This window comes from Lactuca virosa, chromosome 7 (assembly GCF_052849685.1).
Source record: "Lactuca virosa cultivar CGN04683 chromosome 7, Lactuca_virosa_CGN04683_v6, whole genome shotgun sequence".
Classification (NCBI taxonomy): Eukaryota; Viridiplantae; Streptophyta; class Magnoliopsida; order Asterales; family Asteraceae; genus Lactuca; species Lactuca virosa.
The window spans coordinates 161452821-161523941 of NC_136432.1; the positions used below are offsets into that span (position 1 = coordinate 161452821).

The following is a 71121-nucleotide window of genomic DNA, read 5'->3' on the forward strand; positions in this document are numbered from 1 at the left end:
AACAATTCGTCGAGTCCATCTTCATAAACTAAGGAGATTGCCTTAGACTCGCCGAGTTCTTCCATGAACTCGTCGAGTACGATGAACTTCATGACCATTATGGACTCGGGCCGTCTGAGTCCCTTTCCAAGCTCACTCACAGCCTTAACAGAAGGGTTTTGAGGCAAGAACTGGCCTGACTCGCCGAGTCCCACAACTGACTCGCCGAGTCTCTCTATTTCCAACTCTAATCAGACGATTTCAGTCAAGCTTAAGGTATCCAAGACCCATATCCGGCATCCTAGGGTCGTGATATCACACAAAGCCACTACCTTTGCACCCATGCACGACCCATTTTGCTCAAAAGGCCAAAACAACTCCTTAAACTTTGCATGGAGAGGTACAATGGCATAAAGCTTCCACCTTTATGCCTCTACTACTCTGAACATCTCTAAATCTGGAAGGATCTAGTTTGGGGACGTTCAAATCCCACAAGACATCCTTTTTGGACCATAAACTCCATAAAAAGGGACATAGAGAGATCTATCAAACTAGAAGTCAATGTGAGAACTTGATTACCAAAATGAGCAGCAAATGGAGTGAATATTTTGGATCTACTCCTTTCTCCTTGACCTTCCAACCTTCTTCTTGTTCCTCCAAGCTTCAAGAATGCTCCAAAACTCTCAAAATGACTCACAACTCAAGGGAGGCTCTAGGGTTTTCGTTCTGGACTTGAGAGAGTATCAAGGGGGCTGAGGAAGGGTTGTAATGTTCTTTAAATAGGGCACAAATCCTGTATTTAGGGTTTTCCCAAAACCTGGCCAACTCGCCGAGTCAGTCTTCTGACTCGTCGAGTAGGTCACTTATCCCGCGACCAAATTCGCTTCTACTCATCGAGTCACCCATCCACTCGACGAGTCACTTCCTCATCTTGAGGTTTTCTTTCCTTTCTAGGTCTTCGGAAATCACGATATTACACAAAGGGTGTTACTAGATTAAGAGGATTAACAACAAATCAAGGGAAGAACACTTACAATCTTGAAGATCTAGGATGAAAAGTCGGATGATAGTTGAGAGAGAAATCGAGTTATTGACTTGGAAACTGAAGGAATGGCTTGGAAATGGAAGGATATCACTCTTATGGAGGGGGTGTACGGCCAACATGGGTGTACGGCCGCACACTCATGTGTACGGCCGTACACTCCCTCAAATGGAGTGTAGGGCTTGATTTCAAGGTTAGAAGTGTACGCGGCCCAATCCTATACTCAATGCTTGAATGTACTGAGCTTTGAACCTTTAAACGAACTCTAAACAAGGCTAAATGATAGCGGAAACGAGTCTGACACTCAGTTTTGTTGAATGGTTGGACTTTACAAGGCAAAAAATTTCGGGTTGTCACACACATATATATATATATATATATATATATATATATATATATATATATATATATATATATATATATAGAGAGAGAGAGAGAGAGAGAGAGAAAAGTTCAATAAAGAATCATTATTAATAAAGTAACCAGGTAACTAATCCAAAGCGTCGAAATTTAAAGCGATCAACGGTAAAAGGAAGGGTTGTAGACTTTTACAATGGACGCACATGCACCGGATTATAACAAAACTCACTTTCTTTTGTTCGTTTAAAATTTTTTTTAGGTCATGTTTTTTATCGAAAAAAAAACGAATATACCGTTGTTCACGATTTTTCCTCCTCTTTCCATAGAGATCCATTATGATATATAAAAAACGAATTTTTTTTTCGAAAAAAACTCACTTCATTTTGTTTGTTGAAAAGTTAAGGTTTATTTTTTATAGAAAAAAAATTTGATACTTTTTGGTACTTTTTAAACATAGATTAATATTAATGTTAAAAAAAACAATATTTCAGTTCAGATTCATATTATGAATATGTTCAGATTCACATTGTGAATCTTCTCAGATTCACAGTGTGCATAATAGTAAGTCAGATTCACAATATGAATCTGAACTGATCGAGCTTTTTCACATTGTGAATGTTAAAAATTGAAATATTTACAATTTAGATTCACAGTGTAAATCTACACTGATCGAGGTTTTTTTTTAGTCGGTGTTGATGTTTATTAATAGAGTACAAAAATTAATTTTTTTGGTATAATTAGTTTTTTTTTTGATAAAAATAAACTTAACTATTGAAAAAACTAACAAAATGAAGTGGGTTTATTCGAAAAAAAAAGTTCGTTTTTTATATATCAACATGGATCTCTATGAAAAGAGGAAAAAAATGAGAACAACAGTATATTCAGTTTTTTTCGATAAAAAATGCGGCCTAAAAAAGATTTTAAACTAAAAAAAGAAGTGAGTTTTTTGGTAAGGAGATTGATTTTTTGGTATAATCCGGTGTGTACGTCCAATGTACAAGTGTACATCTATTTCATTGTGTTGGAACCTGAAAGTGAACCTCTAGCAATCCTAAGTACATATTCCAAAGGCTGTTGGTTCTGAAGGAAGATGTGATACGGAACTTGTCCGGAGCTGAAGAAAAGGAGTGAAGTATTTTGAAGAGGAACGCATTCCGGAGCTCATCCTAAAGTCCGGAATGCATGCTGATCCGGACCAAACTTTCATCTCCGGAACATCACTTGTCCGGAATGAACTTATTTTGTCTCTTATGCATTTATTACTTTTGTCTTGTATTTTGATGTAACGTTTCATAGGACTTAGTCTAAAGTTGATTTAGGACAATCAGAATGTCAGATTTGTATCTTTTGTCCGGTCCTTTGTAAACACTTAGGTTAATTCGTTGTAACATTCTCTCCTTTATATAGGAGCATTCAATACAAGTCAACTACGGATCTTTCTCTCAATTTTGGCATTTACTCTTATCACATTTAAAACATTCTTCTTGTTCCTCATTTATTAACTTTACCTTGATCACTATTTACTTGTTCTAAATTAATGTCTTGATCATTTGTTGAATTGATTATCTAAGACTTGACTGGTCTTTCCAGTCTCGACTTGAACATCCATTATTAAGCAGACATTGATCTCAAGCATTCATTCAAGGTTTGAGTTCTCAAACCTTGTCCCTGCGCATAGATCTTGTTCTCACAATTGGTATCAGAGCTCGAGTGGTTGTCCTTTGAATCCATAAGATCAGATTATAGTTGGTTAGAATTTACCTTGGTATTTCAACCATTTCTGTGTTAAGGATAAAAGTTCTTCTATATACCACTTAAGTTTGAAGATATCTTGACTTCAATGGCTGCTTCAAATCCTCAACAAATGATTTCAATGCAAATCGCAAATAGCGTGGGTGGCCCTACACGAGACCCATTGCTAATTGTGGAAGAATATGATCATTGGAAAGTTCGAATGGAAAGGTGTTTACTAGCCAAAGAGAAAGGTGAACAAATCGGGAGATTCGTCAAAGAAGGCCCTCATGTTCCTATAAGAACAGTTGTAAGAGATGCAGCTGCTCAACTCATGCGAGAAGATGAAGTTCGTCCAGCCCCTCTAACTGCTGATGATATTGAGAAACTGCATGCTGATCAAGTCGCCTTCTCTGAAATGGTGTTTGGTGTTCCTCCATCACTCTTTGAGCACATCAAGCTATGCAAATCAGCCAAAGAAATTTGGGACACTCTTCAGGATCTGATTGAAGGTTCCGAAATATGAAGGACAAACGCCTCACCTCAGTTGTCAATGACTTTGACACCTTCACTACTACTCCAGGTGAATCTGTAGCCTCAGCTTCCAACCGATATCGAATCGTTGTCAACAACATCACTGCTCATGGGATTGTTCGAACTCCTCTCGAATACAATCTCAAGTTCATTAACAGTCTTGGTAAAGGATGGGGAAATGTAAAGTCTTGTCTTCAAAGTAATGGTTCCTTAAAAAAATTGAAACTCTATCAACTTTTTGATGAGCTTCAAGGACATGAATCAAATGTTGCTCAAACCATAAGAGAACTTTCTGGAGGACCACTTGCTCTAGTCAGTTCTTTTGAATCAACCATTCCGAATCCACCTGCTCCGGAACCTTACAAACCCATTGTTCCATTAACTCAGTCATCCTTAACTTCTTTACCCACACAAGAATTTGCCTTACTCTCCATGAAATACAAACGACCTTTCAATTCTTCTTACAAACCATACCAAAACAGATTCAGTGCTCCTCACCATAACCATCCTCAACCATATTCCGCTTCGGAACCAAAACACCTCTCTGAAAATCCTCCTTCATACAAGCCCAACCTCACTAAACCAAACTCAGCCCCGGAATCTTCTAAAAATTCCAACTCAGAAAAACCAAAGATCTTGTGTCATAAATGTGGTCATGCTAACCACTTTGCCAAAGATTGTCTAACTGATCCGAAGATGAAGAAGATGTTGCTGAACCTCACTACAGCTACATGGCCACTAACGATCCACCAGGTCGAAGCATTGTTCAGCAGGTAAAATCCATGATCTCTGATAATAAATTTGATTTGACTTTATGTGAACCTTATCTGACCCAGATCCAAACAGATATGAACACCATCTATAAAGCCTATGAATCCGCCATAGAAGCCAGTGAGAAGAAAGACTGTGAACTAAGTCGTCTTAGATTACGTTTTGAGGATAAGAAATTGAAAATCGAGTCTTTAGAGCATGAACTTGTAATATCAAAAGATGAATGTATCATTTTGAAAGATAAATGTGAAATCACTTATTCCGAACGAAATATTTTGATTTCTGATAACAAATGTCTCAATGCCAAAATAGATGCTTTGCATAACTCTGTTGACATGCTTGAAGCTGACATTCGGATGACTCATAATTTTCCTCATCCATGGTCCAAAGCTCCTGGTCTCGGAAGCGAGTTTCTGAAACCAATTGTTAGTCCCCTGAAGGATTTGCAAAATCTGACATTCATGGGAGAGGTTCCGAACATTAAACATTCGGACACTCCTGTTTCTCCATTGTCACCCCTTCCGGAGACTAAAAGATCTTTTGAGTCCCTAATTCCTGAGTTCCAACCAATAGTTGTCAAATGTCCTGATTCCACGCCTCTTCCGCCTCTGATAAACCTGGACCTGAATCGAACCACGGAATATCATTATAGTCTTCCAAATTGTGTAGACCATGTTCCTATGAGCAATCACGTCAACAACTGTGTGATTGAGGAAATTATTCCAGAAACAACTGAAGTCAATGCCTCGGAATTTGCATGGGCATCTCTAGATGATAAAGTTGAAGTCTCAAGCAATGTGTCCTCTGATTCATGTGAATTGGACTCCGTAGTTCTTTCAAAAACCAAATTGGTTCCCATTACTCCTAAGTTTTCAAATCCATCCACAGGACAAACCTCTGGATCATCTCCTCATCCTAAGAGAAAACCAATGTTGAATAGAAAAGATGTTGCAGATCCCAAGGTAGAAGCTAAGAATGCTTACAAAAAAGAAGTTAAGGATAGACAAAATTCCAGGTTCATTGCTAACTCTAAACCAAACTCATCTCAAAACAACACAAGGAAGTCCTTATGTCAAAAGAATAGTCAAAATTCGTTTGTTCCGACAAGAATCCTAAAGAAATATTCTGAAACTCCTGTTCGTTCGGAACCAAAGGAAGTCCTTAGCTCCAAATCTCCTCAAGCTCATGTTAATGTCAAAACCATCCGAAACACTTCACCAGCTCCTCGAAATGTTTCATCTGTCTTTATTGCAAAATCTGATGGCACAATTTTTAAACCAAAACTTTCTAAGAACAATGTGTCATCAAATAAATCCACAAGTTCAAAAACCACTGTTTCAAAATCTTCAAACAAAAATCTTGTGTGGAAAATCAAATCATCTGTTAACAAAACAACTGACTCGGAGATAAAAAAAAGTGTCAATCCTTCGGATACCACCGTTCCGAAGAAGTTAGATCCGAACCTACAAGTAGTTGAATATGACTACTGGATAGATGAAAAGACTTTAGCATTCTGTCTGTTTCCAACGAACTCAAGTAATCTCACCAAGAGACACGTAGTTGTTCCAAAGTCACAATCAAAGTCCAAAGTCCATGCCTACGTCCCAAAGTCTAACCCGGAGCCTAAAAGCTCCATTGCTCACTAATTTTACAGGCACCTTGTGCTTCGGAGCAAGAAACAATATGGTATATTGATAGCGCTTGCTCCATGCACATGACGGGGCAGAAGGATTTTCTGCGAGATTTAAAGCTCTCTCCAAATGCTGGTTACGTGACGTATGGCAACAACTCCAATTCTCAAATTCGTGGTTATGGAACTCTCACCAATGGAAACTTCTCTATTTCACATGTTGCTTATGTAGCTGACTTGAAACATAATTTGATAAGTGTTGCTCAGCTCACCGACTCAAGCCGACGGGTGGAATTTTGCAAAAAATATAGCTATGTGATGACTGAAGACCGAAAAGAGTGTTTGATAAAGTCTCTTCGCAACAAAAACATGTACCCATTTGACATCAATATGATCATTGGCAAACCGCAGCTCTGCCTTCTCTCCAAAGCTGTTCCTGACGTTAGTTGGTTATGGCACCGAAGGCTCGCACATCTGAACTTTCGGTACATGAATGATCTTGTCTCAGGTGAAATGGTAAGAGGTTTACCTCTTCTCAAGTTCGAAAATGATCATTTATGTGTTGCATGCGAGTGTGGTAAGCAATCAAAGAAGGGTCATTCTGTTATCATCGAAAAATCCATTTCGGATCCCTTAGAACTCCTACACATTGATCTTTGTGGACCATCCACTGTAGAAAATCTTCATCATAAGAAATACATTCTTGTGATTGTTGACGACTTTACAAGGTTCACCTGGGTCTTCTTCCTAAGGCTGAAATCCGAAACAGCCTCTGAGCTCATCAATTTTATCAGAGGAATAGAAGTTCTTATCAAACTCCCGGTCAGAAGAATCTGAAGTGATAATGGTTCGGAATTTGTTAATTCCACCATTGAGAAGTTCCTCACAGAAAAAGGAATCGATCACAACTTCTCAGCTCCATACACTCCACAACAAAATGGTGTAGTTGAAAGACGTAATAGAACACTCGTTGAAGCTGCTCGATCCATGCTGAACTATGCAAACCTTCCACTCTATCTTTGGGCTGAAGCTGTATCCACTGCTTGCTTCACTCAAAACCGAAGTATTATCAATCGACGGCTCAACATGACACCATACGAAGCAATGAATGGTCGAAATCCAACAATCTCATTTCTACATGTCTTCGGATGCAGATGCTTCATCAAAAACAACCGTGATCAGCTTACAAAGTTCCAACCTAAAGTTGATGAAGCGATCTTTCTCGGGTACTCTTCCAAATCCAAAGCTTACAGAGTTCTCAACCGAAGAACTCGTGTTCTGGAAGAAAGCTTCGATATTACCTTTGATGACAACTTTGTTCGGAATTCTGGCCCCACTCACATCACAACTCACATCATGGAGTCTGATGCTCCTCCGCCAGGATGTCCGAACCCTCAAACCATTCTCGAGGTTGACTTTGAAACCCTCTTTGGTCCTTCCGAAACAGCTCTTGATTTCGAATCTCGGTCACGACCATCTCTGATTCCCATTCCTCCTTCGGAAGCCCCAGTTTCTCACAACCTCTCCGGTCCTCTTCCGAGCCTACCTCCATTTGATTCCGAACCATTTCAACCTTCTCAGGTTGAGGGGGAGAATAATGCAAATCCCTCTCTTGAATCAAATGTGGATGGCTTCCAAGATGAAGCTGTTGATTTCGATGACTTAAATCCTCTCAACATTGATGAAAACGAAAATTTCTTTGAGTTTCCTTCTGATGATGATGTCAATCTCTCCGGTTCAGAAGTTCAGGGGGAGCATCATCCCAATATTCAAATCATTCAGGGGGAGCAAATCAATTCTACTGTTGATGTAGGATCCTCCACTGCACAAGAACTCCCTCGATTGTATGTTTGGACGAAGGATCATCCTCCAAACCAAGTGATAGGCAATCCGAATGTTGGTGTACAAACTCGCTCAGCTACCAACATCCAAAATGAATGCCATTTTTCAGCTTTTATATCCATGGTTGAAACCAAATCCATCAAGGATGCATTAGAGCATGCTGATTGGATTACAGCCATGCAAGAAGAACTGGCAGAATTTGACCGAAATAAAGTGTGGACTCTTGTACCTCCTCCTCAACATCACCCCATTGTTGGTACAAGATGGGTATTTCGCAACAAGCTAGACGATGCAGGAGTTATCATCCGAAATGAGGCAAGATTGGTAGCTAAAGGTTTCACTCAAATTGAAGGTCTTGACTACGACGAGACATTTGCTCCTGTTGCAAGACTTGAAGCTATCAGAATCTTTCTTGCTTATGCAGCCCACAAAGGTTTCAAAGTTTATCAAATGGATGTTAAGAGTGCTTTTCTTAATGGTGAAATATACCTTCAACAGCCCCCCGGATTTATTAATCTTTCCTTTCCGAACTACTGTTATAAACTCCGAAAGGCTGTCTACAGACTCAAGCAAGCTCCTCGGGCTTGGTACGAGACACTCAATGATTTTCTCAAGCGCTTAGGTTTTCAAAGAGGTATACTGGATCCCACTTTGTTTCGAAGATCAAATGGAAAACATCTCATGCTGGTACAAATTTATGTAGACGACATCATTTTTGGATCCACGGATTCATCTATGGTTGCTGATTTTGCCAAACTGATGGTCAGTCGTTTTCAAATGAGCATGAATCGAGAATTAAGCTTCTTTCTTGGCCTTCAAGTCAAACAGACTAACAAAGGTATTTTCATTCACCAAGAAAAGTATATTTCTGAGCTTCTCAAGAAATACTCTATGGACACCTGTGCCTCAGCCAAGGTACCTATGGGCTTCGGTCACAAAATCTTTGCCGACCCTTCGGGTGTTTCAGTAGATGAAAATAAGTACCGTGGAATGATTGGATCCTTACTCTATCTCACTGCAAGTCGTCCGGACATAATGTTCTCAACATGCTTATGTGCCAGATTTCAAGTCAATCCGAAGATGTCTCATCTTTTGGCTGTGAAACAAATATTCCGGTACCTCAAAGGTACAAAGAACCTCGGAATCTGGTATCCAGCAAATGAAAGTTTCCTTCTGCAAGCTTACTCTGATTCGAACTATGGTGGTCTTCAACTCGATAGGAAAAGTACATCAGGAGGATGTCAATTCCTAGGTGGTCGTTTAGTCAGCTGGTCATCCAAGAAACAGAACTGCATTGCTCTCTCTACAGCCGAAGCTGAATATATTGTTGCTGCCAGCTGTACCTCTCAAGTTCTCTGGATGAAATCTCAACTCTTGGATTATGGTTACCGATTTCAACGCATTCCTATCTACTGTGATTCTCAAAGTGCCATTACAATCTCACACAATCCAATTCAGCACTCCATGACGAAGCACATTGGCATTCAGTACCACTTTATTAAAGATTATGTTCTAAATGGTAACATCGAACTTATTTTTGTTCCATCTGACGATGAAATTGTTGATGTCTTTACTAAGGCATTAGACGAAACCAAATTTAATGGTTTTCTGAACAAAATGGGTATGATGATGCCTGATCCTCAATTCTTTCAGGAGACATGTTCTCTTTGATAGAAGTATTCAGAAGAAAAATATGCTCCGAACTCATTCATTTTTGCTTCGGAACTATTTTCCCTCTAAATACATAGGATCCTTTTACCTGTCTTTTTTACTAATTATCCCTTGAGTTTCTTATGTTGTACAGTTTATTCTCTTCTTCACGACGATCTAGATCGACCATCATCAGGATCACCATTTCGGAACTCATTCCAGAAATCGACTCCGGAATTTTCAACTTGCTCCGGAATTTTCAAATCTGCTCCGAAAATTCAAATATACTCCGGAATTTTCAAATTTGCTCCAGAATTTCAAATCTGCTCTGGAAATTCAAATATGCTCCGGAATTTTCAAATATGCTCCGGAATTATCAAATTTGCTCCGGAATTTCAAATCTGCTCCGGAAATTCAAATATGCTCCGAAATTTTCAAAATTTGCTCTGCAATTTCAAATCTGCTCCGGAAATTCAAATATGCTCCGGAATTTTCAAAATTTGCTCCGGAATTTTAAACTTGCTCCGGAATTTCAAATCTGCTCCGGAAATTCAAATATGCTCCGGAATTTTAAACTTGCTCCGGAATTTTCAAAATCTGCTCCGGAATTTCAAAATTTGCTCCGGAATTTTCAAAATTGCTCCGGAAACCCCTTTTTTATAATATATTCCGGAACATTTCTTTTATCTTCCGGATCATGCGCTGTCCGGAACAATTCATCCGGAATACCAAGAGGCAATAAGGTGAAACATTTTTTTTCTCAACGGTTACTTTTTAGGAAGATCCTTATCCAATATTCCTTGATTTGTGTGACACGATTGCACGCCCTCTAAAATGGAAAACGAATTGACGGTTACATTCCCCTCTTTTAGACCAATTGCCTTGCCCTTTCACTTCACTTGTCTAATCTCATTTTCCCCACATTAAATGCGACCCGATGGATCTCGGATCCTCATCATTACCTTTTTCGACCCGACCCGACTTTTCCTACCTATAAATACCTTTTCACTTTTACCTTTACCACTTTACGATCTCTCAATTCTCAAACCTTTCTAAAACCCTCACAGTTCTTCGTGTTCTTCAAGCCTTCATCATCTTCAACAATGGAGTCCTCCAAGAACCAGGCTTCTACTGCTCAAATTCCAAAGAAATCCATTGCCAGGAAGAAATCATCGAAAGGATTGAAGGGTTCATCATCGTCGGCAGATCAAGAACCCTTTCTTAGGGACACTACCCAACTGTTTTCCTTAAACCCCCTTGACTACGACGAATCAATCAGGATCATGATTGAGTTCCTTACTCATCATCCTCTTTCCATTCCACTTACCAAAATTTCAGATCCTCCTCTCCCTCTTTCTCATCTTCATCGTTCATTCACTAGCATCAAACTTGAAGATGATGTTCTGTTAGCCTCCATCATCGATGATCGCACCATTCTCGTTTACAAAGCAACCTTTCTCAAGGCCATTGGAATTTCACCCAACCCTGCTGGTTTCAAAGTTGTTGAACCAACTGCTGAAGAGTTCCAGACGTTTCTTAACTTCATCGGGTACAATCAAGACTATCGGGCAAAGGATTTTAAGAAGACTGCAGTTTCAGGGCTCTGGACCGTCCTTATGCACTTTATCATCCGTGGATTATCGGGCAAGCACGGAGGCACTGATACCCTCAGCAAGGACTGGCTGAATGTTGTATTCAGCATCTATTCCGGACGCAGTAATGTTGTCGACCTTCCGGAAGTGTTATGGCAAGACTTTTGCAAGTTTGCCATCAAGAGGAAACCGAACGAGATTTCGAGCCCTAGATTTTGGGCCCTGACGATTGAATAGATCTTCAAGGAACTTAACGTCCCCATTCCGGTGAGCACCATTCCTCCGGAGGTATGTGTATCTTTCAAACTCGTTAAGTCTTACAGAATTCCGGACCAATCATCTTTTGGTCCGGTCAGACGACTACCGGACAATATGTTGGCCCTCATTCCTTCCGGATCTCCCTTCCTGAAACACCATCTTGAGACCTCGGTTGTGTTCGACCCAACACAACCTGCCCCGGTCTCAGTTGAGCCTATTCCGGAAGAGGTCACTCATCCTAAGTCCGGACCCAAGGTTAAGCAACCGGCCAAACGAAAGGCCTCACCCACCAAACCCAAGGCCAAAAAGAAAACCAAAGTCAGTGCCCCCTCTCAACAGGAGGGCACCCATGACATTCCGGCTGATTCTGGCCGTCCGCACACCCCCCTGTCCACTCATCTGAGGTACCCCTCAATGTTTCATCATCACAAGCACACACTCACGGGGAGTCTACACATATTCCACCCTCGCCCTCCCAAAAGGGTGATGTCGGTGTTGAACAAAGTTCCTTGCAGCCCCTTGGAACACACCCACGTGTCACTTTTGATAATCCCATTATTTCTTCCACACGCACACACTCCGAAACCATTGTTCCGGAACCCAAGCATCCGGAAGGAGGAGTAGTCTCTCCAACTTCCGATGCCCCAACTGGTCTGATACCCGGAAGGCGTACAGGACGACCAAGTTCTAATGATCCTTTATGGGAAGATTATGTAAACAGGGCTGCATAAAGGTGTTCGGACCTGACTCGTGCTCAAGTTGAATCCACTCTCATCTCCATGAGGAACCGGGCTATCCAAAGCAACATGCCCTATGTCCTTCCCTCAGACGATGACGCCATCAAGGAACTCACTTTGGAACTGCCCCCAATCATCATTCCTCAAAGTATCTTCCACACTGATCCGGAAGAAGAAGTATCTGAGGAAGTCATGTTGGAAGAAGAGGCAAGAACTATTCCGAATGCCCATCTCTTGACCTCCGTTAACTTCCTATCCAAAGCATCCGAATCCAAGTTTTCCTTTAACTTCGGAACCTCCTCCACTTCCACTCCGGACGACGACTCCAACTCACAACTTCAAGAAGACAATGATGCTGCCAAACCGGGTCCCTCCTCCAATCCGGATGCTCACCAGCCTCCTCCGCAACACTCAGACTCCGATTCTGAATCCTCCGCTGGTGATCATGTTGACCCATTCGCCCTACTGGAGATCCGCACCAATGTCTCTGACACTATGGCTAAAGTGTCATCTGTAGAGACTTCTGTAACACAGCTGAATTCGAAACTGGATCAAAAAGTCTCCGGACTTGATTCAAAACTTGACGCCATACTTCAGTCTCTTTCCCACCAATCCGGACCATCCATTGCAGAGAGAGAAGCCCATCTTGACCAGCTGATCTCCATCCGGCTGAAACACACCATTGAGCAGATTGATTCCAAGTACGATGCTCTTGTCGACAACTACCTCAACACCATCTCTTCCATGCTCAAGGTTCATGACGATCTTGTGTCTGCTACCAACGATCTAATCAAGCAGACTCATGTTCGTCATGAGAAACAACTTCAACGATTGGAGAAGGAGATCCGGAAGAAGGATGAGATGAATCTGATCATCCAACAAGTCCTCATCAAACTCCTGCGCTCAACTTGGAACATTGTTGATGTTCCGAACAGGAAGTTTGATGTGATGATTGAAATCCTTAGCAGCACCTTCAAGCGTCTATCCGAACAAGCTCCCACTTCTGAAGCCTATGACACCCTGACTCTTCAACTCTCCACCGGTCTTCAGAAGGTGTTCTCCAAACTTGATGACATCAAGGAGGACTTATCGCTTGCACCGGTCTCCAGGGTCACCGATGCAAGAGAGGGAGAAGGCCCAAGCAGGAGATGGAAGCCAGCCTCGGAATTCTCACTCCGGGATGAGGACCTTGATTCCGAAGAATATGACCAATTTGTCTCCGGAATCCTGGGTATTACTGAAGGAAACGAAGAAGATGAAGACTATGATATTTACATCCTAGATGAAGCTCCCAAAGGGATTCTCGGTCTTCAAGCCCCAAAGCTGACTGCTCCGAAAGTATTATCAGAAGAACAGAAGAGGATCTGGTCTGCCGTCTCATGGCCATCCTCTCTTCGGATGCTTTTGAAATGGCCGTGAAAATGGCTAAGGCAAAATCCTTCCTTACCGCTCAAGCATTCCGAGCCACTCCCTCCATGAGACCTCCTGCTCCCATTCCGGAACCAAAAATAGCCCCAATTGATCAAGACTCTCCTCTCCGTTCTCCAGATGAAATTCCGGAAGAACCACTTCCAATTCCTACTCTGGAATTCGTCATTGACGAAAACATGAAGATGGTTATTGATGCTCTTCAGAGAGACAAAGGGAAGAAACCGATGACTTCCGAACAACAAGCCTTTCATTCCGGACCTCCCCTTAAACAAAAATTTGGATGGTCTGAGGACGAAATTCACAAGGCATTGGAGGATAGCATCTTGATTCAAGCATTGAAAGATCATCCCGATCCGATGCGTGACATTTCTCCTCTGTGTCGAGAAGGCATCCTTCAAGCCAAGGATATCATCCCAGCTCTCTACTATGACCTTCCCTCACAAGACACTGATCAACTGGATCTTCCTCTCTCTCCCTTCAGCAAGTTCTACACAAAGTTTGCTCCGCTCCACCCAAACGACAATCCGGAAGTGATCATCCGGACCGAACGTGAAAGGCTCAAAACCTTTTACGCCAAGAATGCTCTACCCTTCAAGGAGGTATGGACAAGAAAGAGGATCACTAAGGTTCATGGATTCGGAAGAAAAATCTTGGTAAAATTTGAGCTGAATTGTCCTCTGTTCCATTTCCATCTTCTCCGGAACAAACGAACTCCAAAAACTGTTACTGATGCGGATTTTCCTTCTATGAATCCGAACGACATCCTTACTCTTGCTGCGTACTTCAAAGAAAATCAAAAGGATGACATCAGTATGGGTGCCTATCATGCAGCTCTCAGCTTTCTCAAAGACTATGTTGCTGAGTTTTGCAGATGTGATTACGAACTTGCTCACCTCTACGGAACCAAACAATTCGTGGCAAAGATCGACTTTGCTCTTCCGGAAGCTGAAATTCTTGCAGATGGTCCGATCGAAGAACCGCTTCTAGGTTTGTCTACACCATCAGAAGAACAAACAAAAAGGACTTCTTCCGAGTCCTTGACAAACACCTAGTTCCTACCAAAGCTCTGCAGAAGTTCATTTCCCGGGCATCCAAGTCTGATGCTCCGGAACAGGTTAAGGCGAAGTTTGTAAGTCAACTGACTTGGTACATTGCAGTGCGAGAATGGTTGTTCCGAGCATTCACCTTCATCAAGGAAGAAATGAACTAAGCTCGATGGGTTGCTAAGTACACTTAGGGGGAGATTGTTGGAACCTGAAAGTGAACCTCTAGCAATCCTAAGTACATATTCCGAAGGCTGTTGGTTCCGAAGAAAGATGTGATCTGGAACCTGTCCGGAGCTGAAGAAAAGGAGTGAAGTATTTTGAAGAGGAACGCATTCCGGAGCTGATCCTAAAGTCCGGAATGCATGCTGATCCGGACCAAACTTTCATCTCCGGAACATCACTTGTCCGGAATGAACTTATTTTGTCTCTTATGAATTTATTACTTTTGTCTTGTATTTTGATGTAACGTTTCATAGGACTTAGTCTAAAGTTGATTTAGGACAATCAGAATGTCAGATTTGTATCTTTTGTCCGGTCCTTTGTAAACACTTAGGTTAATTCGCTGTAACATTCACTCCTTTATATAGGAGCATTCAATACAAGTCAACTACGGATCTTTCTCTCACTTTTGGCATTTACTCTTATCACATTTAAAACATTCTTCTTGTTCCTCATTTATTAACTTTACCTTGATCACTATTTACTTGTTCTAAATTAATGTCTTGATCATTTGTTGAATTGATTATCTAAGACTTGACTGGTCTTTCCAGTCTCGACTTGAACATCCATTATTAAGCAGACATTGATCTCAAGCATTCATTCAAGGTTTGAGTTCTCAAACCTTGTCCATGCGTATAGATCTTGTTCTCACACATTGGCCGTTGATCATTATGGTTTCCGACGCACACGATTGGTTCATTGGTTCCTTGTTAATTATGGTTCTCTATTGAATCCCACCCTATATATATATATATATATATATATATATATATATATATATATATATATATATATATATGCTTAGGTTATTTTGTTTTTACTAACTATTGTGTATACCAGAATGCACAGATCTGGACCACAAATGGAATAGAATCAATGATCAATGATCTGAGATTCTATGATATTACGATAGGGTAACATGTATCATATAATCACTCAAATTTCAGCATAATGGTATTTTGGACAATTAACTATATTTATAAAAGGAAATTTTCGGATTGTTAGGGATAATTAATACTCCTAATTTTAAAATTTTGGATTTTTTAAATTAATTCAATTTAATTCTAAACATAACCGATTTTATTTCGTCAGAATTTTTTTTTGTTAGAATGATGTTCTTTCATAGTTTTGTAACATCTCGTTTTAAATAGAGTAATTAAATAATAAATCAGGAACCCATGAAGTAATTATTTTGATTATTTTATATTATTAGAGCTTAAAATTTAATAATAATTATTGGAATGTAGTTTTGGGGGTTAAAGAATGATATTGGACTTATATTGAAAGGATTTTATGGAGTCAGGGGCCGAAGTGTAAATTTTCGGATCTGATTTGAAAAGAATTGAAGAGGGCAGGGTTGAAAAGGTAAATAATGGGCTATGATTGAAAGGAATATTATGGGGAGGGACTGTAGTTGCCATCATGGAAAACTTTAATTGGAAGCGGGTATTTAAGGGATCCGAAACCCTAACCCTAGGGACCATTTGTGCAGCCGTCATCTTCTTCACTCCCTCTCTCTCCGCCGCTACTGCCGACGCAAGTGAGGATCAAGAGCCAACGTTTGATGGTGGAGTTGGTCGGTTGAAGCAAAGCTGCGGGTGTGATTGTTGCAGTTCGCCGGTTGGGGTCGTAACCCTCTTTCTTCTCCCCGTTCTTCTGTTGTAGCAAAGTCACCGGACCACCGCCCCTCCGTTGTGGAAGCCGGGAATCTCCAAACCGATGCTGCCATTTCCCCTTCTGTTTCGCTGTGTTTTCGTCGGTGCCATGTCCCAGCTCGATCGCCGCCGCCTGTGTGGTCTTTCTTCTACTTCAGTCGACATCCGTCACCTCAAGGGTGGCTGTTGTGCGCATGCTCAGCCCGTGTGTCGCAATGGCGTGTGTTTTGGGTTGCTAACCACACGGGGATGTCTTCTTCTGGCCAGATACATCACGGGAACCACCATGGTGGTCGTCATATCACTGTCGATGTGCACCACCGTAAGGTGGGTGGCTGTGTGCGTTTTTCCGAGCAAATGGTTGTGGGTTTTGGGGTGTTTGTGTTTAAATGTGGTGACGATATGAGGCTGCTGGAACGATTTTGGCCGGAGATCTGGAGAAAAACCCCACTGCCACCACCATGAGGTGGGGGCTACCGCTCTCTACCGCCGACTGTCGCCAAGTTCAGGAAGCTGTCAACCAGCAGCTGGAGTTTTATCTGCGGGACCTCAGCAGTGCCAGGTGAGTTATCCTCACTATATCAACAGGGTCTACGGCACCAATGCCGACCCTTTATGATTTACATCCTGGTTTAGGATGGTTGCTATGTTATTGATATGCTAGATTACATCCTGGTCTAGGATGGTTGCTATGTTATTAATATGCTAGATTACATCCTGGTTTAGGATGGTTGCTATGTTATTGATATGCTAGATTACATCCTGGTCTAGGATGGTTGCTATGTTATTGATATGCTAGATTTCATCCTGGTTTAGGATGGTTGCTATGTTAGATTTCGGATAGATCGGTATCCTGGTTATAGTATGTTTGTATGCTGTTATGATCTGTTAGATCGGTATCCTGGTAGATAGGATGTTGTTATGCTATTATGATTGTTATATCGATATCCTGGTATATAGGATGATGCTATGTTAGTGACCTGGTTAGGTCGGTATCCTGGTTATAGGATGTTGTTATGATTGGTGATCTGTTAGATTGGTATGACTGTTATATATATGCAAGTGTATGATATTTATGTACACATGCTTGTTTGATTTGGGGTTGGGTTAAGGCAGTCCTGCTTTGTGCTGGAGGCCAACATACCCAGGGCGGTCCGGATAACCTGAAGGCCCTGCAAAGGGATTCAGTCAGACCGAAGGCCCGACGAGCGGTCCGGATAGGCTGTAGGACCTGCGAGGCGGTCCAGACATGCCGAAGGTTCGGAGAACAGTCCATATAGACTAAAGGCCAGTGAGGCGATCCAGTCAGGCTGACAACTCATTATGCATGATGTTCTGTATTTGTTGATATGATATGATATGATTATGGTTATTTGAGGTTGGTATTTTGGGGGTAAGTCACTAAGCTCTCGGGCTTACAGTTTTCAGTTTATTGTTTCAGGTAAATCAGATGAACGCAGGAAGGCAAAGGCGTGATCGTACAGCTCCTCTTATTTTATGGTTTTATGAATTGATTCTGGGGATACTCTGATGTCTAAACCATTTTGAAAACAAACTATAGTAACTTGATGGTTTTAAAATGTATTAAAAAGTTTTAATTTGGCTTGAATTTTTTGGGTGTTACAGTTTTATTCTATTAGAATATTAATGAAGAATAACATAATTCTTGAACTCCTAGTTGAAGAATAACAACATTTTAATATTTTCATATACATTCAAACTTAAATACAAATTCATACATATTCTTACATACTAATAGCCTTATACATTTTAATATATTTTTACATATTGTAAAAGAATATCATAAAAAATCAGCATTCTTGAATATAAAATTAATGAATAAATACAAGTGTAATTCTTAAAAAATAAGAACATTCTTAACTGTGAGTGTGATCAATCTTTGACTCATTCTTCAAGTCATTCTTATCAGGTCTTCAAGCCATTCTTCCGACCATTCCTATCACAAATGCAACAAAAACTAACAATGGTTAAAAGCATGTTACTTGCAATTCCTATCAATTTATATATTCTGGCAGAATACATATAATACATTCTGGTAGAATATATAGAACACAATCTTGCATAATACATAGAATGCATTCTCGGAGAATACATAGAATAAAATCTGCTAGTTATAACTTTACATGCCACTATAAATAATTAAAAGCATGTGATTTGCCATTTGCAATTGTATTTCTATATATATAAACATTCTAAAGCATAGAATGTATAAATGCATTCTGTCAGAAATACTAGAATGTTACTTGCAATTCCTAGCACTTTATATATTCTGGAAGAATACATAGAATATGATAGAATACATGGAATACATTCGGACAAAATACATAGAATTTGCTACTAAATCAAGGTTATAAAATTGTTGGAATAGTGGAACATGTTAAGTTTAATATTTTGCAAATATTAGACGGTTAGATTTTGATATTTTCCATATATTGCTTATTTAATCAGGTGATTACAAATGCTTTTGAGAAGAGTTTTCTCATTCATACAATGTTTAAGTTCTAAATTGTCTCAAATTTGTGAAAATCTCTTATAAACCGTTAATCAAATCATCACCCTAAATTAATTTAAAAAAATCAAATTCCAATAGCAAAGATTGATGCTACTTAGGTAATTAACAAATAAGGAGTTAATAACAACAAAAAAAACATATCAAAAGGTTTAATGAAGAAAATAAAAGAAATACTCTTTCAGGCAATTAACAAATAAGCATACCACATGTTAGAACCAAGTAGCATAAATAACCAAGTTAGAATTATTTTTGTGTTCTTCAAGAATTTGAACATCAAATTCTCTTTGAGGCATTTCTACAATCATCTAGCGTGCAACATAGACATTAAATTCTCTTTCAGACCATTTCTACAACGAAACTGCCAAATGTGAAAAAGTAAAGGTTGGAACAGAAAAAAAAACACCCAATGTAAATGAAGAATGTAATTTACCTGTAGAAGAGGAGAATAGAACGAGATGTCTGGGAGAGTCGATCAACATATACTTTCAGCACCATTTTTTCTCTCTGCCCATAACTTGAGTTGTTACTTTGATCAAGCTTTGATTTGGATAATTAAAGCCTTGTACTTACAAGTAAACATCATTTGACAGTGACATGAAGGAAGCAGAAGTCGCCAATGGCGGAGAGGGAGGAAGAAGAAATTGGGTTGCTCTTGTGCCTGCCGATCGAAAAAAGAAAGGAGCAGGGGATTAGGGTTAGTGAGACGAAGCAATGATTTAAAAAGGATATCTATGATATTCGTTTAATGATTTTCCAAATATACAAGATTTATTTTTGGTTTATAAAGGTAAAATGACTAAACTACTTTTATTCTTAAATTTAATGATTAAATTATTACCAAATTCTCATTGGTTCATATATACATACAATGCTTGTAGGAAACATTTGAATCTCTCTCTCTGTAAAATATATATATATATATATATATATATATATATATATATATATATATATATATATATATATATATATATATATATATTACAAAAACCTTGATACCCTGAATGTTGCTCATGACGATGGGACCATTATATTTAATGTAACGAATATAAAAACAACCTATAATATTTACAAGATTCTTGTATGCAATTTAGGTGTAGTACTTGTAATATAAAACTAAACTATTTATTACAATAAGATGGATGAGTTGATAAAATAACAAATAGTCGTTGAAATTTCATCGGTCTTTTGCATGTTTGTGACAGCTAGTTGGGCTGTCGCATTTATCAAAATATCTCATATTTGTTCGAACTTAATAACATAATTTATTTTTAAAAAATATTTACTTATTTGTATCTTGTAAAGATGGAGATATGTTTTTAATAAACTCAGGCCAGATGTCTACTGATATAATATTTGTTTTATAAATGTTTATACTCCTTTTCCAAATTTATTATCTATGTTTTTTACCGATTTGCTTTTAAAGGGTTGGCTAAAAAGACACCCCATTTTATGGGATGTCTAAGGCTATGGGGAGTGGTCACCACCAACTCACCGGAAAAGTGGTGCCACATCTGTGCCACGTCACCTTCACCACCAACCCACTCCACATAGGAAATGGTCACCACTAACAACATTCACTTTTTTATTTTTTTTATTTTTTTAACATTATGTTAAATAAATAACATAATTTATAAAATGGGTAACTTTTTTTATTTTTTGTAACACTATATGAAATAAAAAACATAATTTATAAGATAAATAAATTTTTTGAAAACACAAAAAAAAAACATTTCATTAATTAAAAACATAGAAATTTAAAACCTAAAATTACTAAAACACACATAAAACCTAACAAATCAAATACTACCAATCAAATCAAATACTACGTGGAGGCTCTCTCCAAAGAATGCATGCCAAAACCATAGGTCGTTTGACACAACCGCCTCCAGTATAACAATCGGGACCCCATGATCTCCTCGCGTGAATTGACCACGCCACGCATTGGGACAATTTGCCCACTCCCAATGTGTACAATCAATACTACCAAGTATCCCTGGAAAACCATGTTTAGCTTCATGCGCGGCATACAACTGTTCGACATCACTTTTAGTCGGATGTCGCAAGTATATGTCACGGTAAAGCTCTATAACATACTCACAGAAAAGATATGTACAATCTCGACCCGTCCTCTCAGACATTTTCAGATACTCATCTGATGCGTCTGCGGTTATACCATATCCCAATTGTCTAAGAGCGGTCGTACATTTTTGTATTGTGGTAAAACCACGTTTACCTCTAGCATCCAATCGTAATTTGAAAAACTCATAATTACGTTCCAAATCTGAAGCTATACGTAAAAATAAATGTCTACTAATACGAAAACGTTCTTCGAATTTCGATAGGTCATAAAGACTATCAGGGGCAAAATAATCACGTACCAAAAGTTCATGTGCCGCCTCTCGATCCCGATTGATATATTTTCTATGTTTCTTCTCGCGGTGTGAAGTTTCGCCTCTCTGACGAATCACGTCTTGTGCCGCAGACAATAGTGTGTGCAACACCAAATCATCATCAGAACCGCTATCCATTTTTTTGTTGAATTTGTATGTTTGATTTGAGAGAATTTGTATGTTTGTTTTGAAAAAATTGTGTAAAAGTGGAAGCATATATAGATAGAGAAAGGAAATTAAAGGAAAAAAGTTTTTTTTTATTTATTTAGTAACCCAGCCAACGGTCCAAATTAAAGGACCAATCAATGTACGCGTCTTCGTCCGTCCTGGGAGCCACGCCACCACCAACCCACTGAAGCCAGGGGCGGTGTTCACTCGTGGAGAGAGCATCCACGTAAGCATTTCACGCATGGAGGTCCCTCCACTCCGGATAGCCTAAAGGGTGTCTTAATAACAACGTCCTAACAATAAATATGCGTATGAGTTTTTCCTGATCTTAAGAGTACTCGAGAGCTTATTGTTTTTGGGAGAATGACAAGAGTAGCAACAACACGGAATCTTATATTTTGTTTGTGTGTGTGATTAGACATGTTTTCAATTTATTAATTTTGGTGTTTAATTTGGTCGAAAAGGTTACAAGGGAAATAGTGCATATTTAATACATAACGTGGAAGGTGGCGTTAAATATAATTAATTTAGTAAAGTTGGTTTGTTTCTTAATTAATTAACTAGATCTAAGTGATTGAGGATTTAAGATTAGATTAGTGAGGAGCCAAGTGTTGATATGGTTCCCTACCGATAAGTCATTATCATAGACATAAGCAAACTTTCTTATTTTTATATTATAAAATGTAACAAGGGTAAGTTTTGTTTTGAAAACTTCATTACAAGTAGTACGGTTATCTTTCTAACAAAATAAAGTTTTCTGGATTTGTGAAACACATATAGACTCGTGTAGTCCTCCATTCCTTGATCGTGCTTTGGTTATTGTAGTTGATTAGTTGTCGGATTAGATAGAACGAAATTGTACTGATTAAGGTGAATTTTTTTGCTTGGAAAATTGAATTGAATAGACTTGCTACTAAGACTAATTTAGATCGAAGGGGGATTGATTTTCATTCTGCTGTTTTCCTGATTTGTGAAACATAGATAATGTCGGGGTTTGAGAAGAATATGATTGTTTATGGAATCATGTAGAACACTTTTCGAATCTGATATTTTTACATTATGTTTGGCATCATGAAAACCAGATTATGAGATAATACTTCAAAGAACAATTTCATATGAAGACACTAACGAGAAATCACGAACTATGGATTTCTATGAATATGAATTCTTCTTATAATCAAAGAAAATTGATCAATTAGCATTAGATGCTCATTATATCCGCAAATGGCTGCAACCCACTTGACCCCTGTCATTTGGTCGAACTGAGATCAAACTTGTTCCATACAAGCATGCACTCTATACCTCCTAACTTGTTTAAAATCAAGACTTGAATTCTATTGTTAATCTTGTAAATTCCATTACACTACAATGATACAATGACAAAATTTCCAACAGATAAAGACATGACAATATTTATTTGTTGGTCGTTAAGTTGCTAAGGATTTGTAAATTTGAAAATGCACTTGACATATAAAGTATGTTTTAAAAATTATGGAAACTGTGAATGGGGAGTTTCAATTGCATTAAAAACTGAAGTTTTTTACAACGTAAATTTATTTACATAAACATAATCATTATATTCAAACTAGATATCCGTTTTTATAATAAATAAATTTTGATAATAATAAGTTTGAGAAATCAAATATCATCCTATTTTTTCTTCCTATCTATTTAAGATTGTGATATTTGTCATATTTAATAAAATTAATAAATTTTTATTATATTTCTCATAATCTAAAACGGGTATGAAGAAAAAGTATAAAGAATTAAGGATATTTAATTTTTCTAATACGTTTAAGCACTCAACAAAGTTAAAACAGTCGGTATATGTGGCAACTGGCATCGCATGTGGGTTCTCCCAAAGGTACACACATGTGCATATTTGACACTTCCATTTTTCACGCCTACTTTTACTCCCGAGAGTTTCTAGCTTGCTTGTAAATAATTAACACAGCTTATTCTGACTTACAAAAGTCAAACTCAAAACTCAATACTATATATATATATATATATATATATATATATATATATATATATATATATATATATATATATATATATATATATATATATATATATACATTAAAAGAAAAAGTAACATTATACTTGAAGGAAGGAAGACAGTGATGAAGAAATGGAGAATATGAAATTGATATAATAAAAAGGTTGTTATTGATCAACATAAAGTTATCCTTAAACATGATGATGATGATGATTCAGGTATTGATACATCTTGCATGTTTAGATTATAATCTTTTTTTGTATATTAACGTGAATTAATGTCATTTAAAAAACATGAAGTAGCCTCTTGACATGTGTAATAGATTCACAAATAGGTTGACCAAGATTTTATAAACAAAATGTATATATGCAACCTCATAAAAATTAATTGACCAACGTCACCCGCAAACCTACCATAATGAGTCACATGCTTAACGGGTTTAATCCAACCATCAAAAGTCAAAAGTCAATTTAAACTTCAAAGCTACGTGTAACTTTTCTCATGAATTTTTATTACTCTCGGGATTCACAACACACCATTTCCATATTTCTTTAAGCAGTTTTTAATACCAATGATTTTAAAATAGTCACTAAATTTTCTCTATACGCAAGAGTTTCCTATGTTAAGTCTTCAACATTTTGATCACAAGTGGTAGATTATTTGAAGACTTTGAAGATGATGCTTCTCAAAGGAATTGTCAATGTAAATAAATAGATTATCAAACACGCAAACGCAAGTAAAAAAAAAAAAAATACTAATCAATGCAAGAAAGAGCATCAAGTTTAGAAATTCATTCACATACATTGAAATTTTAAAAACAGGAAATAATGAGAGAAACAAAAATAAGAAACAAGCTGAAAATTGCATCCTCTACAAATAGTTTACAATCCCCGATACAGGAAAAATAGATTTTTTTTTTTTTTTTTTTGTGAATTATGTTACACAATATAAGAAGGGTGAATTAAAAAAAGATCATGGTTTGGAGAACATCCCTTGAGTTAAGGAGGAGAAATCATAGTCTTTTGCAGACTGTGAACCCGATGCAGTTGCTTGTGATGGTTTAGATCCACCAGATCCCCCATTGCTGCCAGGTGGCGTCACCCCATTGGTAGTTGCATTCAATCCCATCCCGTATATACTATAACAAAATAATAATAATAATAATAATAATAATAATAGTGTTATCATTTATGCCAATTAATACATAAAAAAAAAAGTAAGATATAAATTAGAATCATACCTGGATGATGTTGGAAGCTGAAATGAATTGCCAGCTGGAATTGGTGCTCCAAGTCCCATGTTTCCCATCTATTATTTATTTCACCAATTAAAGTCTAACCATATTAATTGTATAGAAAATATAAATACTTATTATTTATATACCTGCTGTAAATATTTCTCTAGTTCATCTTTTCCAGGTTGTGGTGTAGCAGTAGCATGCATTCCGGGAAACTGATAGCCGACATTTGCCCAGTTTTGATTGGGGAGTAAATTACGTTGTTGCCCTTGCCCCCCGTTCCCAGTAAGATTTGGCAAACCACCTGATTTAGCAGCAGCAGCCATGAGTAGGTACTGCTGCTGAGCTAACATAGCAAGTTGCTGTTGGTGAAGAGCATATGGTGATGTTGTGTTGTTATTGTTACTCTTTTCAAAGAGACTCATAATATCATTTTTAACATCCTTCTGAGGCTTCTGTGATTGTGGTTGTGAGAGAGGAGGTGAGTCTTTGAACAGATCTTCAATTCCAGAAGTAGGAATGGGATTTGAGTTTGTTTGGTTGTTAATGTTATCAACAGGTTTTGAAACGTCTGTTGTGATTGGTGCTACTTGAACAGCAGCAGCAGCAGCTGTAAATCAATATCACAATATAAATTATGTGTAGAATTTAATCTTAGTAAGTAATAAAAGGAAGGAGTAAGTAGAGTTACATTGAAAGCCTGCCCATAGATCGTCTGTAGAAGCTTCTGGAACTTTCTCGTCCATTGAAAGCATGTCGAAAAGATCAGTAGCAAAATCATGTTTTGGAGGAGAGACAGCTTCTGATTCAGTAGAAGAAACTGCTGATGACTCAGCTTTTGGAATTGGGATCACCTGTTAAGTTGAAATAAATGAACAAACTTAATACATAATGAATATGCAGATGATGATGATGATGATGATGACATACAGATACAGATACAGGTTCAGGTCCTTTTGGGGGGACACGAAGGTTGACTCTTGCAACAGGTGTTTGATAGCTCTTTCTTTCACTTTGCAAAGGTGGTGGAGCTTTCTCTTCTTGCACTACAAGAGTTGGGATTTCTATTCCTTCTTTAGCAACCCATCTTTTGTCTTCATATCTTAAAAAAATAGCCACCACATTTTTTTTAATACTTTGAAACATAGATAATGAAGAAGGGAATAAATTTTTTTTTTTTAAAAGTATTAAAAAGGGTACGTACTTTGCGCGAATGAAATTTTCAATGCCAACTCTATCATAATTTGGTGGCAGTTGTGCTTCCCAATAACTATTCGACTTCTCGTTTCCCATGGCTGAGAAGAAAGAGAAAATGTATCACAAAACATAATCTTTATAAATTGCAATAATTATTTATTTATATTTTTTTATAAACATGAGGAAGATCCGTTGTCTTACATTGGATAAATGCAACCTGCTCAGGTAGCCATGTGTCCAGTGTAGCTGATCGCACCTGGAGAGAGAGAGAGAGAGAGAGAGAGAGAGAGAGAGGTGCATAAATAAATAAATGAAAGAAGACATTATAGTGTCTATTAAAAGGTATAGTTAACCTATATGTTTTAAATTTTAATAGCTATTTGTCTTAAGGGGAATGTCTTTATAACAAAACATGAATCATTCATGTAAAATGTGACACAATAGTACCATGCATCAGAAGCTTGTACTCACTGCATCAAGGGCAGTTTTTTATGTAGTTTTTTTTTTTTTAACTAAATAGCTCCAAAAACTCAATATAAAACAATGTAGGCAGATCTGTGTTTTTCGGTTTCTTGTTCTAATTATTTTTCTCTCCATATACAAGGTGGCTAGTGGCAAAGGGATTCAGTCAAATTCCAAGAATCCAAGGTATTAATTTTACAAATATTTTTCTCACATGTTGTGAAGCATAATAAATTTTAACTCCGTTTTTTTATCTATTCTTTTAAGACCTTCAGATGATAGGGACTTGTATGGATTAATAATATAGGAGATGAAGTAATTAAATTATTACCTTTGATATGTGTACACCAAGGCTTCTATGGATTCCAGAACATTGCATGCATATAAAGATGCCTAAGTTCACACTAGCCCATCTAGGACCTCTGTCATGAAAAAAAAATTGGTTTTAATAGTTAATATAGATAATAACTAAACAATAATCCAATTTGATTAATGAATGTCATAAATGAAGTGCATACTTGGTTTTGCAATCAGCACACTCCCTATTCTCAGGCAATTTAAGAAGCCCTTCCAGTATCTGGAAACAAAGATCACACAAAATCAGTTGATATGCAGCATAAAGTTTTTTCAGTGCACCATAATGTGAAAAATAAGGGAATTGTATTGTTTTCACTTCACAAGTTTCATTCTATATGCACACAACAGTTTCAAAGTTTTAATTTTTAACCCTACATTGCTCAATCTTGATGACCAAATCAAATAAAGGATGGTTTTTCTTCTATAGTTTATATCATCATTATATAATGATCACATATTTGGTAGCATTAGCATTTAAACAGTAATGGAGTCCATCTAATTCATAACAGCCCCTTTCTTTTGATTAAAGACAGCTTATTACACTTCTTTGCAAGTGAAAGTCCACCTTGAACAAATATTAACTAAAAGAAATAATGCCAAATTGGGGGATCAGCACATTACAGGAAATAAAATTGTTGCAGGCAGTTGTAAGATTCATGTTTACATCAACTTGCCTTGGAACTTAATAGACTAAAGGCTGCCTCTTGACTCACCCTTTCTGTTCTCTTAATCTCTTATTACATTTATTGATGCTCAAAGTCAGTTGAAGCCCATGATTCGTTGTTATAAAGTGACTTCTGATAAAATTCTAAATGTAAGTACTAAAAATTTATATATGACTGCAAGTAAATTTCCCTAAGCTTTGGAGTTATAACCATCATCCGTGTAACTATAGGTCTATATCCCCTTCTCAGTCATGTTCTAGTGCTCATCCATCACAAAAAGTTTACACTTTTTTGTTTTAGAGTAGTTTGTCATCTGGGATCCCTTGCACATAATATGAATCAATTTACTAAACATGCTGATCTTTTTATTTACGCAATATATGATGTAAAAGTATGCTTGAAGAGGAATATAGGATACAGATCTCCCAAATTACTAGACAAAATATTTTTATGAAAGTCGCAAACAATAATCGAATAATCAAACGGAACAGATTTCATACAAATTCAATAGTTTTCGATCACACGTATTCAATGTTTATTGAAATAGATCAGCTGCTAAATGTTAAATCGAGTATACTAGATGATACCATGACATATCAGTTAACCTAATAAGTGCAAAAATAAATACAGATCAAGTTACAGAAGAGGAAGAAGACGAGACCTTTCTGTGCCTAGCATTGAGCTCCTTGGAAACACCTGCCTTCTCGTTCATAGTTGCCGATAGGATTAAAGAAAAACCTCGATCTCTATCGGCGTTGAGATCTCTCCGTTTTGAGGTGTTCTGATTATAGGATGACGATTTAGATCACCGGAGACGACGACGACGACCGGGAGAGATCGGTATTCGGTTGGTCGTGATGAGGCTTTGATATTTTGACCTGTGTTTTGGGGTTTGGGCGTGTGAAGAGAGTTGCGAAGTGGCTGTGGAGCCGGTGTACATTGATCTTGGACGTGTGAATCGGATTACTGCTGGTGTAAATGTATCCGAATTGGGTCCCATCTGTTATTTTTAGAAACAATAAGTAAATGTAATATCTTTCCTAATATTAATCAAGTTTCAATATTTAGTGTAATGGACAAAAATAACTATGAATTTTTTAAAAATTTAAAATTATATAAAATAAAAAGTTGAAATCTATTTGAAGTAATTTTGTATTAAAAAAAATTATTTAAATAAAAATTAAAAGTTCAAAGTGAATTGAAGATTTTTTAATTCAAGTTACTTTTTTTAAAATCTAAAAGTTAAAAACATTGTAAATATCTCAAAAACTCGTGGGGAAGATACCTTGAATCATTTTGATCAAACTTGCATATTTGACTTTTTTTTTAAGTTGCATTTGTTTTATACAGTTTAGTTTATTTTTTGAGTTTATTGCAATATAATGTTAGATTAGACCAATAAAGTAGATCATAAGCTAGTCTTTTAAAAAATCATTTCAAATAATTTTGATCTTTTGACCGAGTTTGAGCAAAGCCTTGTTTGATTTCTTGTTGAACCAGTCCTGTTAGACCTTTTTGGCTGACTCGTTCCGGTCATTGCGTTTGATACCATCATATGCTACATCTTACTCGGTCCTGAAGGTCTTACTCGGCCACCAAAAAAACTCGTTGATTGAAACAGAGAAGCCTTGTTCCCTTATTTGCTCTTCTTCTTCTCACGCGTCCGTTCTCCTTGCCTACATCCGATATATGCAAAGGAAAAAGGCAAACATATATCAACACCACTCTTGCCTCTGCTAGTCAGCACCTTCGTCGTCCTCATCTAACATCGCCATACTCATTGATGTCGCCTCATCCTCCTTCCCGACATCATCTGGTATGTCTCTCCTACTTTCAATCGATATGTGATTTGTTCTTTAATTTTGGATTATTGATCTGATTCAGGCTCTGCTCCACAATCGATTTTTATAAAGTTAGGCTCAAGTAAATTCCAAGGTTAGCGTCTCTTTGAATCAAATCTAATCTCTCTTTATGTTGTGTAATTGTTCTTTAGTTTGTTATGAATTAAATTTATCAAGGAAAATTATAGGTCCAACAAGAACTAGAATATCATCACTTTTTGGATTTTCCAAGCTCTAATGTAGTGTCACTATTATAGCAATAATATGGGATCTTATTATTCTATGTTATCTAAGGGCAGATATGTATGTGTAATCAGTAATGCTTCTATGATTATAACTATTATATACTAAATTTCACATATTTCGGTTGGTAGAATTCTCATTAGAGTTGCCCAATAAGAAATGTAACCATTATCTTCATCATTTGAGTTTTTGAGTTGGTTTTTTGTGGAGCTAAGCTTGTTGGATTACAATTGTCTAAGATTCTTGCCATCAATGGCAGTTTTAAGCTATTTTCATTGCAAGATTTACACTTAAACCAACGGATAAAAGATTAAAATTTGTTAGCAATGGATTATCTACTTTTGATTCTGAAAAGTCAAGATGCATTCACTTTGTTTCAGGGATTGAAAATTCAATGTTATTCGGTTTATAAACCATTTAAATTAAAGGATTGTGTGCTTGCCTTTCATGACTTAGGGGTTGTTTGTTTTTTCAAAAAACTCATTTATGGTTGCGTTGTGCAGCACACGTGCATCACTTGGCCTTTCACAGTTGTTTGTTTTTTAGAAGACTTCTGACTTAAAAACTGTTGCGGGTGTGCTGCGCGGCACAACACTGGACCATCTTCTTCAAACCACTTTTCACTTTACTTTAAGTTATATTATTGTTTTAATTTTGTTCAACATGTTTATTATTTTAATAATATTATGAAGGATATTATAAATAATTCGAGTATATTTTACATAATTTGAAATAATTTAAAAACGGTTTGGTAAATTTCATAAAAATATTTTTTTGTATTACATTTTTTATAATCAAATATTAATAAATTATAAAGTTAATCACTAAAATTAATAAAATATATTGAAGCTAACCGGAAAAATAACCATCGTCTTCGAAAATTTAATATAAATGGACATGATTTTCGTTAAATTGACAGTTTTATTTATTGTTATTTAGCAAATATTATGTTTAATTATTTTATATACATGTCTTTGAAAAGCATATCATCACAATGATATTTATATTTGATTTGCATATTGATTAAACTAAATAAAATTTTGATTTAGATTTATTTCTAACTACTATATAGTTAATTTTAGTTTATTGCAGCAACCTACACACTTTAAAAAAACATACTTCTTATTATAGGCTGCAGCGATTTGGTCTACCTCTTCTTCTACAGAGGGTTGCAAATGTGGTCCGCAGACTTCAGATGTTTTCACTTCGAAAAAACAAACAACATCTTACATATGGATAAGGTAATTAAATATTCATATCTTATATAAATATAATATATGTATTTCACCATTGCTTAAAAGATATTTCATATGATTCCTTTTTTGTGAAAACACTTGAAGTATGTTGCAATAAATGGGATGGCAAGTATTTGAGAGCTTAGTATATATTTGTACTATGTTACAACCCGTGAAAACCATAGGTAATTGATTTAGAAAATTTTATTAAATTAATAAGATTTTTTTAACATTGCAAAATTTTATTAAATAATATCATATTAGTAATTTAGTATATTGTGATTTCTTTATTATAGACAAAATACCAAATTAATAAAATTTTGAAATTGAAATTTGTATAGTCAATTGAAAAACATGTAAGGGGGTTGGCAAATTGTTGAACAGATTGGGCCTGAAGTCTGAAGGGTGAAGAATGCAATACATGTTAGGTAATTTTTTTTGAAGAACAAATTATTTTTTGCATTTTTTAAGGTTATATATTAAACAAAAACTAACCGTATAAGTTTTGAATTACTTTTTTGGATTTTCAAAAAAAAACATGGAGATTGAAATATATGATTATAGGAATTATACATTTAATTATCTTATTTCAGGAAATATGCTAAACTGAACATAAAAATGAAAGTAAATTGCTATTATGTGCATTTATTCCAATCACATTAATTTAATAAATATCAATAAACTTTCATTTTATCTGTCATATAGCATCTTACTTATAGCTCTTAATATAAGTTTGCATGAATAGTATCCGATTAAATTAATTACATAAACGGTCCATGTATCATTTTTCCTTAATCTTAGAAAAATAGTAAATTGCACTTGAAAATGATAGTAAAAATACTTTTTCGCGTATTTATTACAATCATGGGCTAGAAGCAATTAATTGTAATATTATTTAATTTTTATGTATAGTATAGAATTATTGTGATTATTACAGATAAAAGAGTCTTCGGAAATGTGTATGTGGATAGAAGAGGCATCTCTTGAATAGGTAGAAACCCACACATGCTTCATTGAAGTTCAGAATTGCTACATTATCGAATTTAAAGTAATGCAATGGTGTGTGAAATTGACATCCTATTTAATTCATAATTTTTTACAACATCGTACTTTGTTATAATATTATTCGAGTATTATAGTTTGATAACGTAGTGTTGTAATAGGATTGTAATCCAACATACAATAAATTACCCAATACATCCAAAATTGTCTTATATCAACCTACTTTTATTTGTATTAGAGGTATACTTGGAAACTATAAGTTGATACATACTATGCAATAAATTTTTTGTAAGTTGATATATATATATATATATATATATATATATATATATATATATATATATATATATATATATATATATATATATATATATATATATATAAAATCTGATGATTGGGTATATGGCTGAAGAAGCAATGCAATTTGAAACTCTAAAAATACCTTTCAGATTTAACACAATCATTTGTTTGGATGGTATCATATATAGATGCAAGTTTATTTTTAACATATAGTTGACCCTACAATAATTAAAATGATACTTATTCCATAATTGACAAATTTCCCCTTTAATCGCAAAATAAGTTAAAAGAACACAATAAGGTACATTGTTGTTAAGTAACACACAATAAGACACACAATAGTGAAAGTATATTGTTGTTGACTAATATATACATAATATAATACACAATCATGTTTTGACAAAAAATTATTGTTTACATAGTAAATTTTATGCATAAATTGCCCTGTTAAGATAAAAGTTAGAAACAGTTATAGAAATGTTTATAAACGTAAACAAACACAAAAATATATTGAGTCACTTCAACAAAATAGGTTGCTATTAAACACGATTATACTTCCAAACACATAACATATTTAGTTAACTGCATACAAACACAGATACATTAACATACAAACGAAAACCATGTAGGATGCTATTAAAATTGTTTAACATGAATTGTTTATAAACACAAACATAAACTGATTCTAGATGGTGTTTGGGATTGAATATTCAAATTGAAATATAACTTTATACACTTATACATACAAAGACTTAGTCATAATTTTAAAATTTATTTCATATGAATGTTTTAATATTCACTATGCAAGGAACTGAGGAAGGTAAAGTAATTACACTTTTGATCATAATCGCAGACAAATCAGATAACCTTAGTTTTTAATGTAAAAAATAAATAAAGAAATAAAAATAAAACATTGACAGATACATTAGAGAGTAAGAGGAAAACTATAAATCAAAGTAAAATGTTTTTATAGGGGAACAAATAAACATATTATGTTTGATATGCACAGATAGAGAATAAAACACATATATTAAACTAACCAATTTAGAATTTGGCTGATTAGTAGGAATAAACTAGGAATGAAAATATGATTACTTTTTAAACGTATCAATAAGTCCTACTTTTATAGGATTGATATTAATTTCGAAATTGGTATTATATGTAAGAAACAGTATAATTGAGTTTTCGAATTTGGCGGTAGGGATAAATTAGGAATGGATATATGGTTACCTTTTCAACTTATCAATAAGTCCTATTTTAATGGGATTGTTATTAAATTCGTTAGATATAATAGCAAATAGAGTCAATTACAATAGATAGCAAGTTTGTTACAAATTGAAATCGGTATATTAGTTAAATGGAATTAATAGTAACATAAACATATTTATATACTTAACGATAGAAAGGGCAAAAAAGGAATTTTAGTTAGATAAAAAAAAAGAAATGTGAGAGTGACATGTCAGCAAATGGATTCTTTTATTAAGATAGGGATTTACCGTTCAAAAAAAAAGTATTTGAGAGCTTAATTTCTTGATGGATACCAATTCATCTTTAACTACAGCTCCATCTTGTTTGAAGCTGAAATTTTTGTTAAATATTGGTGAATTTTTTTTCTTAGAATAGTTTTGGATTATGTATTTGTAATTGTTTTTTCTTTTTCTTTTCAGTTTGAAATGATTTATGTTTAATTTAGATTGTGTATGACATTTTGTATTTTTATAACTTTCAACAAATATATTCATATGTTTTATCAAACAGATACATTTTATTAAACACAAAACATAACAGAAGTGTAAAATGGTCATTTTCATCATTCAACACAGTCAATCAGACGTATAATCAAACTACATGGTTTCAGTCAGACTTCAGACTCGGGTCTGATTAACTATCAAACAATATCCAAGTTCCAAGTTTGACCGAGTTGGCCGAATTTGTACGAGTTGATCCGAATTTGACCGATTTTGACCAAGGGTGACCGTATTCTGAGTTATTTGGTCAAGTTTGCTTAACTCACCTTAGTAAGAGAGTTTAAGTACTCGCCCAAGTTGATCAAGTTCTACTGGTACCATGTAACAAAGACAAAAGTATAAAAAAATTAAAACTGAGCAAATTTTCAATTTTAATGCAACAAATTAAATGTCAGGGTTCAACTGTTTTTTTTTAATGCAAAGGATTTTACGTCAATATTCATACATCAAGCACCACTCTTTCTAACAATAATTGTTTATAATAAAACTTTAAAGCTAATGGTTGAGGGAATTTGATTTACAAGTAAACAAAATTTAGCTATTAATTCGATTTACAAGTGGAAACAATATTAAGATTTTTTATTTAACTACAATAAAATCACAAATGGTAGAATATATGTTTGAGCATAAGAACATTAAGAATAGTCAACAATATATACTATTATTAAATAATAAAAATGATGACATCAATTTACTTTTATCTTTATTTCTGCATTTTCTGAGATTGAATTTGAAAATTTGAAAATATTGTCCAAGCCTTTATGATTTTTATACATTAAAAACTTGCACAATGTTATACAAATGTTAAACTTATGGGAACTACTTAAAGTATACAAATAATCTCACATTATTTTGCTACAAATCATGGAGTATAATTCTTCTGTACATCAAAATCTTATGAATAGACAATTTCTGAATTTTGATTCTATCTATATTCATTACAACAATAGGCAAGGAGTAAGAATAGTTTGACACCTCAATCAATATCCTTCACCTCAGCTTCAATATCAATAACAGGTCTAGATGAAGCCTTCCCTGCACAAACCATCCACCCATGTAACATATTAAAACAGTAACATTTTACCTATTTGCCCTTCTTTAGGAGGTGTTTTTTTTTACTTAATGGTCTTAAGGGTTTAAGCACTTAATCTAGAAAAAAATGACACCAACCAAATTCCTATTTCCCTTTCTTTCTTTCTTTTTTCCATCCAACTCCCCTCGTTTTAAAAATTATGAACATTGTGAAAATTGGGTGTTGGAATATAAGGGTAAAATGGTCATTTAGTCTCTTTCAAACGGTTTATTCAATCTAGAAAAGAAACAAACCTAGTAAGCAATATATGAGCATTTCTATCTGACATAATACAGAAAGAACAGCTTAACAAAATGTACCTTTCTTTGAACGAGAAGAAAAGTCGCTAAAAGCTTCACCAAATGATGTAGATTCATTCGGGTATTTCACAGGATTTCTTACAAACTCATTACCCACCACTGAAATCCAAAATATATACACACAAATATTCAGTTATAAGAAATTATCACATTTACAAAAATACCCTAAAAGATTACATAATTTTACCTGAAAAAGGTTGACTACAATAGGGACACACCTGTGACTCCTCAGTTAACGTAGATCTACAACAACAAAAAAAATGTAAATACCAAATATTTCATAAACATTTTAGAAGCATAAGAATCGAATTGAGTTTCTTACTCAAAAACCTGAAATTCATTTCCACAATTGGGGCACTGTATAAAAAAGACACAAATCAATTGCTTAGAATACACCATTTATTAATCTAAATAATGGAATTTTGTAAATATGATAGTGTTGTCAAAGATCGAAATTACATTGCTTTGAACCATGTCTTTTCCTGCCCACCAAATAAGAACTCCTAAACCCACAATTGGGACAAGAATCACAAGAAGCTGCCATTAAAATACAGTAAATTCGTTTGATTAGAACACAATTAAGCATGAAATGTTACTAATTGAACAATTGGATCTAACTTTGGGAATAATGCTAAAACAGAGGAAGGGAGATTAATACCCAAACGGAAACAATGGCGTCAAGTACCCAACCAAGCTGTCCAGTAAAAGAAAGATAAGTCAAGCCGATAGCCAAAGCAAGATTCCCCAAAACCCTTGCTGTGCTGCCGTCGTCTCTTCCGCCACCACCGCCGCCGCCGGAGCTATTGAATTTAAGATTATTAGACCTAACAAGAACGACCCTCTTCTTCTTGGTTAGATTCTCATCGAACTGATGTTTACTCAGTGACAATTTAACTCTGGATTCAAAACCCAATCTAGAATTTTGATGATGAAAACAACAAACGTATCTCCTTGTAAAAGGGTTGGTGGATTGTCGTGATTTTGTAGTGTAAAAAGCTTGTCTTGGGAGTTTGTAATCTGTGAAAGTGGCGAAAATTTGTGGGAATATTGTCGTCATCATGGCGAATATGAGTAGGGTTTATGAGAATTGGAAAAGATTCATAGTTTCTTGAAGAAAAACAAAAAGGATGTAGAGGATAATGAAAAATAAGGGATCTATTCTCGTTGAAAATTCCCTAAAAAGAAAAGAAATACTTTTCTCTGCCTTTCTTATTTCTCTATTTTTACGTTCTGCGTTCATCTCTATCTTTTTAGCCTTATGTCGACTGTTACAGTTAGAACCATTCACTTCGACGGTTTGCCCAACTATAACTACTTTTGTTTACATAATAATATTCATCAAGTTGGACAATATAACATTTTAAAACTTAATTATATCTCATATCTAAAACATGTTTGAAGGTTAATTATGTAAAATATCTTGTATTTTGAGGTTTCTTTTTTTAATCATTATATTTATTTTGTTTTGTTCATTTTAGCAGATTTATGATAGTCTTTCTGTTGTTTTTTTTTTTGTTGGAAAGGGAACTTCCCTTACGATGGTTTCCGGCCAGCTTTCGCGCACCGACTAATCCCCGCTGTAAACATGAGGCTTTGCCTCATGCCCTGAAGTCACTGCAGGCGAATCGGCTCCCATATATAAAATAAAAAAATATAACATTTAAAACACAAATTATATATAAATAAAAAAATATGTATACGAATCGGCTCCCATATCTAAAACATGTTTGAAGGTTAATTATATAAAATATCTTGTATTTTGAGGTTTCTTTTTTTTAAATCATTATATTTATTTATTTTGCTTTTTTCATTTTAGCAGATTTATGATAATCTTTCCGTTGTTTGATAAAAAAAATTATATTTGACAAAAAAAAAATTTGTTTTAGCTTGCAATTCTTACATTCTTGTCGTTGCTACCCATTCTTATGTTGGAATGAACAACAACGGCTACTTAGGATTAACTTGCGAACTTATGGCACCATAGTAGAATCATTATGGATTGACCAGAGACTGGGAGTAGTTATCATCGATGGAGGCTCAATTGTATATGTGAGTACTAATTTGGAGTTTGAGTGTTTGTGACTGCCAACTTGGATGAATTGTATCACATCTAATTCTATATATGCTAATTTGGTGATTGAGGTTCTGTGTCTGCTAATTTGGATATTGATGTTTTTGTGTTTGTTAAATGTTAACTGAAGGTTACGCGTCTACTAATTTGGAGACCAAAGGCTTTGTGTTTGTTAATTTGGAGACCGATGCTTCTGCTACGTTTACTAATTTGGAGACTGTAGACTTTGCATTTGCTAACAGAACGTTTTGCATGTACGCGGTCAAACCATATTAGACAATTGTTATTGTTATTCACCTATTACAATCTCTGACTATCATGTAAATAGATTTTAACATGCATTTTGCCAATAAAATTTGGATATAGAATCCATTTTCTTTGTTCGGAAAACAATATAAGGTTTCCTTCAAATTTTAATGTTAAAAACCATCAACAACAAACAACAAGATCAATACAAACATTTGAAGTATAAGCTATAGCGAAAAAGTTTGTTTGAACAAAAAAATCTATCAAATTTGATTTTTATTAAAAGAATTGAAGGTCTTTTTGGAAAACAAAAATTTGTCTCAAACTACTGATAAATCTGCTAAAATGGCTTTAAAAATGTTTTTGGAGTAAAAAGACCGATAAAACCCTAAATTATAAGATATTTTTAGTGTAGTTAGTTATGTCTATACAACACTTTAGTACAATTTGGTTTAAATTTGTTTTTTATGTTCATTTTGTTATTGAAAATTGTGTTTCGTGTATTTGGCGATTGTGTTTAAAAAAAATATCAAGGGCCATATCCAAATTCGTATTCTATTACATGAATTGCCCACTCTGCCCCCATATAAGTTAGTGTAATCAAATATCATTAGAACAATATATAGCATGAAGCACTCTGCCCCATCCAATATCTACAATCCCTATATAAGGGAATTAATAATTAATAATTATTCTACATATCCTCGTAAGCTCAAGACATAAACATAAAAATGGTACCTTTATATATAATACCCAAAAATCGAATATTTTTACCATCACTCTTTCTTCTTTTCTTTAATGTCAGCAGCCTTGTATGGTGCAGCAGTGTATGCATACATTTGAAACATTGCAAAAAAGACCATCTCCACAATCACCAATGCATTTTGCAAAGCTTGTTGGATATGCGACACATCAAGCCAAAAATGATTCGATTTAATTATCCCCATTGCCACAAGACCACTAAGTACAATCCCCTGCAAATAATCATCATACAATAAACCCCAACATTTATTTTAATTTCAAAAAAGAAAAATCAAATTTCGAAAGTCCTGTCTTGTCAAATGGGGCCCAGGTGACAAGTATGTATACCTGCCAAAAACAGAAGAAGACGATTCCTTTGACACACAAGAACTTAGCAAGAGGTTTATGTGGTGCCAATTCTTTAGCAAAAACATGGTAGAAAATCACAAGGGCATATAACGCCAATGAAACAGAAACATTCAAGATCATAGTAAATGTCCAGCTCAGCCAATCAGGATAGATCTCAAGAAGCTGTAAGACTATCATTAAAACAGAACACACAGGGCGAATCACTACAAACTGCCACGTCCAGTATTTCAAAAGCTTCAAGTTTTGATGGTTTAAACGAACAGAATGAGGCTGCATTTAATCATTAGATATGTCAGTATATTTCAAACTAAACATTGTTCATTGTGTTAAAAAATGAATATAAAAACCGAAATTACTTGGAATAGAGTCATTGGGAATGAGTGATGAATTTCTCTTCCTTTGATTTCATCAGGGACTATGTTCTTGCTTATAGATATATTCAAATAAGTGTAAAGCAAAGCCAAGAACTTGGCCATTACCTGAATTTGATAAACGATAAAATTAGTCTTTTTAAAACAATTAATATCAACAAAATGGAGTAATTAAGGGTTTGATCTTACCAGAGCCTCGTAGCATTCTTTGATGGAGTCCAGGAGCACAAAAAAGGTCTCGCTACCACGAATATCAAGCAATCCGACATATGAGTCAACGGCATAGATTGGTGCCATGAGGATGATCACTATGATCGCCTTTTGTTCCTTGGGTTTTTTCCAATGAGAAAGATGATCGCGAACTAATTTCAATGCTAAAAGGACTGTAAGTGCTACACAAGCTCCAGAACCTATCAACGTCTCCTGTTTACGAGTCATCTTAACGTTCTTCAATGGGAGAACGCCTGCGTAAAGATGTTTGTTTCAGTGAATCAAACTAACAGAATGAAAATTTTGACTTTTTGTGTTGACCAAAATACGACTGAATGATCCGATTATCGCGATGAATGCTATGTAAGATAACCTAGAAGTTGAATAGAGTTGACTAGACATATATCAGACAGAATGAAGCGGTTTCAAACAGCAAATCGAGTAAATACCTAACAAAAACTCGAGAATCAAGATCGATCGAAAACAACCAGGTGCTTAATCTGTAATTAATAAAAAAAAACTGCCAAATACAAAAATTAATGGGTACCTGTAAGGTGAATCCGAGTTAACAACCAAGAAAACGAAGAAGAAAACTCGAAGAGAGTAGGTAGACGATGATCGATTGAAGGAGTAAGATGCGTACAAAAATTGGTAGAAAGTGTTAATGTTGTGCGATGAGCGTATTAGGTGGGAAAATCAATAACGTATTCTTAAATTGACCCACGAGGTCGAGGAAACACAAACGTGAGACATGATATGTGGGCCATATATACATGGGGATCATTGATTGATGGAAGAAAGCGCAGATCTCGATGTGGGATATAAATATGTCGACAATTCTCCCCATCCCAAAAGTTAAAATTTTTGTTTAAACTATACTAATTTATGTTGATTGAAGAATAGAGCCCAATCGTGTGAGATTTGAAGATCTAAATGATTATTATAACAATACTTCCTAAATACTTTAGGTTAAGCTAGGACAGTTGACTGAAGGTTAGATAAATTTTCCCATGCAACATTTTAAGAGCTTTTAACATTTAGCTTTAAAGAAAAAACTACAAAAAAAAAAAAAAAAAAAAAAAGTTCGACATTAGTAGCTTTTTATTTTTGGCTAAAACAAAAAGCTACAAATCAAAAAAAATTATTTCAAATAACGGTTAGCAAAAAGCTATTTTATAATTTTACAAATGGACTTAATTATCAATATTTAAAATCAATGATGTGTTTTAAATAAGTCTTTTTTAATTTTACATGTTTAAAAGCTTTCGGTTATTTTTGTCAAACACTCGTATTTAAGAGTATTAGGTGTGGGCAATAAGGTGCAACACCAAGTTGTGCCACCTCATATGCCACATAAACAAGTGGTGTCATAACACCAAGTGGGGAAATGGGCAACAAGATGCAACACCAACTTTTTGAAAATAAATATGTTTTATTTTTTATTTTTATTTTTTCGAAATTGTTTTTTTTTCTTTTTCGTTTTTTTTACTTTTTTTTACTTTTTCGTTTTTTTTCCTTTTTGTATTTTTTTAATCACTAATATGAATATATTTTTTTATAAAACATAAAATTTTAAAAACAAAAAAAGGCATAATATTTAAAATCTAAAATTACGATTAAAATTTAAAAAAAAACATAATTTTAAACCTAATATTATAACAAAATATCATTCAAATTACTACTGAAACCACATAACAATCCTAATTAACCCAAATATTTCTTCCTAATTTGTTCTTTCATCGCTTGTAGCACCGCTAGATCAGCAGGCGTCAAACCCTCCTCGCTCGTCCGAAGAATTGACAACTGATGTGTCATTAGTTCCCTCTCTTTTTGCTCCTGCTTCTCCTGTGCCTGCCTTTCCAGGAACTCTAAATGACGACGTTTCAACTCATTTTTTTCTTTTATTAATAAATTGTGCTCGTCGAATTTCGCTCTCATTTCCGCCGCCTCTTTTGCTCTCGTCTCCACCTCCTCTGCATGTCTTGCAGCGCGCATCGCTTTGTCGCGTCCGAACGGTCGTCGTGGTGGGGATATCTCTTGGATATCATTCGGGATCTCATCGTCGTCGGCGTTTAGGTCGATGTTAGTCCGTGCGTCTGACACGTCGACCGAGCTAGAATTGCGAGACCTTTTGGATTGAACCTCCGACGATGTAGGTGTTTTATTCCACTTTGGATCCGCTCGCAACAATTCTCATGATTTTTCAAAGTCGAAAACATGACCCATTTCAACCCGATATTGTTCCTTAGCAGATTTGAACAAATCGAAGTCGTTGGTTCCGCTTTGTTGTTGCGCCTCAAGCCGGTTGTAAATACCGTTAAATTTGCTGCACCGCTTAGTTATCATACTCCATTTGCTGCTCAACATATCATTGTTGCGATACGGATTTTTCTTTAAAATAGCGTGAAACTTGTCAAGCACCGCCCCCCAATAAGCTCCTTTTTTCATTCCATTTCCGCGAAGTTCGTTTTTTGAAGTAGCACACCAAGCTGCCGTCAAAGCGTATTCCTCCTCCGGTGTCCACCACTGTGGAACGTCTGCATTTTCTATTTCTACTGCTATTGATTTCCCTTTCGATTTTCATTTCCCTTTCCCTTTCTTACTACATCCCGCTTCCACTTGAACTGATGGTTGTGTTGTAGGCGATGGTTGGTTGGTTGTTTGTTGCATCGAACCAAAAGTAGAGAAAAGATTTTGTTGTAAATTTGGGTTTTGACCAAATTGATTTTGTTGAAGGTAAGGTGAGTTGGGAAATTGCAGTGGCGGTGAAGCGGTATTGAAAGCGGCGCCTTGGTATGGGATTTGTGGTGAACCTTGAGACGATAAAAGGTTGAAATAAATTTCATACCCCGCAAATCCGAGAGGCGAGGTTGTGTTTGGGTTTGATGATGGAGGGGGGGTGTTTGGGTTTTGCTCCGTTTTTTGAAATTTTAAGAAAATATGTGTATAAGATATAGAGAGAATGAGAGAAAGGTTTAAAAAAATTTGAAATAAAATGAATATATATATATATATATATATATATATATATATATATATATATATATATATATATATATATATATATATAGGTAAAAAGGTAAAAAAAAATTTGTTTGAATTTGGCCGTTTTCAAACGGTCTAAAGTCACAACGGATATTTTTTTTGGCGTTACACTTTGTTTCCATGGCAACGAGAAGCGGACGACGAGATGCAACAAGTTGGGGGGGGGGGGGGGCGGCCGTTACGACGGCGTCGAGAACGGCCACGTCACCCTCGTCGTTTCTCGTTTTAGCCCATACCGATCGCTCTAAATTAAAGTTACGGCTTCCAACTAGTTTTGTTAAATACGCTCAAAATGAAAGCTTATAAGAACTTTTTGTTAGCTCAAATGGGTTGACTACACAATTTATACCTTTTAATTTGTATTACTATTCGGATAATGGTTTTGGTATATGGGACAAGCAACATTCCTTTTTTGTTTAATGACTATTTTACCCTTTTAATCTGAAATTTAACCTCATCTTTTTTTAACATAACATTGACGTGTCCAAGTAAGGCCCTTTTGTTTTTCATCTGACCGAGTTGGGTCAGACCTATTGGGATGACTCGGTCAGTAATAGTTGTTTGATATAAGAACTTGACCCATCTGACTCGGAAATAAGCATCTGACCGGGAAAGGGATTCAATACCAGCTGACTGAGGAAAGCAAGAAACGTTTCCATCCCGTTACCCTTGTCCTAACACAGCGCCTCCTTTCTCTCGCAACTAGCAAGAATCCTCCAGCAAGCACCGATCGAAGTTCCTCCTCGTCTCATCAGGTAAGCATCGATTTCTCCCTCCTCATCTGATAATAGTTCCGATTTCTACCATGAACGATTGTTGTTGTCTCGATTTCTGCATCTATTTCATCCGTTATTCCCGATTTCTGCATCGATTTCATCCATTATTCCCGATTTCTGCATCGATTTATGACATAGTTGCAACTGTAGAAGGGTCAATGGTTGGTGTTTGTTATGTGCGTGTGTTTTGGTGGTTGCAGTCATAACAGTTGGCGGGAGTTGTGTCATGGGGACTTATGAAAGTGGATTGAAGATTGGAAGATTGGTATTCAAACATTAAATTGAATTCAAGGATTTCATTACAAAATGTATTGCTATGTACAATGCTTCCCTGGAGTTGTCTGGAATTCAATGGTGATGGATATTGACAATATTGCCCTTTTTGGAAATCATGAACAAAATTGTAATCTAGGGTGAAAAATTGTTGATGATTGAAATATGGCTGCAAAAGTGAGGTTTTATGAGGTTCTATTGTTGTTGAAAGTTTTTTCCTATTAGAATTTTGATTGTTCGTTGCTGTTGAAAGTTTTTTTTTCCTGTTGAACTTTTGACTTTTGTTGTTGAGATTGATAAATGTTCAGAATTTGCAATTGATTTGGTTGTTGTTCAGTTCATGTTTGCTGTTCATATGATCATTTGCTAATGATGTTGATAAATTTATATGTTTATTGATTTTGCTGATTATGTTCTTGATGAATTCATCCCTTTGCTTATTATTGTTGAAAGGGTAAAATGATTATTTTCATCGGTAAGCATATGCAGTCAGATTAACAATCAAACAACATAATTTCTTACTCAATCATGATTTCTTACCCAGACAGATCTTTTCCAGTCAGCAACTATCAAACGGGGCCTAAATCTAAACCAAACCGAACCAAAAGTATACAAAAATAAATCCAAGTACTTGTAAACATCATTTACACTAAACTTATACAAACCTTACTAATCAAAAACATATCTTCATATCTCTTCTAGCTACAATGATTTCAAAACTTCACCAAGAACAAGTCCCCATTGAGTCCAATGAGTACCACCCTGATATATAAAAAAAAAATCCATTTACTTTTCCAATTTCTAAATATAATATAAAAAAATAAGAAAAAAAAAAGAACCTGACAAAACACACAAAACGGCTCTCTTAACGGTCCATCACACGAAAGCTCACTCGTACTCCCATCAATAAAAGTCCCGTCAGCAAAAATCACCTCTGACGCATAGCCAGCTGTCACACCCGCAATCGGCTTCGTATAAGAGCTCACAGGCGAGCTTCTTTGCACTGCTTCACAAAAAGCAAGAAGCCTCTCACGGCTTCCAAGTTGTACAGCCTACACAAAAATAAAGTAAAATCCAAATTTTATTATTATTATTATTTAACAAATATAATAAAATGAACAAACTTTTATTTATAAATAATAGAATGCGTGTAACAAACCTGTACTATGTCGTGACGTGGCACTCGTGGTAATGGCTGGACCTTGTAACCTTTGTTGGACATAACTTCCGCTATAAGTAACCCTCCCTAGTAGTATTAGTAGTAGAATTTAAACAAGACAAGTTTAATATATCTTTAAAAAAATTATGTTACTAAACTATACTAAGAATTTAAAGCTCCAAAATAAATCTAAATACCTTTATGGATTCACCAACCATTTGAGGTGAGAGATATAATCCTTGAAAAAAAGTTCGCATGATGTCACCAGGAGTTGACCCACAGTCAACCCCAAGACCAGGTGCAGAGAGACGAGCTGCAGCTGCTTTTACCCATTTTTCTTTTCCTGCAACGTATCCGCCACATGGCGCAAGTGTGCCACCTGGATTTTTTATTAAACTTCCTGCAATAAGATCTGCACCCTGTTTACACCATAATTAATTGGTTTTGTAAAAAATTAAATAAACAAATAAAAAAGATGGATGACATACACATACCACCATAGGAGGTTCAATGGTTTCTGTGAATTCACCATAGCAGTTATCCACCATAACCAAACAATCCGGATTTTGTGCCTGAAATAATCATACATACTTATAAAGCTAGCATTTTTCCTTGAACCTCATGCATTTGAAACCCCCATAAAAATTTGCAAACACCTCATGCATTTGAAACCTCCTATTTTAATGAATAACACTCAAAAGTCTCTTAATAATGATTAACAATTCAAAGGTTTTATAACTTATATAATATATTAAATAAACATTTAATGGATACTCTACTATAAAAAGGTCAATCTTTTTGAGTAGACACACAAATACAAATCACATACAAAATTCACAAAGAAAACAAGTTTAAAGTTTTTTGTGTTGGTTTGAGGGCTTTGAACAATTTTCCGAGCCATGTTATTATGTTGAAGTTTTTAATTTGTAAGTTTGTTATATACTAATTCTTTTTTGTATTTTCTTGATTTAAGTATTCTTTTAAGAATATCATTGTATATTGTGGCTGAAATTTTAATATAAATTAGATTAGATTAATGTTATCGATCATATGTTATTGAAAGTGATGTATATAATATTTAATTAACTATTGTATACATGTTTGTATGTTCATGTTGCTTCAAAACAATAATTAATTAAAAATCATGGATATGTCATATTATCCATATTATCCATGTAAGCATTTTTTAAAATGCAAATTGTCTATCTTATCACTTTATATTTTAGTATATGTTTAACATTTTAATTATAATAATAAGCGCTTTTTAAAAGTTTCTTTCACTTATTAATAATAACAAGTGGTTTTAAAATTAATAATCAATAATTATAAATAATAAAATCAAATTACATGAATATGTCATATTATCCATGCAAGTCTCTTTTGAAATGCAAATTGTCTATCTCATCACTTTATTATTTAGTGTATGTTTCACATTTTAATAATAATATTAAGTGTTTCTTAAAAGTCTTTTTTAACTTATTATTAATAATAAGTGGTTTAAAATTAATGAATAATAATTTTAAATGATAATAACATCAAATTATAAATTACATTTAACTATAAATAAATTGTATTTTAAATGAACATCATTATTGAAATTAGAAAATGATCGCATAAATAAAAATATAATTAATCAATAATAATAATTGTTAAAAATAATACTAAATAGAAAATTATATTTAATTCTATTAATGATGAATGTGGGTTAATGTTAATGAATATTATTGTTCAAAATAATTGAGATTATATATATATATATATATATATATATATATATATATATATATAAATTAGTGTAAAAATATTATCTCAAAGTTAATGTAAATAACATAATCATTTTAAACATATATTTTTCAATATTTTAACAATATATTTTTAATTTTCGCTGCGCAACGCGCGGGAATTCGTCTAGTATAATATACTTTTGTCAGGAGAAAGAATGGAATTCTTAGAAAACTGTTTGTTTTGCCTAATGGAATGGAATGGATCATTCCTAAAGGAATATGATTTCTTCCATTATGTTTATTTTCATTCATTAGATTGGGAATGGAATGAAAATTGTAATATAACCCATTTTAATTTATAATCTTTTGAGTAAAATACAGTTTTGGTCCCGGAGTTTGTTTAAAATTTTCACTTTTGGTTCCAAACAGTTTTTTCTTGCAATTTTGGTGTCTATTTTCAGTTGTTGTAGCGATTTTGGTCCCTATAGATACCAACATTGCAAGAGGAAACTATTAAAAATACGATTTTTGAACAAACTCAGGGATCAAAATCATTAAATTGGCACCAATTTGCAAGAGGAAACTATTTGTGACCAAAACTATAGTTTCTGAACAAACTCAAGGACCAAAATTATATTTTACTCTAAATATTTTAACGACACAAATCATTTTTAAGAATTTCATGATTCTAATTAATAGATGGATTTGTTTTGTAAACAAAGCAGAAAATATTTTTTGTTATAACTTTATTTGAGTTTTAATGAGCTTTTATCTTTAGTTTTGTAAATAATAGATTCTAGAGTAAATTAACCTTTTTAACGAGCTTTTATGAATAGTTAGAAATCACGGATTTGGTCCCTTGTGAGACTTTTTTAACCTTTTTCATCACTCAACGATGTTTTTGTTACTCTTTTCATCCCTCATTGGATGCCATTAAGTAAGAAACTAAGCATAAAGACCATTTACCCTTACTAATATCTTTTCTATTGTCTTTTTTATATTTTTAACTGCATCAACTCCTTGCATTCTCAAAACCAACCAAACATGATCATGGAATGTAATGACTAATTCCATTCCCTTGCTTATTTCATCACCTTAACCATTCTATTACTTCATCATTGCATTTCATCAAAGCAAACAAATCCTAAAGAAAAGAACAATAAAAACTTTGAAAGTCACCTTAATCATGTGTATTGCCCTTGATATTTCATCTACACTTAAACTTTTACGCCAAGAATACCCACATGATCTTTGTATTAAGGCACATTTTGTTTGAGGTTTTAAAGCCACTTCAAGAGCATCCCAATCAAGGCCTCCATCATCTGCAAGCTGAAACAAGGCATGCATAACAACTTGCAACACAGGGTTTAGGGTTTAGGGTTTAGGGTTGAAGAAAAGGTGAGGAGAAACTTACTGCAACTTCTCGATAACTGATGCCAAAATCTTTCAATGAGCCTAATCCATTTCCATCTCTGATTCCAATGACTTCTTCTAGTGTATCATAAGGAGCACCAGCAACTGCCAAAAGCTGATAAAAATTAATGAATAAGTTTTATGCGTTCTGAATGAGTAGATTAAGTACCTCATCACCAGGCCTCAAGAAAGCAAACAGGGCACATGTAATGGCATGAGTGCCTGAGAAGAACTGAACCGAAGTGTGTTAAGTCAATTGAGAATGTATAAAAATGGTGGAAAAATAGATGAATGATTAAAAATAGTAAACCTGTGAACGAACAATTGCTGATTCAGCACCAAAAATTTCTGCAAAAGCTTGGTCTAGGGCTTCTCTGCCACCTGCTTCTTCATGGCCATATCCAGTGCAACCGCTGAAGTGCTACATTGATATAATGGGAAGAATGTTTTAGGAAGCTAGACATAAGTTAAGGAATTGATGATGAAGCAATTGACAATTTGTATTATCGATGGTTTAAAGTGTAGATGATTAACCATACATGAGATCCGACCCTTGCGTTCTGAAAAGCTTTAAGAACTCTAGAGCTATTCTGTGCCACAAGATTATCCACCGCCCTAAACTCCGGATACAAGGTATCAACTGCACTTTCAACCTAAATTGGGAAACAAACAGAGAAAATTGTGAAATTTTGTTATACTCTGATGCTACACTTCATTCTTAATCAATCGCGTGTTGTTTAAAACCTAATCTCCAACAAATTTCACCCAAAGTAACTCGTTCCTTTTTCTATAATATCTCTGGATGCAATTTCGTAAATATTTGGTGAGAAAATGAGTTTCAAATTCTGTTGATTTCCAACTCCAAATCAAATTTATGTTTCGAAAAAAGTGCCGAATTTGAGATAAAAGCAGGGGGAGGTTTCAGGAATAGGGGAGCAGAAGCAACAACGCAACAGAGAGCATTAGGTGTCGAGGGTTAATCAGCTTCAATTAAAAGGTTATAAAATTCGTAATAAAGGAAGACGAACCTCCGGAACAAATAAAGGAGCAGAATGTTGATGGTGATTAACCATGGAGATTCGAGACCTTGACTGTAATGGAGCTGCTGTTCTACTTGAGTTCGAAATCACTCTGAAATTGGAAGCGGGTGTGGCGAAGGATAAGACCGCCGCCATCTTTTCTCCCGACTAGAACCTTTCGCAACCCAAAGTGTTGATTATCAGATACTCAGATACTTATAGAGTAACAAACTCGTATTCGTTTTATAGGTTTATCCTTTGAAATATGGTTATTGGCGAGTCATAGCAATGTACTTTAGCCCGAACATCAAATGTTAAATGGCTATAAGCTAACATTCCACATCATCATCAATGATGACGACATCAACAATAGATCCCAAAAATTCTATTGGAAACTGATGTTGTAAACGAGATAAACAAGAGGAAATTACATAGATGACGTTCGTTATGTAGAAGTGATTGTATATAAGGTTAACATGGAAAATAAGTCACTGCAAACAATAGAACTTAAACAAGAATAAATCATAATACGACCAACAAAGCCACACCTACAAATGACTCAATGAGGTGCCCCACTAGGTTTACAGAACAAATCAGGTTAGCAAAGAGATGAAAATTTGTAATCAAGATAAAACCACACACTGCTATTTCACATATTTTATTTTAAACTCCAAACAAAAAACAAACATGGCCATAACAATTATGGTCGATCAATTCCATTTTAATGCATGACTTTGGTGATGTCAACATTAGTAGAAATAGAAGTGTGATGATCAAACATACCAAAGTGATGCGACCATCTCGGAATTAGTAGCACAAGTTATGCGAAAACGGTCTGATTAACAAAACTCATAGCATCGCCATGACGTATAATTTTTTTCGACCATTCAGAACTGTTTCAGGACCTAAAATAACGTTTTTATACTTTATATTTTCAGAAATTGTATTTCTGAGATTTGATTTGGATATATTAGGAATGTTATCATAATCAATTACATTCTCCTATAATTAAGGGATGAGCTTATCTTCTTCTCCTTACGTGTATTTTGTTTTCTTTGTTTGAGAGAATTTTCGATTATCAGTTAAAACTCCATTTGGAGTTATCTTTTATGTGTTTTATGTTCGTGTTAGTTGTAATCAATCATTCAATTAAATCGTCTAAGACATCAAATTCTATTACCTCAGACATTCTATTTTCTTGATATTTCATTTTACCCAACCAAATAATCTCATTATACATCTTTCCTTCAACTTAAATTTAAGAGAGACAAAATGAAAATTTGAGGAAATTGTTTATTAAATTTACAATAATAGAAATATCTATCTAATTTTACCTTAACACATAATTTTTTTTTTATAATACCCAAACTAATAAATACACATTGTAAACGAAATAATTAATTTCACCTTCTTTTTTTTTAAAGAACATACGGTGTAAACGTGAAATTTAATTTTAATAAATGGTGCAAAGATAAGCGACGTGGAAATATCATTGTAACCCGACCTAACCACACTAAAATGTCATCGATGACCACAATGCGCCATTTTGTTCTTCTGTTTTTAACGGACTCAACAGCTCCATGGCCATGGCGATGCGTGTTTCTTCCCAATCTCTATTTTTTGTAATCAATTCTCAATCTCCTTCTCTTTTTCTATGATTCAATTTCATTTTGACCTTCGTTTGAATTCTACAATGAAAAACCCTCGTTTAATACTTTTTGGGTGTGAGCTTGATTTTGAACTGTTGTTCCGTGATCTGAATTTGCTCTTAATTCTTTATAATTTTAGTATGACAGGAAGTGCTTATGAAGTTCTGATTAGAAATTTGAAAAAGCTGAATGCTTTATACATACTAATCGATGTGTTACAGTTTTCATAGTGCAATCAAGAATAATGGCCATTATAGCTTTTATGCAGTTTTTATATAAAAGGAATTGGAAAATGAATCCTTATAGTAAAAAAAAAAAAGGGTTCCTTTAGCAACTGTAAGTAAGTGGGGCAAAAAGGCTTGATTGAGGAAAGAGTCATCTATATTGAAAAAATTTGCATTTGTAGGGTTGAAACTGAATCATGAATAGATAACTCTTGTTAAGTTAGTAGTAGAAGGTTGAAAATTGATATTATGAATGTTCTTACAAGATAATGAACAAACATGATAAAAGTAAAACAACAATTTATGTGTCATCATTTCAAGTTATAATTTGAAAATCTGAAAATCCTTAATCTGATTTTTCCAAGTTTTTAAATATGCAGTCTCTCAATAATGCAAGGGAAGTTCTTACACATTTTATGACAGGCAAGTAAATTCAAGCTACTCACAAGTCACAACTGCTTTTTCAAATCATCAGAATCTTGAATCCGTATAACAATTTGTATTATAGTTTTCCATGTTTACCCTTTTGAAGCAAAACAGATGTTGTTCATCCAGCTAGCAAATATTGTAAATTTAATGGTAAAAGTAAAACCACAACAATATCATTTCGAGGCTCTGTAAAGCATATACAAACAGTATGCAGAATCACAGTTCCTGGATCCTCTTTAGAAACTGTTGTGAATCCACCTTCAAATTTACTAAAAGACAGAAAAGTGGTACCTGATTCAGATCCACCAACCACTAAAGATGTTGATCTTTTATACGAGTTTTTTGCTAAAAGGTGGAATTTTGATGCCATAAAACTTAATATTTATTAAAGTTTCCTTTTTTAATCTCCCAACTTTTTTCAGTACTAAACTTGTTGCTTTGACTGGAGCTGGAATAAGCACAGAGTGTGGCATTCCTGATTACAGAAGGTACTTTTCATTTTGACTTCATGAGCTTAAAGTTGATGAATATTATCAACTTTGTTTTTGGAATGTAAGGGTAAAACGGTCATTTAGTCTACAACACTTTATCAATACTATGAATAAACTAAAAGATTGTAATTACAGCCCAAATGGAGCTTATAGTACTGGTTTCAAGCCGATTACTCATCAGGTGATCTTAATGGTTGCATTTTCATGTTTGTTAATTTTAATCATATTATTATTTTTGTATTCTAATATTTCCAAATATTGTTATGTATTTAGCAATTTATTCGTTCTAGTCGTGCAAGAAGGAGGTATTGGGCAAGAAGCTATGCAGGATGGAGGAAGTTTAATGAAGCTAAACCAAGTGCAGCTCACACTGCTTTAGCATCTTTAGAAAAAGCAAATCGAATTAGCTTTATGATCACACAAAACGTCGATAGGTCATCTTTTTTGTACCAAATTTTTATAAACAACTTATTTTATAAAATTGTTTTCATAAAAAAAATAAAAATAAAAATGTTTTTTTCATGTCCTAGGTTGCACCATCGTGCTGGTAGTACCCCGCTTGAGTTACATGGGACTGTGTACACCGTTGGATGTGTGGATTGTGGATTCTTATTCCCAAGGGAGTTGTTTCAAGAGAAATTGAAGTCTTTAAATCCAAAGGTTAAAACATTTAATTTATAGATTTTTTTATTTTTGTAAAAGTTGTTATATATGAAATGAGAAAGATATAATTGGTTAATACAGTGGGCGGAAGCTATAGAAAGTTTGGATTATGATAGTAATTCAGATAAGAGTTTTGGGATGAAGCAAAGGCCCGATGGTGATATTGAAATTGATGAAAAGTTTTGGGAAGAAGATTTTCACATACCAACTTGCTCTAAATGTAACGGGGTACTAAAACCAGATGTAAGACAATTCTGTCACTGTCAACTGTCTCATTGTCACTGTCAGTGTCAGTGTCAGTATCAGTATCAGTATCACAAAATTTTTGAAAGTTTTAATGTGTGTGTGTTTTGAAGGTGGTATTTTTTGGTGATAATGTACCAAAGGAAAGAGCTAATATGGCAATGGAGGCGGCTAAAGGGTGTGATGCTTTTCTTGTTCTTGGTTCATCGGTTATGACCATGTCTGCTTTTCGACTTGTCAGGTGTAAATCTTGGAACTTTTTTTTTTTTTTTTATTGTTTGATAGGTTGTTTATTTCATTATTTATTTATTTTGTTTAATTGTGAGATTATGTAAAAATTGATTTCTACAGAGCAGCTCATGAGGGTGGTGCTGCTACAGCAATTGTAAATATAGGCAACACTCGAGCTGATGATTTTGCAGAGTTGAAAATTAATGCGCGCCTAGGAGAGGTCTGTTCTACAAATTAAATTACATTTTTCGTTCCTTGATATAACTAACTTTTGCAAATTTGGTCACAAAACGTTCATTTGTAACGTTGGACCTTATTTTGAGGTTCTTGTAACGTTTTTTTGCGCTCCTTTTCCAAGTAAAACGACTTTTTTTTTCTTTGGGTATAACTGACTTTTGCAATTTTGGTCCTAAAAATAGTCATTTTATTTGGAACATGAACTAAAAACGTTACAACAACCTCAAATAACAACCAAATAAGCAAGATAACTATTTTGGGACCAAAATTGAAGAAAAATCAGTTATACTCAGGGACCAAAACTGTAATTTTGTCTAAACTTTTAATGTTGTATTTACATGGATTCTTGATGTTGATGCAGATATTACCACGGATACTTAACACCGGGTCGCTCAGTATTCCTGCTATATAAAAGTTTGAACATGATGTTTGTTTTGTAAAATTTATTTTATACACCTACAACATGCAAAAAATAATTTGTGATTGTATAATTAGGCATATCATCTCCAAACAAAAATCAATGTATGAAATAGTTGTTTTAGGATATTACTTTTGTTGCTGAAAGATTATGCAATCATTGCTTCATCTCACAAGAGAGTTTGTGAGACAAAAAAAATCGGGTCAAATACTAAATCAAAAAGATTCTAGTATACAGTTTTACAAGGTGATTACAAAACTCAAAAAAGATTCTAAAACTAAATCCATGGGGACATGTATGCCTTCCTCAACAAAACTGTGCAAAAGTGTTCATGTCCTACAAGTATCTGTGCTTACAACAATGTCCAACACGCCACGTCATCATCACGTGTACGAAACACGGTTTCCAAACACTACCCGATTCCTAACCCTACTTCTCCGTGTAGCAATAATAGAAATCAACGAATTTGCCACAAGGGCAAAACAGTCCATTCCCATTAACTTCAACCCGAGATTCTCCGACATGTAACTCAACCCACTTTCCCCGCCACCAACCACCGCCTCCAAATCCCACGCCTGTACACGTGTCACCATCGTGTAAAGCTTCACCGGGCGTTGACTTTGACCATTGTTGACTTTGACTTTATCATCATCATCATCAATGGCAACCATCATGAGCCCGGTTGAGTCATCGTCTTCGTTTGAAGGGTCAAACACAAAGAGAAAATTCCCGAAAGATAAATCGGGATTCTTGAAAAGGTTTATGAGAGTATCACTGACTCCGATGATTTTTCGAATGCTTTTTTTGGGATTATTTTGTTTGTTATTGTTATTGTTATTATTATCATCATCATTATTATTATTATTATTATTAATAGTCTTTCTGACTCTAAAAATACATGAAGCTTCTCTTAGACCACTTAAGTAGGCCCCATGCATGGTGGCGGGGTGTTGGCGGTTGGTGGCTTCTCCGGCGAAAAAGAGGCGGTTTCCAACGTTTTCCGCCAGGATATCGTAGTCACTACCGGAAGAGTGGACCCGCACATGAGAATATGAACCGCATGACAGGGGATCATTTCCCCATTTTGTACAAATGGATTGGATTGGATTAGGTACTTCAATACCCTTTGGTCCATATATTCCTGTGGAAATTTATCAAAAAAAAAAAAAGTTAGTGAAAGAAAGTGATTCCATTCCATTCCATTACTTTGTTGATTCCATTCCATTCCTTTGTGATTCCATTCCATCATACCAAACAGATAAAATATTTAGTATTACCTTTAAGGACATTTAAAACACGATGAAGCAAAGTGGAAGGATGAGTGGATTCAAATGATTTTGCAGCTTCACCAGCAACCAATGCAACAAGAACTGATCCCCCAGAAACTGTATGATAACTATAAAACAAGAAAAACTCTCCACGATTCTCACTATTTCTATTCAAACAACCAAATGTATCAACATCTTCACCCCAAAAAACATAAGGAAACACCATAGCAACCTTGTTCAACAACCCAAATCCAAGTCTCTCAATCGCCTCAAGTTTTCTTTCAGGTAATTCAGGCACAAAACTTATCACCTTTTTCTTCAAAACACCAAGAGGAACAGTGCATAGAACAATATCACCTTGAAATGTTTGATCACTTGTAATTACCTCAACTCCATTTTCACCATACTTAATGGTTTTCACAATCTTTTCATAAAAAATCGGAACCCCTTCACATAATGCTTCGATTAATCTCCAATTCCCACCTGCTAAAAAGCAATGATCACCACCCATTTCATACGGGTCATCTTGATCCCAATAAGCAGCTGAAAGGTCTGAAAGTGGGCCCGCGTTTGCGTATTCTAGATTTGCAAAATGCCAATCGAGTAATTGTTTTTCTTCTACACTTGTGGCTACAGCATATAGTTTTGTGAGTTTTTCAAGAACTGATCCTAATGAAATGTCACCACATGATTCACCCATGATTTGTCTGAATTCGGTTACTTTGTCTAGAAGTCTATTGAAAATAAATTCTACTTTTGAATCGGTTTCTTTTCCAACAGGTTTGCCTTCTGGATCATATAAAGGACATTTATCTCTCACTTTATGAAGAGGAATCGAAAGCTGTCTAGCTAAAACTCCAAGAGGGTTTGCATGAATACCTGTGATAACACTTCCACCAAGATCCACAGCAGCATAATTACCATTTTGCCCCTGACCCTGACCCATTTTCTGGGTATAGACTCTACCCCCAGGTCTGTTCCTACCCTCTAACACAATCACTTTAAAACCAAAAGCTAACAACTGGCGAGCTGCAGCTAATCCAGCAAGTCCTGCACCGATTATTATTACAGATCCTTCTGTTGATTCTTCGGGCATTTGAGGTTTGAAAGTTGGTGAAACTCCAAAATTTATATACCCATTGAAGAGAAGAAAGTCATAAGCAGAATGAAGTAAGTGATTGAATTCGTTACTTACAGTTTCCTTTATTTCTCCTTTGGAAAGCCATGCATGTACATTAGCTCTCCATCTTGAAAGTATATGGTTTCTGACAACGATGTAGTCGTTTTGTTCTTTTCCATCTAACTCACTTACTACTTTGGCTTTGATTTCTTCTTCAAGAAGGGCATCAATGGGAAACCCTAAAGAAAGGGCTATCATGGCTTCTTTTTCTGTTTCTTTCTCCAATTCCTTCTTTGTTCTGAACCTTTTCCTTGGGGAATTACCTAATTGCTTATCCAAATAATCATCCATCAAATTCTCATCATAGCTTCTAGAGAGGTGTTTCTTTCTTAATGGCCTCTTGGAAACTGGGGTTTCCATCCTGCAACTATTATCCAAACTCAAAGACACACGAATTGTAACCCTCTAAAAACTAGCATGTGACATCAAATACTCAAGTTTCGTTGGTTTTACGATATATACCATTATACCTCAGTTACAGAAGGCATAATTTAACTTCTCTCAGACATATCATCAAACAACATGAGTCCAATCGTAAAGAACACCAAATCACCATGAAGAAATCATATGACCTGAATTTTCTGCATCCAAAGGCATCTTAACTTTAAACATCATCGAGAAAATCTTATATTATATCAGTTCTCTTCAGCCGGTTCATGAAATCATGTGCACAATCAAATTCGAGCCCTAACTTATACCATTCATTAGGAACTAAAAGCAGTACTAAAAAGGGTTCGGAAGATCTTGGAGGGATGGAGAAGACGTACCGTTTGTACCCGGAAGTTGAATCGTTGGTATCATCTTTTTGAAACGTTGAGGGGGAAAAATTAGGGCTTCTTTTACGCGAAAACCGACTGTCAACGTGAATTGGAAATTTAGTTCATTGGATTTGGAGGGAAACCCAAAAAGATGAATGGGGCTCAGAACAAATGGGCCTAACAAGTGGTACGGGTTAACCCAATGGGCCATGCTTCACCGACACTGTCCAACTGATCTCATTTTTATTATAGAACTTTTTTATATTTTACATAGACATATTACAAATATAATTAAATAAGAAATTATAATTTTTTGAAATAATAAGATTTAGAGTAATTGGAATTTGACAGGCATGCTAAAATTATTAATCGATTCTACTTATCAATCAACCAAACTCGTAATTGATGAGATTTCTCACTTCAATTCCTTCCAATTCGTTTGTATAGTCCACTAACAAACCGATATTTTTTTGGCCATTTTATGCATACAAGTGTAATATATAAAACAAAACAAAATTTAATTTTTTTAATACATCTAATATAACTCAAACGTTATTTAAGCTATGTTTTAAGTTTCGAATAAGTATTTGTATTTTGTCCTTTTACATTATAATTGTAATGTACGAAACAAAACAAAAATCAGTTTATTGGTTTTCTAAGCTGTCAAATATAATTCAAATGTTATTTAAACTTTGTTTTAATAATATCGGACGAGCATTATTAAAATTTCCAAATCAAACACCCTTAGGAGGTATGGAACAATCCACACCCGAAAATCATGTGAATAAAAATTTGAAAAAATTGCAAAAATGGTCCAGGGATGGGTGGCCCCTGGGAAGTTTTCGCGCCGGGAACCCAAAGCGGACAATATTGTGATACGTGTCAGAGGGGGATGTTACAGACATATTGCATACTGCGAATCACGTTGGAAGGTAGTTGGATGAACCGAGAGGAGACAATTATCGTTAGCGTTACCCAAGGTGGGAATGAAAGGGTTGCTTTGCTTGAGGGATCAACATCTGGATTGATTATGTTGGTTTCAACACCATGGGTCGGAAGGAGTTGCAGAGTAAGTTCATGATATTATTGGAACTCGAGCAGGTGAAGATCTATCACGATTGATAGGTATAAAGGATTGTGTAGAGCGGAAGTGTCAGATAAATAACTGTCAAATTCATGTCTTCAGAAATACAAGTGTGGTACTTACGTCAGAAGCTTTTAGGAAAAGATCTAATGGAAACTTGTTGTCCCCATATGGGACAACGAAGTCAGAATTCAGGAACGCTTGTATCGCTCCGGAGGGATGTCAGCTGAGTGGTGACAGACTGTGAATCAATTACTATGGTTAGTAGGGCAAGAGCAGAAGAGAACCATCACTCCAGAGTGTGAGTGATGAATTAAACACACAAGTTTGTTATAGTGTTGAGATTGTCAAGAGAATCTACTTCGATAAGATATGTATTGAGTGCATCGATTTTGCGATAAGCGGATAGTGGATTTGGTGATCCGTCCGTTCCAGTCAAGGGTTATAGTTCTATGTGATGAGCTGAAATGGCTTAAGGATTTGGTGGTGTATTATGGGAAGTACTTGGGATTATTGAGCTCGTTGAGATCGCGGAGAGTGAACATCTGGTTTTGGAATGTGTATGGTCGCTAAGATTGGTTAGTAATGGAATGACAGTTCTTATAAGCTCAGGTTGTTGACAGTTTGAATTGCAAGGTTGTGAGATGGATTGGGAATCCATAAAATTTTGTGGATTGGAATAGCACAGTCGAATCCAAGTGGGGGAGAACCGTTTGGTATAAGGGTTGCACAAGAATGGATATTCAGGTTTCACTGTGCATCAATAGTGATGCATGGTAGGTATGTGGACAGGAACATGTTAAGGGTTGTATTAGGGCCTCTCTGCCCATTCTTGTCTGATTAAGGCTTTGGTGTTCGAAGCATAAGCCAAACACCTGATTGGGGTATAGTCGGATGCGGGTTCGACCTAGGATGATTACGGTTGGTATAGTAGATGGACGGAAAGGCCATTGTTGGGGACCATGGCAGTAAGGAAGTGTTGTAAGACTACGGGGGTAGCCGTAGCATACGCAAGGATGATAGGTTGTCGGGGAAGTGATGTAAGTATGCGATGTAGTCATAACATTCACCAGAATGAGGTAGATTATTGTTAGAGTGGTCGTTGGGCTGAAAGAGGAGCAGCGTAGACCTGGGTTGAGGCGAACAATCGTATAGGAGGACTTCTATTTGTTTTGGTATGGGGATCGTTGGATATGAGGCGAGTTTAGGTATGTATAGCACTCGATTGGGTGAGACCTGTGCGCGAGGGTCGTTCGATTGTGCAGACTAGGTGAGACCCACGGGCGAGTCCCATTTGGTTGTGATAGAATGGGTGAGACCCGATGGAAATTGGCTTGGGTAAGGTATCGGATCACGTCTAGAGTGGGATGAATCTGTGGTCAGTGGTTGGTATATGTGTGATGGTTAGGCAAAACTAGCCCTTATTAGTTGGACACTTAGTCGGGGTCTTGCGGAGGGACCAAGTGTGAGTCTGTTAGCCTCTGCGGTGGGTTAAGGATTTTATATTTCAGTTCAGTGAAAGATCACCCTAGAATCAGTGGATTTTGGATAGAATGTAGGTGTAAATCTTTGGATTTCGGGACGAGAATTATGTCCCCGGATGATGCAAGGGGGTTAAGACTTGCATTGGGAGTCACCCTTGATCTCGATTGAAGGATTCAACAGTAATGAATGGTTTGTTATATTGAATTTGTTTGGATTAGGAGGGATGTTGGAGCCATTATGGCAGACAAGCTAGGACAACTCTTGCCAGTTAGACACTCGTTCAGGAGTCGTGTGGTGCGACTGGATGAGGCTATCAACCTCAACAACTAGTTGAAATTCTGGTATATCGGTTAATTGGTAGGTAAGTACGAGACGAGGAAGGTCCCGGTTGCACCAGAATTATAAATATGGGACAACAAGATGAGCCCGAGATGGTACTCACGTTGGAGACTCATGTAGGGAGTTGCCTGATTATCGAGTGAAGGTTTTTGGTGGCAATGAATGGTCAGGGATCCTGTTTCCCAGTGGAAACAACAAGGTAAGTAGGGTTGGAAGGGTTTATGCTCAGTTTGATTGTGTAGTGAAGCCGATTTGGCAGTGATTCAGGGTGGTCTGTCTGTCCGGAAGTCAGACAAGGTTTTAGGATTTTGGATTTCGAGTGAAGTAGTAATGGTGGTTCTTCAATGGTTATCGTTAGTAGGGTAAGGACACGTTCGTCGTTAGGATTTGAGAGCCCTGCTAAGGTTGGGTTGGGTTATAGTTTGGAAGGTTGTTGTATGCATGAGTCGACTTCTCAATCCGTATCGAGGTTGTGGTAGTATCACCCAGGTTGTCTGGCGTATCAGGAAGGTAGTAAGGAGTGATTTCGAGGACGAAATGTAATTTAAGTGGGGATGAGTTGTAACACATGTTTTTCAGGATGAATCGAATTAGGGTTTCAAAGAGTCAAAAGGTTGGATTTTGGAAGAAAGGAAGCCTCACAACGTGAGACATAGAGGCTCACGACGTGAGGTGGGTTGCATGAAAACTTTTGTTTGGGACTGGTCACGATGTGAGGATGGATAATTGACATTATGGGTTATTGACTTTGACTTTGACCGTTGTCTTTTGGCCTGGTTTGAATTTTGGTCAAAATTCCATTTTTAGAAGGTAGACTTAGGCGTTGTTTGTTTTTTCGAAGCGAAAATGTCTGAAGTCTACGGACCACCTCCGTAACCCTCTGTAGCAAAAGAGGGGGACCAAACGGCTGCAGGATGTAATAAAAAGTTTGTTTGTTTTTTAACCTTTGCAGACCGCCTCAATAAGTTAAAGTAAGGTGTGAAGAGGTTTGAAGCAGAGGGTCCAGTACTGTGCCACACAACGCATGCGCAACAGTTTTTAAGTCAGAAGTCTTCTGAAAAACAAACATGTTGTGAAGGCCAAGTGTTGCACGTGTGCTATATGACACAACAATAAGTGGTCAGAAATGGGTTTTTAGAACAAAAAACAAACATTACCTTAGGATTTACCTTGTGTGGATTGATAGGAGGTATCAAGCACCCGTCTTTTGGTAGGAGAGCAGTTAGTTGAGGTCGACTTTGTGATTCAGGTGAGTCTCGTCACTGTGTTTGGCGGGTCGAAGGCACCAATGTCGGCCCATGATTTATTATGATTAGGATGCTAGTTGTCTGTTGTCACACCCCCGAACCAGACGGCGGAAACGCCCGAGGGCTCGCGTGACTTAAATTGAAATATCATCACAATGAATATACATGAAACATAAACAAAAACATAATAAACAACATACATCATAGATCTAATGGTCCTTAAGTTTAAAAAGTGAAAAACAAAGCCAAAGAACTATACAAGTGTCATTTTTGCAAAAATAACAAAGATTGGGTGTAAATTGATAATTATCGGTTTTATGAGGGTTATAAGGTATTTATTTGTATAAAAGCTGATTTTTATGAAAATAATACTTTCCAAAGGGTCAAAAACATAAATTTTAGCTTATTGGGCTTTAAATTGGGCCTCACGAATTTTTGGGCCCAAGGTTGCGAAAAAATGAAGTTTTGAGGGGCTGAAATGGAAAACTTAACAAACTATGAGTCTAAAACGTAAATAAACTTTTTCAGGGGTTTGAAAATGATTTTATTACCAAATTGGACTAAAAATGCAAAGTTTATGATTTTGGGGTCAAAATTGTAAAACTTACAGAAATTGGGCCAAAATGTAAACTTTTTACAAATAAAGGCTGGAAATGACAAATGCAATAGTTTTGGACTGAAATTGCTATTCAAATAAAGTTTGGGTGGAAAATGTCAAGAAAAATGGTTTAAGGACCAAAAATGTCAATTTTCATAAAAGGGACTAAAAGTGCCATTTTTAAAGAAAAATGGGCCAAAATGGTCAATCCAAATGTTTTTGGGCCAAATAAACAATTATGAATGTTTGGGTTAAAAATATCAAGTTTATAACGCATGATTTTAAATATATATATATATATATATATATATATATATATATATATATATATATATATATATATATATATATATATATATATATATATATATAAAACTAAAGTTTCGTTATAAATCAAACGTTAAGATATTTCTTTTACATTGTGAATAAACATTTAGCATACAACAAATACAAACAATACGAACTTAAACTTGATAAAACATAAGCAATTTAATGGTTGGGCTCAAATACCTTCTATTCGTGCTATTGGGCTTTTGTGGCCCAATATCACGATTATTGGGCCCAATATAATTACACATGTTTATTGGGCCTCAGGTGACCCAATTACATGCCTAATGGACCCTCAATGGCTTTTACATGCTATTGGGCCGTAGTGGCCCATCTGCATTGCTAGTAAGGTCCAAATCAATCATATGTGTGATGGGCTAACGTGTCCGTCGCATACTCGACAGACTATAATAACATACGTGATTAGTGGGCCCCCGTAGTCCTCTTCTCTTCGCCTGTTAGGCTTACCTTTTATTCAAGTAAACATAAATCAGGTTGTTAAACAAGGTTATTCAATTTCATTTGGATTTAGTGAGTAATAACGGGCGACACCAATAAGTGTCGGTCATAGTCTGTAGTTATAATCAAAGTCTGCTGGAGGGAGAGCGAGAGTTTGTGTATAGATCTATACGGGGGTGACTCCCCCACACCTAAGTTGTTCGCTACAGTTAGACTCGGCCAGTCTAGGGTGACAAAATCTTAATTCCATACCGGCATTCGCAAGAATGCCAAGACAGACGAATTAGTCATTATTATGCATGGTTATAACGACTCACATAGAGATCCAATGCCATCTAAGTAATCATGGGAAATCATATTCATTCGTTGTGATGATACAATAAAACAAAACGATCATACTATTTATATCGGTAAACATCGGGTTTTCCGGGGGAACAACATTATTCACTTTTACTTTCGATAACTATAATACAAGAATTCATTATGAGATACATACTACTTTTACACGTTTTGAAATCATTCACGCATATACTTATGGATCATCACACCTATTTCGTAAATAATTTCCGTTTCAGAAAATATCGGATTTTCTGGGTTTTACAAACAATACAAAACATTTTCATATCAAACCTGCTTATGAACTCACCAACATTATATATATTGACCATTTTCAAAATAACTTGTATTCTCATGTAACAGATAAGCTGAAGAAAATTACCAAGTGTGTTAGGATGTTATGTTTTGTGACTCTCAAACAATTTATGCTATGGACATGTAATATTTAGACAATGTACTTGTTGTGAACACGGTCAGTTGTAATGTATTAATGCATGGTGATGTTTATGTTATGTTTCATGTATATTCATTGTGATGATATTTCAATTTAAGTCACGCGAGCCCTCAGACGTTTCCGCCGTCTGGTTCGGGGGTGTGACAGGTTGGTATCAGAGCCCTGTTTATAGTGAACTGGCATATCTAACCACACATTGATATGCAACTATAAACCCAAAAGAGGGACTAAATAACTCTGAACAAAACAAATAAAATATACTAATAAACCCTCTTACTTGTGCGACTTAGAAAAATGAACATAATAACAAATCAAAGAAGATGATTGGGAAAACCTGACGTCTCGGTTAAGCCAGGACTGTTTACAGTTGTATTAGGGATGAATGTAGCCTGATCAACTACATTTCTTCAGAATACAACTATCACATGCCCTGGGGCGATCGTGATGATCAGTAAACCTAAGGCATACCCTCTTGTTAAACAAGAGGAGAACATCAACCCAAATTTTTTTTTACAACTAAAAATATCTTAGGAATAATAATAGTTTATTTATATACCCTCTCGCAGACAGGTGGGCCGGATTCCATCATCCTGGAGATCCGTATTTCCCTAACCTGGGGAATAACGGATGGCTGGAGGAGGAACCTGAGGAGGAACCTGAAGAGGAGTTAGAGGAGGAACTCGAGGAGGAACAAGAGGACGGGATTGAAGACGGACCTGCGGAGCCTGTGGCTGACTCTAGAGGGGAAGAATCAAGCGAAAATAGTGACGATGACTCGGACGCAGAGTCCATAGTCATCAACCCAGCATTTCCAGTTAGGGTGCCAGTGCATCGTATGAGCCCTAATGGCCCTACGCCCCCATGGGGAGTCGACATTTGGAGATGGAGTAGGCAGCAAGGTCAGCGACCCCCGTACGGCATGGTGAGTGAATTCTATGATCTGAGGGATGGAGGACCGACAGACCGAGCACTTCCTATGATGGTTAGACGTTTGAGGGATACCGGCAACTTAGCACAGAACACCGCTGACCACATGCATCAGATGCAAGGAGGGTTGCAAAGGCCGAACAGGAAACACAGGAAGTTATCAGGGAATTCCACATGAGACAGGAGATGTGGGAGGCCCGACTTCGAGACATGGAACGACAGGTGGCGCGTCTTCAGGGAGCATCCACATCTACAGCACCACCCCCGATACATCTCGTCGTGATTAGGACCAGCTTTACCCTACTAGTGCTATGCTATCTTATGCTTACCATGTTATGTACTACCGACTCCATGTTTAAGTGATTACACTAATCATAGAGTCGTTATGCTGCCGAACTTTGTACCCTTATGTATGCTCTTTCGAGCAAATTTTCATGTATTAAAGTACGGATATCATTAGTGGAAAATATTATGTGTTTTATCGTGATGTTGTTATCTGCTATGTGTTTTATATTCTTATTGTTGGTGTAAATATATGGAATCAATTAGATACGCAATCGATTCACGAAATTCCCAACTTAAATACAATACGTACTCAACATCTTTCTGTTTCATAACAGCAAGATGCCGCAAAGACCAAACCGTGGAAACAATCAACCACCGACACCACCAGAAATCAACTCAGCTGCGTTTCAAGCAGCTGTATCTGCTGCAGTCACAGTGGCACTAGCGCAGATCCACAATGGGAACAATGGTGGAGGCAACGGACAAGGGGCCGAAAGTTCAAACAACGGGATAAATCAAGGACCTACCAAGACATGCTCTTACAAAAACTTCACCAACGCCAAACCACGAACCTTTAGTGGCACAGGGGGAATGATAACCCTGAAGAGATGGATTGAAAAGGTGGAATCGGTGTTCGAGATATGCGGATGCCCTGAAGAAGTCAAGGTGAAGTTTGCAGCATGTACATTTGTTGATCAAGCTCTCACCTGGTGGAATGGACATGTGGAGGCTATGACTCTTCCGGTGGCTAATGTCATGCCATGGACGGAATTGAAGGAAATGCTAATGGCTGAGTACTGCACGCGTGGCGAAGTTCAGAAAATGGAGCAAGAGTTATGGGACCTCACAGTCCGAAACTCCGACATCGATGCCTACATATCAAGGTTTAGTGAACTGTCTCTGTTGTGCCCTGGCATGATTTCCTCGGAAGAAAAGAAGATCGAATGATTTATCTGGGGATTAAACCCCCCGATTCAAGGAAACGTGATATCGGCAAACCCTGAAACTTTCGACAGTGCCAAGAGGTTGGCCAAGAAGTTGTACGACCACAACAACAAGAAGGGTGAGAAAGCAAGGGAAACTGAAAGCAAGAAGGAGAATGATAACAAGAAGGGAAAGAATAACAAGCAGAAGGGACGACAAGGCACCGAGTCGTCAAAGAAACAACAGACAGTGACAATTCATGCTGCAACCACCCAAGTTCCCTCCACACCACATGCTCCAGCCTCATCCACCCCAAGTGCTCCTAAGCAGTATTCCGGAAATCTCCCAAAGTGCAATAAGTTCAATCTTTATCACAATGGTGAATGCAGGGAGATGCATTGTAACAGTTGCAACCGAAAGGGTCACACGGTAAAATACTGCATGACCTATCATCCCCAGAACCAGCAGCAGGGAAACAACAACAACAATAACCGCAACAACAACAACAACAACAACACTAACAACAACGGCAAGAACGTTGGGGCTAGCCACACCTGTTATGGATGTGGAAGGACTGGGCATTTCCGTCGAAACTGCCCCAATGTCAACAATCAAGGGAATGGAGGAGCACGGAGAGTGCTGACCATGGGTCAAGGAGAAGCGGTTCAGGATCCCGCTGTTGTCACTGGTAAGTTTCTCCTTAACCACACATATGCATGCATCCTGTTTGATACCGGGGCAGATCGGAGTTTTGTGTGTAATAAATTCAAACATTTGCTAAAACAACAACCCCAGAAGCTTAATGAAACCTTTACGGTGGAAATGGCTAATGGGAAAACAAAATCAACTGGGTAAATCTACGTAGGATGTACCCTAACCTTAAATCACCACGCATTTCAAATAAACTTGATGCCTGTAACTATTAGGAGTTTTGATGTGATTATCGGCATGGATTGGTTGAGCCCCCATCATGCCGAAATTATGTGTCATGAGAAGGTCGTTCGCCTTCATCTCCCTAACCACGAAACCCTAATTATATACGGAGACAAACCCAGTACGAACCTTCGTCTTATCTCGTGTATTAAGGCACAGAAGTGTCTACAAAAGAAGGACTTGGCGTTTCCGGCTCACATCGTGGATAAATCCAAGGAAGAGATCAATATTCGAGACATCCCAGTGGCTTGCGATTTCCCTGACATCTTTCCTGAAGATCCTCCGGGGATACCCCCAGAGAGACATGTCGAGTTCCGAATCGACCTTGTGCCAGGAGCTACACCCATCGCTAAATCGCCCTATAGGTTGGCTCCTGCGGAGATGCAAGAAATGTCAAGCCAACTCAGCGAACTCTTGAGCAAAGGATTCATCCGACCCAACTTCTCACCTTGGGGAGCTCCGGTCCTTTTTGTTAAGAAGAAGGACGGATCCTTTAGGATGTGTATCGATTATAGAGAACTGAATAAGCTCACTATCAAAAATCGCTACCCACTTCCACGAATCGATGATCTATTCGACCAGCTTCAAGGAGCAAATTACTTCTCTAAGATAGATCTGCGATTCGGCTACCACCAACTCAAGGTCCGGGAAAAGGATATCCCCAAGAGCGCTTTCCGAACTCCCTATGGACATTATGAATTTGTTGTAATGCCCTTCGGTCTAACGAATTCCCCTGCCGCATTTATGGACCTGATGAATCGAGTTTGCCGACCATTCCTCGACAACTTTGTCATCGTTTTCATCGACGATATTCTGGTCTATTCTCGAAGCGAAGAGGAACATAGTCGACATCTCCAACAAATCTTGGAAACCCTACGAACCGAAAAGTTATACGCAAAACTCTCTAAGTGTGAGTTATGGCTCCGTAGCGTAAACTTTTTAGGTCATGTTGTCAGTCAAGAAGGGATACATGTGGACCCTTCTAAGATCAAAGCCATTGAAGGATGGGCAGTCCCAACGACACCCACAGAAATTCGTCAATTTCTGGGTCTCGCAGGCTATTACAGAAGATTCATTCAGAACTTCTCCCAAACAGCCAAGCCACTTACACTGCTTACACAGAAGGGCGTACCATTTGAATGGACAGAAAAGCTGGAGGTTGCCTTCCGAACTCTAAAACGAGCTCTCTGTAGTGCACTAGTACTATCATTACCAGAGGGAACTGAGGACTTCGTAGTCTACTGCGATGCTTCAAATCAGGGTTTAGGCTGTGTACTCAAGCAGCGTGGGAAGGTGATAGCTTATGCATCTCGACAACTAAAGACACATGAGGTGAATTATACAACCCATGATCTCGAATTGGGAGCTGTGGTCTTTGCCTTGAACATTTGGAGGCACTACCTTTATGGTACAAAGTGCACCATTTTCACCGACCACAAGAGCCTCCAACACATTTTAAATCAAAAGGAGTTAAACATGAGGCAACGAAGATGGGTTGAGCTGCTAAACGATTATGAGTGCGAAATCAAGTACCACCCCGGCAAGGCTAACGTGGTAGCTGATGCCTTGAGTCGGAAAGAATACTCAAATCGTCGTGTGAAGACTCTTTTAATAACCATTCAATCCCATCTGTCCTCACAAATCAAAGCAGCCCAGTTCGATGCCATGAAGACAGAAAACAGAACAAGCGAAGCGTTACGTGGAATGGAAAAGAACTTCGAAGTCAAGGAGGATGGAACATATTATTTCATGAACCGAATTTGGGTTCCTAAACTTGGGGGATTCAGATAGGTAGTCATGAATGAGGCCCATAAGACACGATACTCCATCCATCCGGGTTCAGATAAAATGTACCTGGATATCAAGCAACATATTTGGTGGCCTAACATGAAGGCAGAAATTGCCACTTACGTTAGCAAGTGCCTCACTTGCGCTAAAGTGAAGTTAGAATATCAGAAGCCATCGGGACTATTACAACAACGGTAATACCCGAGTGGAAATGGGAAAGGATTACCATGGACTTTGTGACCAAATTACCCAAGACAACTGATGGATTGGATGCCATATGGGTAATAGTCGATAGGTTAACGAAATCCGCCCATTTCCTGCCAATAAAGGAATCATACAAGATGGAACGATTGACGAGAATCTACATCAAGGAAATTGTGAGACTCCATGGAGTACCAATATCTATCATCTCAGATCGAGATAGTAGATTCACTTCACGCTTTTGGCAATCCCTTCAGAAGGCGATGGGGACACAACTCGACATGAGCACTGCTTACCACCCACAAACGGATGGTCAAAGTGAGCGAACCATTCAAACGCTTGAAGATATGCTTCGAGCATGTGTGATAGACTTCGGAAGGTCGTGGGATACCCACTTACCTTTAATTGAGTTTTCGTACAACAACAATTATCACACAAGCATCAAAGTTGCTCCTTTTGAAGCATTATATGGGCGTAAATGTAGATCACTGTTGTGTTGGGCTGAGGTAGGTGACACTCAGCTAGCAAGAGGACATACACTAAACAATGCGTTAACAGGACCATAAATCATACGCGAAATGACAGAGAAGATAGTTCAAATCAGAGATCGACTTCAAGCATCACGAGACCGACAGAAGAGCTACGCTGATAAACGGCGAAAGCCATTGGAATTTCAAGTCGGGGATCGGGTGTTGTTAAAAGTCTCTCCCTATAAAGGAGTGATTCGTTTCGGGAAACGGGGAAAATTAAACCCACGGTACATTGGACCATTCGAGATTCTTGCCCGAATTGGTCCAGTGGCTTATAGACTGCAACTACCTACCGAGCTCAGCAGTGTACACCCCGTGTTCCATGTTTCCAATTTGAAGAAGTGCTTATCCGACGAAACTCTCATCATCCCATTGGAAGAAATATAAATCAACGAGAATCTCCTGTTCATCGAGGAACCAGTTGAAATCATGGACAGGGAAGTGAAGCGTACTAATCAAAGTCGCATTCCGATTGTGAAAGTTCGGTGGAACGCAAAACGTGGACCGGAATTCACATGGGAACGCGAAGACCAGATGAAGCAAAAGTACCCTCACCTATTCTCACATTCTCAAATCTAGCTTCAAAAAGAATTTCGGGTCGAAATTCCGTCTAACGGGGGGATGATGTCACAACTAGCAAATTTGGCTAGGAAGTTCTATCCTTATGTAAGCATTATCAATGGCAACAATTGTAACCATGACATGAAAACATGATGTTTATTCAATAACAACAAAATTCCATCAAACACTCTATACAAACACTTCAAATAGTCAACAAAAGATTGGAAACCCTAAAAATCCCGGTTTAAGTCCAATAAGGACTAGGATCTTCTTATTGGGCCTAATGGACCAATAAGTCTCCAATTTGACTAGTTTAGGCTTAGAACTCGTAATTGGGCTCTAATTCAACCCACTTTCATGAAACTTAACATTTTGGGCCATAATGGGCCTAAAATGGATTAGTTTATCTTAATGGGCCTTGTTGGGCCATAACAAATCCAATAAGCCCTAATGGACCATAAATCCAATCTTTTATACAAAATTGGGCCATGAACCATCCTAAGGGCCCAATGGGCCGAAAACCATCAAAATGGGCCTCCTATTATTAGAACCAAGCATTAAAGGCCCATTCCATCTCTCTTCTTTCTCTATCTCGGCCCATTACAAAAAAAAGGGAGAATCTTGCATGGGGAAGAGGTTGACACCTCATGTTTACATATGGGATTTCCATACTAATTATACACCATGTATCTAGATTATGATCCTAATCCAACATGCAATAACCCACTTAGAAATCCTCCCTCCTCTCTCTTTAACTCTCGGCCGAGAGCAACAAACCACACACACCCATACTTTCAAATTCTCTCCAAAATACCTTCAAGATCATCCTCATTCTCTCATCAAGAATCTCGACATTTTGCTTGTGTTTCAAGGTTCTTCATCAAATTTTGGTAAGTTGTTATCAAGCATAAACACCTACTTCCATTTTAATATTAAGAAATCCTTCTCACATGGCTTTACTCCATGATCTAACTTCCTAGAACTCATCTAAGTTCGAAAGTCCACTCAAGGAACTAGCTAGAGCCGAAAATCACATCATCTCCTTCATTTCTTCTTCAAAACCATGAGCAACTAAGCAAGGTGAGTTCATACCCCCTTGTTTTCGGTTTTTACTTGTTTTTGGGGGAGAATACAAGTATTATGTGATGATCTATGTGTTGGATTAGTGTCTAAGCCAGTAACTATATTTGGTAAGTACTTGACCCGGTTGTGCATGGTCATTTTGGGTTGCCTTCACCATAACAACTTGACAGGGTGATTTATGAAGAGAGAGAAGATATTATGATTTATTAATATATTATGAGGATATTATATTAAAGGTATGATCATATTATTTAATTGATATTGGTCATAGATTAATTAAGAATTAATTTGGTGACTAAAAGAGATTAATTGAATAAAGGGGCTTAAACTGTCAAATGTGTGATAGTTGTATTTTGGGCTAGGAAACCTTCATGGATAAGGGGTGGACGAAATTATGGGAAGGATCCCATCAAGATTTCGTCCAAGGCCTTACTCCAGAAGGTTCCATGGGCTGCTTGATGATTAAGTTGTCCATTAGGGTTTTGGCTGAAACCCTAGAAATTCACAGTATAAATAGACCCCTTGGGTTATGGAAATCGGCTACACTTGCTTCCTTGGAACCCTAGGGCCGATTTCTACCTCTCTCTCTCCTCTCTCCAAATCATCCTTTTGATAGTTGGTGTTTGTAAGCCATTAGAGGAGTGACAATTGTGACTCTAAGCTCCAAGACAAGAAGAATCAAGCAAGCTACAAGATGTAATCATCTAGATCTGAGTTTCTTATGTCAAATTAGAATTGTATACACTAGATCTAGAGTTTGCAAGACTTGGATAAATTGCATGTTCAATTAGAGAAACCTAGATCCAAGCATTAGGGTTTGCATGTGCACATAGGAAAGTTCTTATGGCTCAAACCCATTAGTGGTATCAGAGACTATTTGATTTCTATTGAACTGATGCCTTGTTTATTTGTTCAAGCTTTAAAAAAATCGTTTTTCTGCCTCCTGACTGACAGACTCGGCGAGTCCCATTGTGGACTCGACGAGTAGGATGAACTCGACGAGTCCATAAGGGGACTCGGCGAGTCGGAGCGTCTGTCAGAGTGATTTTCGGGATTTCTTGCTGTTTTGCTTGAGGATACTTACCTAAATCATTTTGGTT

The 71121-nt window shown here is 36.3% G+C and overlaps 7 protein-coding genes across 8 annotated transcripts; 1 reads left to right on the forward strand and 6 right to left on the reverse strand.

Annotated features, from left to right (window-relative positions):
- Positions 1-20809: 20809 nt before the first annotated feature.
- LOC145127270 (uncharacterized) lies at positions 20810-21541 on the reverse strand. The gene has a single exon (XM_079062494.1). It carries the CDS (start codon positions 21539-21541, stop codon positions 20810-20812), a length of 732 nt encoding a protein of 243 aa, XP_078918620.1.
- Positions 21542-24335: 2794 nt separating this feature from the next.
- LOC145124550 (ADP-ribosylation factor GTPase-activating protein AGD5-like) lies at positions 24336-28286 on the reverse strand. 2 transcript variants are annotated; one of them, XM_079059954.1, is made up of 10 exons: positions 28153-28286; positions 26988-27046; positions 26801-26891; positions 26209-26263; positions 26015-26105; positions 25747-25912; positions 25502-25664; positions 24957-25420; positions 24814-24881; positions 24336-24711 (listed from the first exon to the last, which is right to left on the reverse strand). In XM_079059954.1, exons 1-10 carry the CDS (start codon positions 28201-28203, stop codon positions 24546-24548), a joined length of 1374 nt encoding a protein of 457 aa, XP_078916080.1. In that variant the 5' UTR covers positions 28204-28286; the 3' UTR covers positions 24336-24545. The 2 variants fall into 2 exon arrangements, with proteins under 2 accessions (XP_078916080.1, XP_078916079.1); XM_079059953.1 differs by having other exon boundaries at positions 25741-25912.
- A 6367-nt stretch (positions 28287-34653) lies between these two features.
- LOC145123651 (uncharacterized) lies at positions 34654-36442 on the reverse strand. Its single transcript, XM_079058855.1, has 6 exons — positions 35911-36442; positions 35712-35789; positions 35575-35609; positions 35440-35495; positions 35253-35351; positions 34654-34895 (listed from the first exon to the last, which is right to left on the reverse strand). Exons 1-6 carry the CDS (start codon positions 36310-36312, stop codon positions 34837-34839), a joined length of 729 nt encoding a protein of 242 aa, XP_078914981.1. The 5' UTR covers positions 36313-36442; the 3' UTR covers positions 34654-34836.
- Positions 36443-38160: 1718 nt separating this feature from the next.
- On the reverse strand, positions 38161-40033 carry LOC145126313 (uncharacterized). The gene is made up of 5 exons (XM_079061706.1): positions 39808-40033; positions 39240-39514; positions 39036-39158; positions 38659-38949; positions 38161-38543 (listed from the first exon to the last, which is right to left on the reverse strand). Exons 2-5 carry the CDS (start codon positions 39486-39488, stop codon positions 38346-38348), a joined length of 861 nt encoding a protein of 286 aa, XP_078917832.1. The 5' UTR covers positions 39489-39514; positions 39808-40033; the 3' UTR covers positions 38161-38345.
- A 3815-nt stretch (positions 40034-43848) lies between these two features.
- LOC145123339 (uncharacterized) lies at positions 43849-48886 on the reverse strand. Its single transcript, XM_079058548.1, has 11 exons — positions 48679-48886; positions 48190-48303; positions 47961-48071; positions 47820-47882; positions 47652-47765; positions 47417-47566; positions 45008-45085; positions 44711-44932; positions 44514-44600; positions 44194-44406; positions 43849-44116 (listed from the first exon to the last, which is right to left on the reverse strand). The coding sequence occupies exons 1-11, from the start codon at positions 48823-48825 to the stop codon at positions 44057-44059; spliced, it is 1359 nt and encodes a 452-aa protein (XP_078914674.1). The 5' UTR covers positions 48826-48886; the 3' UTR covers positions 43849-44056.
- A 1275-nt stretch (positions 48887-50161) lies between these two features.
- Positions 50162-53382, forward strand: SRT2 (sirtuin 2). Its single transcript, XM_079059204.1, has 11 exons — positions 50162-50291; positions 50923-50965; positions 51083-51323; positions 51394-51459; positions 51598-51643; positions 51736-51896; positions 51993-52122; positions 52207-52368; positions 52482-52609; positions 52720-52819; positions 53198-53382. Exons 1-11 carry the CDS (start codon positions 50250-50252, stop codon positions 53246-53248), a joined length of 1170 nt encoding a protein of 389 aa, XP_078915330.1. The 5' UTR covers positions 50162-50249; the 3' UTR covers positions 53249-53382.
- Positions 53383-53462: 80 nt separating this feature from the next.
- On the reverse strand, positions 53463-56557 carry LDL2 (LSD1-like2). Its single transcript, XM_079059203.1, has 3 exons — positions 56470-56557; positions 54532-56283; positions 53463-54395 (listed from the first exon to the last, which is right to left on the reverse strand). Exons 2-3 carry the CDS (start codon positions 56060-56062, stop codon positions 53638-53640), a joined length of 2289 nt encoding a protein of 762 aa, XP_078915329.1. The 5' UTR covers positions 56063-56283; positions 56470-56557; the 3' UTR covers positions 53463-53637.
- Positions 56558-71121: the final 14564 nt, after the last annotated feature.

What these genes read in the sequence shown, in the direction of transcription:
- LOC145126313 (XM_079061706.1), bottom strand. Translation starts at nt 39,488, where the DNA reads ATGACTCGTAAACAGGAGACGTTGATAGGTTCTGGAGCTTGTGTAGCA. An exon ending in TCCCAATGACTCTATTCCAA is followed by an intron (nt 38,950 to 39,035) that starts GTAATTTCGGTT and finishes GATTAAATGCAG; the next exon opens with CCTCATTCTGTTCGTTTAAA. An exon ending in TCTTCTTCTGTTTTTGGCAG is followed by an intron (nt 38,544 to 38,658) that starts GTATACATACTT and finishes GATTATTTGCAG; the next exon opens with GGGATTGTACTTAGTGGTCT.
- LOC145123339 (XM_079058548.1), bottom strand. Translation starts at nt 48,825, where the DNA reads ATGGCGGCGGTCTTATCCTTCGCCACACCCGCTTCCAATTTCAGAGTG. An exon ending in TCTTGAGGCCTGGTGATGAG is followed by an intron (nt 47,766 to 47,819) that starts GTACTTAATCTA and finishes AATTTTTATCAG; the next exon opens with CTTTTGGCAGTTGCTGGTGC. An exon ending in TCAGTTATCGAGAAGTTGCA is followed by an intron (nt 47,567 to 47,651) that starts GTAAGTTTCTCC and finishes GCCTTGTTTCAG; the next exon opens with CTTGCAGATGATGGAGGCCT.
- LOC145127270 (XM_079062494.1), bottom strand. Translation starts at nt 21,541, where the DNA reads ATGGATAGCGGTTCTGATGATGATTTGGTGTTGCACACACTATTGTCT.
- LDL2 (XM_079059203.1), bottom strand. Translation starts at nt 56,062, where the DNA reads ATGGAAACCCCAGTTTCCAAGAGGCCATTAAGAAAGAAACACCTCTCT. An exon ending in TGTTTTAAATGTCCTTAAAG is followed by an intron (nt 54,396 to 54,531) that starts GTAATACTAAAT and finishes AAATTTCCACAG; the next exon opens with GAATATATGGACCAAAGGGT.
- LOC145123651 (XM_079058855.1), bottom strand. Translation starts at nt 36,312, where the DNA reads ATGATGACGACAATATTCCCACAAATTTTCGCCACTTTCACAGATTAC. An exon ending in ACGCCATTGTTTCCGTTTGG is followed by an intron (nt 35,790 to 35,910) that starts GTATTAATCTCC and finishes TTTTAATGGCAG; the next exon opens with CTTCTTGTGATTCTTGTCCC. An exon ending in TTCTTCTCGTTCAAAGAAAG is followed by an intron (nt 34,896 to 35,252) that starts GTACATTTTGTT and finishes TGGTTTGTGCAG; the next exon opens with GGAAGGCTTCATCTAGACCT.
- SRT2 (XM_079059204.1), top strand. Translation starts at nt 50,250, where the DNA reads ATGGCCATGGCGATGCGTGTTTCTTCCCAATCTCTATTTTTT. An exon ending in CTTCCCAATCTCTATTTTTT is followed by an intron (nt 50,292 to 50,922) that starts GTAATCAATTCT and finishes TTAAATATGCAG; the next exon opens with TCTCTCAATAATGCAAGGGA. An exon ending in ATCACACAAAACGTCGATAG is followed by an intron (nt 51,897 to 51,992) that starts GTCATCTTTTTT and finishes TTCATGTCCTAG; the next exon opens with GTTGCACCATCGTGCTGGTA.
- LOC145124550 (XM_079059953.1), bottom strand. Translation starts at nt 28,203, where the DNA reads ATGAACGAGAAGGCAGGTGTTTCCAAGGAGCTCAATGCTAGGCACAGA. An exon ending in TCTATGGGCAGGCTTTCAAT is followed by an intron (nt 25,421 to 25,501) that starts GTAACTCTACTT and finishes ATTGATTTACAG; the next exon opens with CTGCTGCTGCTGCTGTTCAA. An exon ending in TAGAGAAATATTTACAGCAG is followed by an intron (nt 24,882 to 24,956) that starts GTATATAAATAA and finishes AATAAATAATAG; the next exon opens with ATGGGAAACATGGGACTTGG.